This window comes from Felis catus, chromosome D2, assembly GCF_018350175.1.
Source record: "Felis catus isolate Fca126 chromosome D2, F.catus_Fca126_mat1.0, whole genome shotgun sequence".
In the NCBI taxonomy this organism is placed as follows: Eukaryota; Metazoa; Chordata; class Mammalia; order Carnivora; family Felidae; genus Felis; species Felis catus.
Window position 1 is genome coordinate 75721112 of NC_058378.1, and position 71343 is coordinate 75792454.

Here is a 71343-nt window from a genome sequence, read left to right on the forward strand (position 1 = left end):
TCCTAGACCTAGCAAACAACCGGGGCTAACTCACCAACCCAGAGCTCATACTCCAACCACCTCCTTTATCAGGTTGTCACAGGGCTCTCACACTCTGGGCCACCTGCCCTCATCACCTAGGCCCAGGTACCAGGCAGCTAGGGACAGCCCCTGGGCCCCAGAGCCTGCGGGGGTTATTCAAACTGGCCAATCCCATGCCTGCTTACCTTGCTTTGCTTTTCCCAAGGAAAGCGTAGTAAGTGCCCCGGTCCACAGTTTCCACTTTCTCCCTCTGTCTCCTGACTGGCCCCCGGTGGTTCTCCACGTCACCCTGGCCTGCCCCAGCTCTTAGGACCTGAAACAAACTCTGCAGTGTTCATCATCTCCTGATCTCCTCCCCATACCTGGATGACAACAAAGCCTACATTTTATAACGCTTGTGAATGCCACGAGAGCACGAATCCTCGTGGCTGCTCTATTCCCCCCACCCCCAGCCCCACTGAATCTTGGCATCTAACACAGTCCCTAGCACGTTGCAGACACGGTTGAAATACTCATCAACAAACGGAGGGATGGTCAGATAGACGGGGTGAGAGTGAAAGCCGGGCAGAAGCATCTTTCTGGCTACCTGGTTTCCCCGGAAGTTCCGGCTCGCTTGTGCAGGGGCTTCAGGAAGCTGAATGCTGTATGCGCCTCAGTTTGGCAGCTGGCAGAGATGCGGGCAGCCGGGCAGGAGCAAAGCCAGAGGAAGTGGCGTGAGTTCACGCTGGTAGGAGTGATCTGTGGTTAAACGTACGTGGCTCACATCCCACTGGCGCTCAGTTTTCCGGGCAACTCCTACGTGATAGGCTTTTCTTTTGGTAGATAATCTTCTGGCTAACTGGAGCTGTTTCCTTTAGTCAAGCACTTACAAAGAGACCACCGCTCTTAAGGGGTTCTGAGCCCAGTGGTAAAAGGGTAAAAAGCCAGAAAGAGGGTTCCCAGCCCACCTGCAGTGCCTAGGACCAGCTCTGAAGGGAGCACCGAGCTGGTTGCTCAGCTCTCTGGTGCTCCCCAATTACCTTACATCAGCAACGGTGGGGTGGGGTGGGCTCGCGTCCCTGCACCTTTCTGGTTAAGAAACTGCTCGTTGAGGATGGCCTGTCCCTTGGGTGTCTATCTCAGTGTCACTACCTCGTCCCAGGCAGAGAGAAGGCCTGTCTGCGATGTCCCGGGGAAGGCAGAGAACCCCATGTAAGGGGATCGAGCATTTGCTGTTTCTGACGAACGCTGAATGCTCGGACTTCGTTCTCAGCAGTGAATGACTCCCTGAAGGCATCCCTTCCCCGGGCCTGAGGTGGAAGGACAGGAAACTTTCCGACCACAGTGAATGGACAATGATATGAGGGAATCTGGGGAAGAGCAGAGAGGTCACACTAGGGGAGGGTCCCCATTGCAAACTGGTTCAATGAGAAGAGAACCAGTCTATGTCTATTATCCCAGGCAACCGCTAAACTGACTTCCCTTCTCTCTCAAAAGTTTCCTGGTTTGCTTAATAAACTACACAGCCACCCTCGACATCAGGGAATTTTGCAAATGGAAAAGTCTGAGTCGGAAAGCTCACAAGTAACAGTGTCTGGTCGCTCTGTTTGTACAAACATGAGTTTAAGGTTTGGCAAACATGCTGGAGAGGCCTGACAGCAGCAGATGGCGGGAGCAAGTAGCAGAAGGGAACTGTGTCTGACCTTGGGCTTTGTGGGCTCTGCTTGCACAAGCGGGGGTGGGGGGGTGGGAGGGGAACCTGGCTCACTGGGACAGCCCCAGCCAAGCAAGATTTCACTCACGCTTCTCTACCCAAGAAGAAACTTTCAAAGAGGACTTCTTTCCTCTCGTTGAAGTGTCAAGCCCAGAGTCAACAAGTCCAGCAAGAGGGTAGGCACAGAGAAGCAAGGGTTCCAATGTGTCCTCAGATGGGCTCTGGGAGAACAGAATATCCGTATCCCACCAACTCCATCATCGGCACGGGCCACGGGCCACGAGCCCATTCAACACCACCTTGTGGTGTCACGGGGACCCTGAACAATTTCCCATTTGTCTTTCTTCCTGGTCGAGATCTTGTTTCTGTCAAGATGAACTATTTATCTGTGTGGCATGAAATGTCACGGATTATAGGCAAAACCGGGACAAATCCCCACACAAGGAGCAAGAACCCTCTGAGGATGCTCACATACAGCTCCCCAAATCTGTATAGGCTGTCAGTGATGAATTTTCTTTTCCCAGCACTGAACTCGTTCCCGAGAAGTATTTAACCACAAAGGTACCTGACCACCAACACCCCCGGGGGCCTGAGTTTGTCAGATCAATTCCTTCTTGAGCTGATTTGCCCAAGTGAATCTGTGGACATGCATGACCCTTCCCACAGAGGCCGGGCAATGACTTAAAATGTAAGAGGTGGCTCTAAGTTCACCTGGTGGCCTCACAGGACGTTTAATCAAGATGCTCAAGGTGTCCAGTGTTTAAGGATTCTTCTGCGTGTGTGTGTGTGTGTGTGTGTGTGTGTGTGTATGTGAACTAAAACTTCAAAGCTATTTGTTTTTTTATGTAAGATTAGCCATCATGCAAAACTTACTGGTCAAGCAGTTAATAAAATACACATATCCCACGGAAGGGTTTTGCGCATTTCAGTCCTTACAGATAACAAAGCAATTATAAACCCTGCATGGTCCTGAGAGCAAGTTCCTTCGCTTCTGAAAGCCAGTCCTGCCAGCTCTTTGGGGACTCATGTGTTATAAATTCTCGAAGCCCTTTTAGCTGCAGTTTGGGCATCAGGTGGATCTTCTTCCTCTTCCTCGGTTCGCTTGTGTTTTAAAAACAAGTCAGACTTCAAGAAGCGGCTGTAGCTGTCATACTTCATGAGGTTGAAGATCTAAGGGGAAAATGAAAAAGAGTCTAAAGGAGGAGGCCAGTCGGGCCGCGAATCATCCTATCAAGTGTTTATTTCGTACCTATCGGGTGCCAAAGAAGACACATTCGTACAAGACGCACAAAGCAAGTAAGTCGTGTCCTAGACCAGGAGGATTTCTGGGGTGGTTTCGGTCATTTTCAAATAGTCTCAATGGACGCTTAAATAACCACACGAACAAATCTACCCTTATTTTCCACGGAAGTGTAAATGCACACAGCATTGACTCACACCCTTGTAGCAGAAGGTCCGTTAAGAACTTCCACTTTATTTGGATAGGTAACACAGGGATGCCTTTTTCCAGAAACCTGAGATGGCAGAGCACCAACCATTTCTGTAGAGATGGTCATATTGTAAAGGCCGCTGTCCTGTCAGATGATGCCAATATGGCAAGACCCCCAGAAGTCTGGAATCCAGGATCTCAAACAAACCTATTATTGTGCCAAGAAGCAAAATGGGGCTTGTTTAATGCAAGCAGGGGAGTGAAACCACAGCCCTAGCAAGGAGAGGCTCTGGGCACAGGCTCTAATTTTAAAAAGCAACAGCTGGCTGCAGCCTGCGGCCACCTGCACACTCACACAGGCCCAGGAGCCTGTCTCTGGGAAAGAAACAACTCTCAGGACCCCTGATAGAGCCTAAGTCCTCGGATTAGAGTGCTGCCTCCTGCACCCCAGGGCAGAAAGTTGCCCCCTCTTCTTAGCCACGGCCCCTACTCCTGGTATCCCCTCGCCCACCCTCCCACCTGATCTTTCCCCATCCTCCACCCTTGCCCTACAAAAAACGGTGGGGAAGAGAGAAGCAAACACAAAAGCATTTTCCGGCTGTCGAGGAGTACAGTCTCTTCAGAAATCTCCCCCATCATCTCTCTCTCAAACCTTTCAACCGAATTTTCGGGACATTCTGCCGATGAAAAATCCACACCACGTACCCTGGTGTCTTCACTGACTGCACTACCATGGGCTCAACAAGTGGAAAGTTCCAGAGGCGTCTAGAATGTTGCTCACTGCCAGGCGGGGTTATAAAGTGGGTGGTAAAACCCTGACATCTTTTAAATTTGACCTCCCCCAACACACACACACACACACACACACACACACACACACACACACGAACTATTTTGAAAACTAAATGTCTGATGGAGTCTCGGGACTCAGAACATCTGCCTGGAGATAGGAGAACTGGACCCTTCCACCTTTACACGTTCATCTTCCCAAGATGGCTTCGCTCACAGGAGAAGCGCCTAAATCATTTTTGCTATCCTCAGAGGCCACGACTCGGGCAAGATTTAGGACTTTGTGTTTTCCCGAAACTCTTACACTATTGGCTGCCCTTCCCTGGGTGTCCCCTCTGGTCTTGCCTCGGATCTGCAGCTGTTGAGGAAGAGCACGCCTCCCGTAGGTCCCCACCTGGTGCCTCTCCATAGCCGTCACCTATTTTAGAGCAATCTTGCAACCCTGGACTGATTTTGCCAAGGTTTGGAGAAATTACTCGTTTTAAAACAACAACGACAACAAAATAGCTCCCAGAAAACATAAAAATCATAGCCAAGGGCAAGGCAGGGGATGAGGAATGCCGCTATCTATTCATGGCCTCTCACAAAGGCGCCAAGCAGGTGTTACCATCCCTCACCACCTGCATTATTCAGCTCTTCCAGGCACGGAGCTCCCAGAGGGAACCCTGTCATGCCCACCTTGCTGGAATTCTGGAATGAGGCTCAGAGTGACTAGCGAGAACCCCTTCGTGAGTACCCCTCCTGGCACCCAGCCCTGCACCCCCTCCCACACACCAGGTCCGCGGCAGATGGGACCCACCACTGCCAGCAGGATGCGGTTCGACCCAAGTGTCTCGTCTGAAGTCTCTGCGTGTGGGAGGGGAGCATCCTGTTTGCCTGTCGTGCCTCTGAGGCTCACACTTCAAAGAAGAGAAGAAAAAAGGCCAAGGCTGGAGGCACCCAGGGATGGAGGAGGCGGGGGCAGAGGGCAGGAGGTCGCTGCAGCTGAGGGGAGTGCTCAGGGGCTGGCAGGACTCAGCCTCCAGGAGAGGCCGCGGGCTCCTGGCACTCCACCGGTGCCCACAAGCTCGAGGGGAGGGGAGGCCGCAAACGATTTAACAGGAGCATAATGGCCACTCCCTGACATGGGCAGGTGTGAAATGCCCCTGAAGGCTTTCGGGTGAGGGCTTCCTCTGCCAAGAGCCTCCGCCTGCCTCCTGGTGCCGCTCCGGGTGCCGTAAAGTCGCCAGGTGGCGGCTGCGGCCATCAGACCCTGGACGGGTTTGAAAAAGGAAAGGGACGTCGCTCCCAATGACAACATTTTCCGGGCGTGCGAGCTGCCTAATGGTTCATCACTGCCACCGGCAAACGGGTCCCCTGGGCACTGGCCTAGGAGTGCATGGCAACAGGCTGCTCCCATCACAGGGCCCCCCATGGGAGGTGCTCAGTGAAAACAGCTTGGAGGATAGAGCAAGCACCTAAAAATCCCTTCCAGGGGCACCTGGGTGGCTCAGTCAGTGGAGCGTCTCTTGGTTTCATCTCAGGTCATGATCTCAAGGTCTTTGAGATCGAGCCCCACGTCGGGCTCCGCATGGCACACAGAGCCTGCTTGGGACTCTCTCTGTCTCTCCCTCTGCCCCTCCCCTGCTCACACTCTCTCTGTCTCTCTCAAAATAAATAAATGAACGTTAAAAAAAACATCCTTCCCAAGAAAGTAGCCAAAAACAGTGTGCTCAGCTGCTGACCACAGGCCACAGCCTCATTTATCACAGGGCAAATGGCCATGACCGGGGCCCAGTAAATATTCTCCCTGTGCATGGACAGACAGCACCCAACGTGCAACCACAGAGGGCGGGCAAAATCGACCAGGGCGATACCAACTCTGCCTGGAGCACCTTCCAACCAGCCCCAGGGAGCACGCAGAGTATTCTCTCATTTACTCCTCACGAGCCCCTAGGAGGACCTGACTGTAGAGAGAAGGAAAGAGGCCTCAGAGGTTCGGGGCTTTGCCCCAGCGGTCAGGGTACCCATCTGCCGGGGCTGTGACGCAGACCGCGGGGCTGAAACAACAGAACTTTCTCTCCTCACGGTTCTGGAGGCCAGGAGTTTAGACGACTTCTCTAGATGGCCTCAACTCAATGATTTTTTTTACTTCACATGCTGGGCAGTGGCCATCACAGCTTGCAGTCATGCCCGGGACCACGAGAGCCGACAGCTCCTGTGCCGACAACCATCCTACAGCCGTGCAGCTGTCCTGTTTTCACTTTCGGCACAGTCTTCGATGCACAACATGTGATATCTAACACCGCATTGTAAAATGGGCTTTGTGTTCCATGACTTTGCCCAGCTGGCGGCTCCCGTAAGTGTTCAGAGCACGTTCAAGGGAGGCTGGGCCAAGCTACGAGGTTCGGTACGTTAGATGTACTAAATGCCACCTTCAACTTGCAGTATTTTCAACTTACTGTCAGGAGGTACCTCCATATCGAGTCAAGGAAGATCTGTACGTGGCCGTCTCTCCCCTGTGTCCCCACACAGCCTTCTCTCTGTGTGTGGCTGTGTCCTCGTCACCTCTTCTTAGAAGGACACGAGTCATATTGGATTAGGGCCCACCCAATGACCTCATTTCACACTAATTACCTCCCCATCGTTAAACACAGTCACATTCTGAGGTACTGGGGCTTAGGACTCCAACGTCGGATTCTGGAGGGGGCCGTAGCCCTTCACAGCCCAAGACAGACATGGGGGATGCAAACGCTGGCCACCTCGATCTCCAGCCCGCACTCCTAACCACTAGGCTGTCCCGCCACTCACCTGGCAGACCAATAGGACAGTCACTGAAAATGAAGTCTGTAAAGAGTTAAACATGAAAAAAATGTAATAATATGTGAATGTTATGTGACTGAACACTGAATTTTAAAAATTCAATAAAACAAAACACAGTGACCCCAAATATGTTCTTCAAGAGTGAATTTGTGGGGGAGTGGGGGGCACATGGGTGGCTCTGTCAGTTAAGCATCCAACTTTGGCTCAGGTCACGGTCTCACGGCGCGTGAGTTCAAACCCCACGTCAGGCTCTCCGTCCTCAGCACAAAGCCCACTTCAGATCCTCTGTCTCCCTCTCTCTCTGCCTATCCCCAGCTCGTGCGCTCTCTCTCTCTCTCTGTCTCTGTCAAAAAATAAATAAACATTTTTTAAAAAAGAGTATTTGTGGGGGCACCTGACTGGCTCGGTCAGAAGAGCATGTGACTCTTAATCTCAGGGTTATGAGTCCAAGCCCTATGCTGGGTGTAGAGATTACTTTAAAAAAATTAAAAATGTTTAAAAAAAGACATGTATTTGTGTATATAAATGGGAAACAAATATCCCTAAAAGTCAGTGCGGTGGGTTGAATGGTGTACCCCCAAAGTGTACATCCACCTGGAACCTCAGAATGTGACCTTATTTGGAATAAGGTTAGTTGAGGATCTTGAGATGACATCATCATTCAAGGAGTGGTATCTTCATGAGAAGGAAGGACACCACAGAGGGACACAGAGGGAAGAGACCATAGGTCTGAAGACAGAAGCATAGATCTGAGTGATGCTGCTATAAGCCAGGAACACCAAGGAGTGCTAGCCCCCGCCAGGAGGAGGCAGGAAAAGATTCCTCCGTAGAACCTTCCAGAGGGGCACAGCCTTACCGACACCTTGATTTTGGATTTCTGACCTCCTGAACTTAGAAAATAGATTTCTGTTGTTTTAAGTGACTCAGTTCGAGATAGCTTGTTAAGATGGCCCTTGGAAACTAACAGTTGGCTTACTGATTTCAGCTCACTCCTACTTGAGCACGGAAAAGGAGATGGCCCAAGGTGTTCCAGAAGGTTCTACAAAACAAGGACTCTCAGATGGGGAGAACCGGCCTCACCGGGCCTGAACTGACAGCACACCTCAAGTTGTCTACAGGGAAGAGAAAGGAAGAAGGTGGAGACAAATCGAGCAGGGGGTGTGGGGAGGGCTCCAGGTAGGCGGACGGCATCAGAGCAGAGCGGGACAGCAGACAGACGGTCCTTCTGAGAGACAGGCGGCCGATGAAGCAGAAAACTTGAGTTGGCAGCTAAACTGCATTCCGTACTTTTTTTTTTTTTTGGCCAAGGCAGCTGTGGCTCAGCAGGTTTCAGGTTTTGGCTGCCCCACATCTGTAAGTGGCATGCCTGGACTGTAAACTATTTAGCGTCGTCGTCTTGGGATCCATTCCTGCAGGCGACTGGAGGTGGAACTCTCGGTGATAAAGGCAAGGGAGCCTTCCCACCCGTGGGCATCCTTGTACAAGGTCCAACTACACAGCCACGCCCCCCCTCCCCCCCCCCCCCCCAGATCCCAGGGCGATGACTGATTAGGATTTGCCTTTCTGCAAGGGAAAATATCCACGCGGTGCTCCAACTGGAGGTTGTGCCGAATCTGCGGCTCCAGGAAAGGACACGCTCCCCGAGGCACCCTCATCTGTGCAGAAAATGGGACGCTTAACTAGGCTTGAAGGCTTCTAGGCGAAGATTACGTCCCTGTGTCGATTAAGTGGGTTTCAAGCCTAATCTTTTAATGCTTCTCAGACGATAGGAACATTAAAAGACCAAAACAAGCATCCTCCCTCCTTTTCAAACCGCTCTGCTGTGTTATTTCAACTGGGTCCTTTAATGCAGCAGAGAGTTTTAGTAATGAGTTTTCATGTTTGCTTCAGGAGCTGGGTTGAAGAAGGTGGCCAGTGCTACGGTCTCTGAGCAGCACTTCTAGAATGTGCTGTCTCCCCCCACACCCAGACCCTCAGACGTGCCTTCCTACCTACATGTACAAAGTGTGAAAAAAGCAAGCCCCCTCCCTCCAGCCCTCAAGCCATGAAACGATGCAGAATCAGCTGGGCGTTGCAGATGCTGTCGGGCAGGGCACACACAGGGATGTCCCACCCCCCAAGTTCAAGACCATCTCCCCATCTTCTGAGTGGGAACGGGGTGAAATCAAGAGAAGGTCTGAGAGCAGCCTGCAGACAGCAGCTCAGGTCAGCCCTCGTCCCAACGTGCCAGGCTGGGCCATGGAAGTTTCTTGTCACCCTGGACAGTGCTTCCTGGACAGCCTTCCAAAGACGGATGCCGTGCTGGGTGGGATCAGAACTCCAGAAAGAAGGTGGACACGGACGGAAAAGGAGGGAGGCCTGCCCTCACAGGCCCACGGGGCTGTGCTGTCTCACTGAGCAGGGGACAATTGGTCAAATGCTCAAATCCCAGGCCCAAATGACATGCTTTCCACATGAGGTGAAAGTATTTCACTTTTGCCTTTTGTCATAAGGAAGAGACTTAAAAGCTATTCTAGCACCCACCCACCTTCTTCCCCTAAATACCTTTTTAAAGTTACTAAAAAAAATTTTTTTTTAAATCTCAAAGTATTTAAATACTACCCTTCCTGCCCCTGCCCTGCTCCGCCCCTCATAAGGCAAACGGCTGTGGATGCCAACTTTTCTTCCATTTGAATGAAAACCCACGACCTGCCCTCTCTGGCTTTGCACACTGGAAAAGGCCGATTTCGGGAGTGGACAAATCTTAATCTTTGGGGGCAGAGGTCAGCTGGCACCCACAAGACGGAGGCGCCCAGAATCCCCGGCTCCAGCCACCACCGCAGACTTGGAGCCGCAGGGGGGTGGGGGAGGGAGCGGACCCCCTATGACCCCGGAGGCATGGCGGCCCCTCCCTCACTGCTGGGTCCCCACCAGCCGGTCCACCCCTTCTTCTTGATGTCTAAAAAGGAAGTGTTTCTCTCTACTTGGGTTCTGGGGAAACTCAAAGAAACGACACTGCTAAAAAGGCGCCAGACGCACACGGTTCCTTTCTCTGTCAAGGATGTGGCCGGGAGCACTGACATCTCGATGAAGCCTTTTCTACATTGTTTTCAAACATCAGAGGCTGAGGGCTTCCTTTTCCGTGGAGGAGGCTGCCTCCATTGTGCCTTCCCCAGACAGACTTAGCACCAAGCCTGGGCGAGATTTAAGGAAGAAGAATGAGCAGCCTTGCGACGCCCCCCCCCCCCAAAACCTCCGTCATGGTCCAAGAAAGCCATGGTCTCAAGTTGCCATGTGCAATGACCTTGGTCCTTCCATCGTCTCCAGTCATGCTCTTCTGTGGAATTCAAACAAGAGGCTTCAGAGCAAGACAGGTATATAAATAAGGTGGTGCTGAGAAACTTACAGCAGCAGAGTTTTGTTTTAAATCACTGACGTGGCGCAATCTCAAGTCACTGAGCAGATTTCAAAGCGTTCCATTCTTACACGTTCGGGGAAGGGTCTGGAAGGATCCGAAACATGCAAGAGTTCCCACCAGGGAGTGAGAGGGAAGGCACGCCCTGGGGGGTTTTAGCTTCTTACTTCAGACCCCCTGGGTTACGTGAATTTTCTTTTCTTCTCAGCAGGGAACATGCAGTTATTTAACAGTTAAAAATAATTTTTAAGATTAACCTGCTCAGCATCGTGAGTGACACGGTAACAGGGTATGCTCACGGCTAGTGCTGGCTCAGTGGGCCCCTGGGCCGGCCTTGCTCCCTGGAGTTCCTAGCCCTGCAGGCGAGCAGGAGACATGCGTCCAGCCCACTGAGCTGACAAGACCAGCACAGACGGACGCTGTCATTTCTTGTACAGAGATACGCTTGCTAGGCTGCTGTGACCGGTTTGATCCCTTCATGTTGTAACTGGTTTTCGGTACCTGAGTAACTGACAGGGAGGTTCTAGAATCAGCCAGGCTGGAGGTGCAAAAGAGCACAACTGAGCCAGGGAGACAGAGTGGGAATGGAGAAGGTGAGAGCCCTGGCAGGTCTTTCAATGCCAAAGGCAGTGTCGCTGTAAAGCAAGTGTGAAAGGAATATGGCGGCCCAGACCAGGAGGAGCTAAGAACAAATACCACTGCTTTGCACGAGGCAGGTTCCCATGGGGTGATGGGGAGGTGGGAAGAGTCCGGCTGAGCCAGAAGCCCTGAGCCCAAGCTGTTTCCCCCTCTCCCAGCACTGTGACCTCAGGCTAGTCACATCACCTTCCCATGGAGCAAACTCTCTCACTGGTAAACTGAGGTGCCGGGTGCCACCTTCCCCAAGACTCCTCCAGAGTCAAATGAGAGGTACCCACGAAAGCACTGTGTCAACTGTGTAAACTTAATGTTTTCCCAGAATTCCAGTATAGAAACCAGACATATACATTATTTGCTGCTTTTTAGTTGGGGACCTGAGGCACGTGAGGGGAAGGTTGCGTGAACTCTGCTATGGTTCTGGAAGTCACATTATATCAGGATTTCTCCACCTCAGCACCACTGATACCTTGGGCCAGAGAACTCTGTGTCCTGTGTGGGGCTGTCCTGTGCGCATATTTAGCAGCATCCTGGCCTCTACCCGCTAGGTGCCAATGGAGCCCCCACCCCAGTTGTGACAGCCAGAAAGGTCTCCACACACTACCCAGTATCCCTAGGGGGCAAAATCATCCCCAGTTAAGAACGACTGCATGAAATTAGAGGCGCCTGGGTGGCTCAGTCGGGTAAGTGTCCAGCTCTTGGTTTCGGCCCAGGTCATGATCTCATGGTTTGTGAGTTTGAGCCCCACGTCGGGCTCCGTGCTGACTGTGGGGAGCCTGCTTGGGATTCTCTCTCCCTCTCTCTGTTGCTCCCATGCGCACGCGCTCTCTCTCTCTAAATAAATAAACTTAAAAAAAAAAAAAAAAGAACTGCCTGAAATTAAAGTTATCTTCATGTGACATTCTAAAGGACACACGCAGTTAATACTTACGGAGTAAGTAAGCACTAAGTAAGCACTTCACAGATACGACTGCATTTCATCCTCACAACTGCCTTATCATAACCTCTGTTTCAAAACAAATGAGGAAACTGAGGCATACAGAGGGATTGCATCTTGCCCAATGTTTCACAGCTACTAAATTCTAAAGTCGAAGAAAAGGCGGACAAAATCAGGTCTAAGGAAATCAGGTGGTGGCTAGCAGGCAGCCACTTTTTAACATCAGGTTAAAAAGGTTTATGGATATTGAAGGTTTGTAGACTGCTTCGCTGTGCAGCTCCGAGAGGGAACAGAGCTTGCCAAAACCCCCTGTTACAGATGAGGACACAGAGGCCACACTAAGAAAGGGACTCACCGGGGGCCAGATGGAGGCCAGACTGGAACATGAGCTCCCCCTTCCCCATCCTGGCTAACCCAACATGACAACGTGACAATGACAGTAAATCTGAGCTCAGCACCCAGGAAGCGATGGGCAGTGGGGGAGGGGAAGATGGCAGGTGTCAGGCCATCGGGGTACAGATGATGAGCCTCGGTGAGGAGGCTGCAGGTTCACAGCTGGTAGAGATGGCCCTGCACCAAGGTACCATCGCTCTCTTGCACGGGCTGGTGAGGGACGGGTACAGCTGGAGCCGGGGATCACAGCCAAGGTGCCCAGCTTTTAAGAGGCCCAAATCTTATTAGCCTAACTGGCACATTCTATAAATAGTGACCGTTCAAGAGGCAGCTTGAATGGTTGGCTCAGTCGGTTAAGCCTTCAACTTCGGCTCAGTTCATGATCTCACGGTTTGTGGGTTCGAGCCCCATGTCAGGCTCTGTACTGACGGCTAAGAGCCTGGAGCTTGCTTCAGACTCTGTCTCCCTCTCCCTCTTCCCCTCCCTGGGCTCATGCTCTGTCTGTCTGTCTGTCTGTCTCTCTCTCTCTCTCAAAAATAAACATAAAAAAATTTTTTTTGAGGGGTGCCTGGGTGGCTCAGTCAGTTAAGCATCCAATCAGCTCAGGTCATAATCTCACAGTTTGTGGGTTCAAGTCCTGCATCGGGCTCTGTGCTAACAGCTCGGAGCCTGGAGCCTGCTTCACATTCTGTGTCTCCCTCTCCCTTTCTGCCCCTCCCCTGCTCACACTCTGTCTCTCTCTCCCTCTCTCTCCAAAAATGATTAAACGTAAAAAATTTTGTAAATAATTTTTTTAAATAAATAAATAGATAAATAAATAACTAGTTACCATTCAAAATCCTTGGGAGTAAACTGGTTACCGCAGCCTCGGGGCCTAACCCCTGCCAGTCGCTCTTGACTTACTTCCAGCCACGCTGACCTCCTCCAACACACCTAGTGGATCCCCACCCCAGGGCCTTTGTACTTGCTGTTGGCTCTCCTTGGAAGGTCCTGCCGCCTTTTCACCTGTCTTCCCCCGACCACTCAGGTCTCAGTCACCTCTTCAGGGAGCCCTCCACTAGCTCCAGGGTAGGCCCCTCCCAGTCACTCTTAGCCCATCACCTGTAGTCTTTCCTTCATAGCACCTGTTGTCCTCGGTCTTCACGGTCAGACGGGTGCCGACTTCCTTGCCGCACACACAGTTCCTAACACGGTGCCCGGCACATAGCGGGGCTCTCCCTCCATATTGCGGCATAAGGGAGTGAAGGAAAGAACAAATAACCAGCAAACCAACCACAACTGAAATAGACCTGCTAGTAGTGCATTTTTAAGAGAAAAAAAAAAAAAAAAAAGACACTGCAGGAAATAGCACTTCATTGAAAAAAACCAACTCTTTGTAAGGTCGCCTCCTCCTTCCTGCTTCCCACAACTTAAATTTGTCCAACAGCAGCCTTTGATTCTAGGCTGAGGTTCCAAGGAAACAGCCACAGAACTACCCCCATCTCTCCTGGCCTTACCAGCACGTGCTGAGTACACGACTGGGCCATGTTTGCAGAACTGAGTTAAATCAGAGAAGGAGGGGCACCTGGGTGGCTCAGTAGGTTTAATGTCCGACTCCTGGTTCCGGCTCAGGGCATGATCTCACAGTTTGTGAGTTCGAGCCCCATGTCAGGCTCCTCGCTGACAGCATGGAGTCTGCTTGGGATTTCTCTCTCCCTCTGCCCCTCCCTGGTTTGCTCTCTCTCTCAAAAAATAAATTAATAAACATTGAAAATAAATAAAATAAATCAGAGAAGGATCTCTCCACTTCCATAGGTTTTCAAAGTAATTGTTTAAAGTTTAATTATTTGAGAAAGAGAGAGAGAGAGAGAGAGCACGTTCGCAAGCAAGTGGGGGAGGGTAGAGAAAAAGACAGAGGGAGAGAATCCCAAGCAGGCTCTGCAGTGCCAGCGTGGAGCACGATGTGGGGCTCGAAACCACAAATCTCGAGATCATGACCTAAGCCAAAGCTGGACATTCAACTGCTTGAGCCACCCACGCGCCCCTCAGAGTAACAGAGTTTTATGCCCCAAACTTCTCTTAAAATCTCAAACTTAAGATATTAAAATGTCTAACCCGTTCTTCACAGAATACGCCGACCACAATTTAAGTTTTGTCTGACGCTCTGGGGTATCAAGATCACTCATGGTGTCACCATCCCGTAGCACAGGGATGCCCCCGGGGCGGTGCGTGGGGCTGAGGGCCCCCGCGCTTGGTGGCTCCAGATATCGCTGTGCTGTGGTTTTATGCTGACTTTCGCTTTTCTGTCTCCTCCCTGCCTGTCAGCTGTCGCCTCTTGCTGTCCAATCCGCCATGACCTGAGGACCAGAGCCCACTAGAACTGTGTGTAAACCGAGAGTAAATAGGACTTGAATGAAGACCCGAGAAGATGCACGGATGTCAGGTCTGCTCAGGGAGGATTTGCCCCCCTTCCAGGTTCCAGCTGCGCCCTAAAGCCCACGCTGCCCTATCAGCACCTCCAGGGCTGGAGTGCTGCTGCCGTGACAAGGGGCTGAGGTTCCCTGGAGTCTTCCTGGTGAACGGGGTGCCCGGGGGCACGAGGCAGGCTGCTCAGACGGCACTGCAATGAAGCCAACAGCGTGGAAGGAAGCCACAGCCGCTGAGGGGATGGGGGGGGTTAAGTTAGGTGAAATCTTGTGGTTCCGAATGCACTCCTCCCAGCTTCTAACTCCTTCACTCGGAAAAACAGGGCCTTCCTGGGGGCCTTCTAGGAGCAGAGAACCACAGGCCATGCTGAGCACACATGTTGAGGGTTACCAGCAAGGCCCCTGAGAGGCAGTTTTCTGAAGTGAAACAGAACCCAAAGCCCTTCCCAGGGACTCACTGTGGAATCAGCTCAGAGTCCAAATACTTTGTTTTCACCCCGTTGTACCTTTGGAAGATAGTTAATGCCTCTTTCTCCATCTCAAATAAATAAAATTTTTTAATGTTTATTTTTGAGAGAGAGAGAGAGAGAGAGTGCGTGAGTGAGCATGAGTGGGGGAGGGGCAGAGAGAGAGGGAGACACAGAATCCAAAGCAGGATCCAGGCTCTGAGCCGTCAGCACGGAGCCCGACGCGGGGCTCGAACTCACAGACTGAGAGATCATGACCTGAGCCGAAGTGGGACGCTTAACCAACTGAGCCACCCAGACGCCCCTCAAATAAATGAATTTTAACAACAGCGTACAAAAATACTTTCTTTACATTAAGAACTCTGAACTGCATTGTGGCACAACAGTTACATGCACGTGCATGTGCGTACCTATAGGAAAGAAAAGGAGGGAAAAATCTAGAGATCAGATGTTATTTGTGGGGTTTTTTTCCAGGTATGGAATTATGAATTTTTTTCATCTTTATATTTTGATTTCCCAAGCTTCTTTGGTTAAGCATGAATGCCTTTTATAGTTAAGTGAATAAAAGTAACCTTAAAACATATTTTTGTCACTTAAAAAAAAAAAATCTGCCTCTGTCCCTGTGGCTCCTCCCCACGTATGCCCGATTCGCAGAGGCCCAGCCCCATTTTGAGACGTGCTGCAGACCTAACTGTAGCAGGTCTGGGTCCTTGGAAGCCCGAGGTCCTACCGTGTGGAGGGACGTCAGCCTGGTGCATTCCTCACTGCTACCTTGGCTCCTGCAGTCCCAGGAAATGGGATTGTCTATTCACACAGCCTCCAATCTGTCTGCATCAGTTGGTCTGTTGGGGCTTTGAGGAGCTGGGAGAGCCCTCCAGGCTGTGAGCCCGCCACAGAGAGTGCGGTCTTTGAAGGCAGGTGGACCAGAATGAATCTGGCCTCCAGCACTTCCTGCTACCTGCAGGACTTTGGAATAACAAACCACTCAGTCTCCCTGAACCTCGCTTTTCGCATCATCAAAATGGGAATAATAATAATACTCACTGGAGATTAACAAGAGAATACATGCCAAGTGGGCATCAGGCACTGACAGGCACCCCTGAACAGTAGATACTGTTAGTACTGACAATACCTAGAACATGGGGTGTTCAGCACAGGTTCTCAACGCTGGCTGTACTTTAAGGTTTATTTATTTATTTTGAGAGAGAGAGAAAGAAAGTGCGGTCAGGGGCAGGGCAGAGAGAGAGAGAGGGTGAGAGAGAGAATCCCAAGCAGGCTCTGTAAGCACGGAGCCCAATTCGAGGCTTGAACTCATCAACCGTGAGATCATGACCCGAGCCAAAAGCAAGAGTCGGGTGTTCAACCAACTGAGCCACCCAGGTGCCCCTTTAGCTGTACTTTAAAGTACCCTAGGGAGCTTTAAAAGACTCTGAGGTCCAGGTAGGATAGATATCCTTAGACGGCCACAGCCACAAATTGCCTTTTCACTATATACTCTGCTTCCTTTCCCTCCATAAATCCATGCCCGTGGCATCCTTCCCATTGGTTCCAAACCACCACCTCCAGGAAGCCCTCAGCACGGCTCCCACACTCACTGGAATTCCTTCAATGCCAAAATTTGATTCAGGATTCACGCGGAATTTGCACCTGCCACTGTGTCAGTTGGAAAACATTGTCAAACCACTTGTCATATTTGTATTTTCTACCTGTATACTTGTTTCCTAATCTGATGCTGAGGAAAGATGGGGCGTCCTGGGTGTTGGGACATGCTCTGGGCTTGTGCACACTCCAGGCGATCAAAAAAGGGCCAACCAATGCATGCACGGTTCTTAGATTGCAGTCCCAGGACCTGGAGCATCAGAGACCTTGTTAGGAAGGCAAAGTCTCAGGCCACCTGGGAACCACGAAAGTTGAAGATTACCTCTGGGGGTGGGGTCCAGGGTCTGTTTTAGCAAGCCCTCCAGATGGGCTTGCTCACCTTTGAGGGCTGCTGAATTAAGCTAAAAGCTAATTTCGAACTGTGTGCCAAGGAAGGCCTTCGCCCCCTCAGTAAGGCTAGGGTCAGCAGAAGTTGGATGTTCGTCTGCGTTCCATCATCTACAAGTGTGCAGATAACATTTTATAAGAACAGAGCACCCTCTGAATAGTCACATCTGCAAATTCCCGTCTAAGAAATCTCCGGAGTGTATTTTCATCCCTTTTCCTATTACTACTGGCATATCTCATAAAAAAAGCTTGCCAGAAAACTAATTTAGCCCTCAGAGGTCCATTTTTTAAACTCAATTTTTCCTGCTTTAAATGGAATAACGTGCCAAACATTAACCTTTTCATTATAACTCATTATGAACTAGCTATGGTCTTGGGCCAACAGAAATAGGTGGCAATGTGTAGATATTTGCATAAAAACAGCCTCAGGTCCCCTACTGCTTTGAGTGTTGCTTTCTAGATTTTTCTGTCTGTTCCTACCTTCAGCAATTACATGCTGCTTCCTCAGTGTGGGCTCCTCAGATAGCTCAACCTCCCTTCTAATCTGGGTTGAGAAGACAGATAACCCTGTTGGTTCAAACTGTGTGTAGACCAAAAATAAGCAGGCCTGAGGAAGGTTCCTACGGATCAGATTCTGAGCCTGGCATTCTAGTCCCCTCTCATTCACTGACCATGGCCCTTCAGTGTGCCTCAGTTTACCCAGCTGGAGGGGGCAGCTTCTGGGGTGTCTAACATTTAGTTTTAACTGAACTCTTCCAGCCTGGGAATAAATGTCAAATCAAGATGCAGGTAGGAAAATTAGGTTACCTGGTCCTGGAGTTTCTGGAACATCAGTGGGTGTGGTTCTTCCAGTATCTTCTCATTGAGCCGGGACTGCCCCTCAACGTTGACTTGCGATGAGGCCTTACTGGACAGAAAGGTCATGTAGATCTCTTTTGCCTTTTCCTGCATCTGGAGGAGACACAGGGAGCCTGTTATCTGAGAGCCCAGCCCTTCCCACCCGAGCCCGGTTCTCTACTCTGGCCAGGCCCAGAAGTTGCCGTTGCTGCAAGAGAAGCAGCTTCGTAGCCCCTGGAGGCTCTGGCTGCTGCCTCGGAGCTAAGCTCTACCTGGGAGGGCTCATGCTTGGCCTAGCCCTTTCCCTCCCTCCTTCCATGCATCTGTACCCACACCTCCTGTCCGGAAATTGCTACACTATCCATTCGGAAATGAAGACAGAAAGAATCCTGGCCCAGAGTGAATGACAATTCTACACCATTCAGGACCGTCCTGTGAAGTCTCCAAATTAAGGACTCAATCATTCATATATTGTTCAACCATAAAAAGAAATGAAGTTCTGATACAGGATACAGCACGGAATAACCTTGGAAACATTATGCCGAGTGAAAGAAGCCAGTGACTAAAGGCCATATACTACACGGTTCCATGTGTATTAAATAGCCAGAACAGGCAAATCCATAGGGACAGAAAGATGAGTGGTTGTCCAGGGCTGGGAGAAGGGGGAGATGGGAAGTGACTGCAAATGGGTAAGAGGTTTCTCTTTAGGGTGATAAAAAAGTTCTGGAACTGGATGGTGGTGATGGCTCTACCACATTGAGAATCTACTTAATGCTGCTGAATGGTATACTTTAAGATGATTAAAACAGCAAAAACGAGGGGCGCCTGGGTGGCGCAGTCGGTTAAGCGTCTGACTTCAGCCAGGTCACGATCTCACGGTCCGTGAGTTCGAGCCCCGTGTCAGGCTCTGGGCTGATGGCTCAGAGCCTGGAGCCTGTTTCCGATTCTGTGTCTCCCTCTCTCTCTGCCCCTCCCCCGTTCATGCTCTGTCTCTCTCTGTCCCAAAAAAAATAAATAAACGTTGAAAAAAAAAATTAAAAAAAAAAAAAAAACAGCAAAAACAAGAGCCCTAAAAAGTGATTAAGTGGTAAGATTTATGCTGTGGGTATTTTACCACAATTTAAAAGCAAGTTAAACCATGCACACAGATCCCAATCGGTTATCTAGCACCTACTATGCCCCAGACACATGCTAGGGGTTTTACATCCCTGAGCATCCAGCAGAGTGTCATTTCCTGTTGGAGCCACTTCTGTGATGAGGACACAGGGGAGAGGTTATGTGGCTTATTCACACAGAGGGGAGGTTATGTGGCGTATTTGAGGAGGCTGCAGGGAGACTGGGGGCTATTTGGCTCCAAAGCCTTGCATCCCCCCAATTCCACGCCTGGTGAGATACATCACCCCCTCCAGGTATACAGTCTGTCACATTCCAGGACACGGATTCTTTGGTACTGGGGTGTGGGCATAAGCAAAGGGGAGAATGCTCGCTGCTCACACTGAGAGCAGTCCCGCTGGAAAGCATCAGTCCTAAGTAGATGCAGGCCCTTAAAAGGCTTGTGAGCACAGCTGGACGAGGGGCACCCATCGGCACTCACGTTGCAGTGAAAACCTACGTGGCTGGAGCAAACAAAAACACTCACGGTAAGTGCTCTGTCTTGAAATCAGCAGGGCGTCCCCGGAGGGTTCTATTTTCTCCCAAAGAAAGGAGGCACCTCGCTGGCAGCAAAGATGGGGGTTGGTTCTCTGAACATTACAGCTTGACTAGTACTTCATCCCCCAGAGCTGGAAACAAATGCTTCGGACATGCAGCCACGGAGCCATGATGGGGGCGGGGGAGGAGGGGCCACGGGGGCTTCGTGGGGCCTAAAAAACTGCCATTCTCTCCAGAGAGCCCATCTGGGATCCCACATAGGCTGCAGAGCTTGGCTCAGAAAGCCCAGGCTCTGGAAACCTTTGGCCTTATAGAAACCACCAGAAGGCTTCACCGCCTGGTGCTTGAAAGGAGGGGGAAGGCAGTTCTGTAACCTATTTTGGTTCCAGGCACTAGTGGACAAAAGACGCCATGGGGCCGAGGCCTGACCATCCTGTCCTCCAGAAAGAAAGTCTGGACCGTATATGCAGGAAGACTACCCATGTGGGGGCCGACGCCCAAGGCCATGGTGTCATTTCTCGATCAACTATTACTGTGAACAATTAATTGATGCCAAACTCAATGACGCAGCTTAAGTTAACCATGGCTATTCCGGGGGGCAGGCCTGGAGATGATCAGAGACCCAGATAGGGCAGCACTTTGGAGTTGCTTGCCTTTCAAAGACCCCCCACTCCACAGAGTCGTGAGCTTCACTCCCACCCCACATTCTGTCAGGGAGGAACATTCTTGGAAAACCACTTCCTGCTTGAACAATACTTTGCGAAAGTACACGAAATTTCAGCTAGTCTGGTGAACTCCATGCAGAGCTCTGGAAATAGAAATCTCTTTGGGTCTCCCCTCCCCCTTGAACATTCACACATATACACACACACATTTTCCAGATGAGTCCAGGCTATCCTGGGTCTTCTGCAAAGGAGAAGTGCAATGAGTAGCCTGAGGCTTGGAGGGGCGGGGGGCGGGAGAGGTGGTGGAATTGGGAGAGGAGGCGGGTTGGGGGGCCTGTAGGTATCCAAGCCTCTGGGTGGCTCAGCACCACCCTGAGGTCCCCAGCCACCCCTCCTGAGTCTGGCTGGGAACGATGTGGGGTCCCCGAGGCACCCAGCCCAGGGCTGACCCGGCCCATGGCTGCCCCCACCTCCGACTGAACACATACAGGGGACCGGCTGCAGTAGCAGAGCTTATCTGGGCCAGGATAGGAAGCGTGACTGAAAAGGGAAACCCTCAGACTGCAGACCACAAGCCAGTCACGGGAAGGCCTGGTGTCCATGCTGAGAATCTTAACAAAAAGAAGAACCAGGTCTCTCGAGTTATTCTGGTAGATGTTCCATAGCTTTGTTAACCCTATCCTAGCTCCTGTTGGAACAGGAACAGAACATCCACCCCTGGGGAGCTGCCCGGGCCTACGGCTCTGGTTGTGATGGCCAGCTTCCCTTCTCCAGCCTTTACGGCCTCCGCCACAGCACCTGCCCTGCAGACAGCGCCCCTGCCCAGCATCTGGCCCTGCCCCACCTGGGCCCCTCTGACGACTCCTGGCATCAACCTGAGGACTGCCTGTGGGCACGTCTATACTCACAGGAGCTCCTCCCAGCCACCCCGAGAGTCTGGGGCCCTTCTTCCTGCCTGGCAATGCGTCAGCCATAACAGTGCTCGGGCAGAAGTCAGCAGTCAAACGCCACTCCCCACAAATGCGTGGTTAGGAGAAGCAAGTTCGCTTTAACGTCAGCCCCAGAAATCTAGCCAGAAGAAGGACAAGGCAGCAGCACTGCGAAGCTCAGAAGATTGTTGCTTCGTAAGTCCTGGCTCCTCGTCCTCATCCATTAAGTGAGCTGAAACTTTTTCCATTGGGAAAATAAAACAAAACCTCCTTCTACTCCACGTGCCCCTGGAGTCGATGACTTCCCCACTCATGACTCCTGGTTGAAACATCTCCAAGGAAGAGCGTGCATTTTGTGTCTCCATTTTCTCTGTGCCGCCCCTCCCTCCTCAACCCACTCAGCCTGGCTTCCTCCCACCTGCCAGCTGGGCCTCCCAGCAGCTCACTGATGGCACCGGTGCCTAAGCCCCTCAGACCTTCTTCTGGTTCGCTCTCTGGCTGCTGGCCACCCTCTCGGGATCCTCTAACACCTTCGTGTTTCTATCTGTCTCCTTTGTAGGCTCCTGTCTCTCTGTTCCCCCATAAATTCCAGGGTTCCCGGACTTCTGCCCTAGGAAGACTGCTTTCCTAACCACATGCTCTCCCAAGATTTCAGCCCACCCTCTCCCCTCAACCAACTGACCATATAGAGCCAACTGATCTCTAGAAACGTGGGGCTGGATGTCCCGCAGACACCTCCAGCTTAACAGCAAGGAATGAAGTGGCCCATCCTGGCCAGCGGGTCCTGCAGTCTCTACTCCCAGAAGCTGGGACCCACGGTCCCCAACACCTGTCACCAAGATCCATTCGCTCTGCCTCATGCACATATCCACCTGGCCCGTTCTCCACTCCCGCTGCTCTGCCAGAGATGCAGACGACGGGAGAGGCCACCCGAGAGAAATAAAGGGTCGAGCCACTACCTTCAGTCATAGCAGCTTCAGACAAAGAATGAGGCGAGGAAAATATCAAGCAGATGATTCGAGAATATTTCCGAGAACTGGCTCAGGAAATGGAAAGCAGTTGGAGGGACAGCAGATGACTCTGCAGAAAGCAACAAGAACAAATCTTTACCTGCAGGCGTGGGGAGGGAGTGCCGGCAAGGAAGGTCTGAAAATGGCAGGAACTCGGGGCATCAGGTAACCCAGACGGGAGGGATGAGGAGGACAGCAGAAAGAAGCCACTAAACTCCCAAGTCTCTGAGCCCCCAACCCTGAGCTGTTATCCCCGTCCCTTCTCCATGGGAGCTGGACTTTTCTCCTCTACAGAAATTGACTCAGGGTGGGTGGGGGTTGGGGGGGGTTGCCTGGGTGGCTCAGTCAGTTGAGTGTCTGACTCTTGATATCAGCTCAGGTCTTGATCTCAGGGTTGTGTGTTCAAGCCCCCTCACTGGGCTCCACATCCAGCATGGAACCTACTGGAAGGAAGGAAGGAAGGAAGGAAGGAAGGAAGGAAGGAAGGAAGGAAAGGAGGGAGGAAGAAAGGAAGAAAGAAAAATATTGACTCAGGAAAGCTGCAGAACAGAGGCATGAAGAGGACAAAGATGAGACACCAAACAGTTAAATGGAATTCTACCATAGGCCTACCAGCAAAATCGTCCCAACCCAATGCACTGGAGATACATATGGTTTGTAAGCATATCAGGCTTGTGGCCACCAGGAAGAGACTACGGGGCCCCAGTCTAGAGAAAATAAAAGTAGAAAAAAATTCTACAGAAGGATGTGGAAATGAAGCTGAAATCTCCAAAAGAGAAGTAGGAACAAAGAGCCAAAGAGATTAAAAAAAAATAGGAGGGGGAAAGAAGATAAAATGAAGGGCTCAGTCCAGGCGGGGGAGAACCATCATTGGGAAAGAGGCCAAAGAAAGTGGAGGGAAAGGAGTCACAAAAGGTAACAATAAACATAATAACACAGCATTCCCCAGAACTGCACACTGCCAGATTAAAGGGCTCCACCAAGTACCCACACGGTAAAGGAACCCCACCCCACCCCACCCCACCCCACCCTCAAGCCTCTGACTGTACAGTTTTAGAATATTGGTGACGGGAGTGCCTGACTGGCTCAGTTGGTGGAGCACGTGACTCTTGATTTCAGGGTTCTGAGTTTGAGCCCCACGTTGGGTGTGGAGATTACTTAAAAATAAAATCTTAAAAAAAAAAAAAAAAAGAATATCAGTGATGAAAAGAACCTATACTATTCCCGAGGAGAGAAAAGCAAAAGAAACCAAACAGGTTACATATAAAATTCTAACTCCTGACAAAAACGGAAGACAAAGGGACAGTGTTTTTGAAGTTCTGAGGGACTTTCAACCTAGAATTCAATGCTGTGTTCTATCACATTATCAGTGAATGGGGAAAGTAGAAAAAAATTCACTCAACCGGAACTATAAATGTCCACCTGTCACGTCCCCTGTCTCAAGAAGCTACTGCTGGCCGTGCTGCACCAGCATGAGGGAGTGACTCAGGATGGAGGAGGGTCTGGGTCCCCGAAGCAGGCAAGGGGCCAGGGGATGCTGGTGGCGGCTGAGGAAGACCCGGGGATGCCTGGGTGGGAGCTGTGGTCAGAAGAGGATGGCCCTGGGTGAACTCCAGCTGCAGAGATAAACCAAGAGGCCCGAGCCCATGCAACACTGTTGAGAAGCGTTTCAGAGGGCTACTGGAGATTATGATGTTTTTCACGTTTATTTATTTTTGAGAGAGAGAGAGAGAGAGAGAGAGAGCGCGCGAGAGCATGAACAGGGGAGGGGCAGAGAGGGGAGGGACAGAACCCGAAGCAGGCTCCAGGCTCTAGGCTCTGAGCTATCAGCACAGAGCCCCACGCAGGGCTCAAACCCACGAACCATGAAATCATGACCTGAGCCCTTCGGCTCAGCAGCAGACAAGAAAGAATAGTCTTAACCGTGAAAACACAGTCAACAGCGATGTGAGTAAGTGAAAGCTTAGCTATAGCAAGAGGAAGCTGGTAGATAGCATCTAAAAGTGCTGAGTTAGCTCAGAAGGAACAGGGGCGCAGGGCAGGCCAACGCCAGACCTAAACCACACCGGGAGCAGCTGAGCTCTGGTCAGACCAGCCTGGACCCAGCCAAGTTCATGCTGAAAGGCACAGCCCGAACCACGGGGAGAATGAAATCTGGGGGGATGCTGTGGGGTAAAGGGAATCAGCCCATCTTACTCCTGAAGGAACACGGGTCACTTTTGAATTTTTATTTAGTTTTTTTTTTAAGTCTGTTTATTTATTTTGAGAGAGAGAGAGAGAGCAAGCAAGCGCAGGGGAGGGGAGAGAGAGAGAGGGAGAAAGAGAATCCCAAGCAGGCTCCATGCTGTCAGCTCGGAGCCCAGCTTGGGGCTTGATCCCATGAATCATGAGACCATGACCTGAGCTGAAACGAAGAGTCGGATGCTCAACCGCCCGAGCCAGCCAGGCGTCCCCACTTTTGGATTCTTAAATATTTTTTTTTAATTTTTTTAATGTTTATTTATTTTTGAGAGAAAGAGAGAGACAGAGCATGAACAGGGGAGGGGCAGAGAGAGAGGGAGATACAGAATCCGAAGCAGGCTCCAGGCTCCGAGCTGTCAGCACAGAGCCGGACGCAGGGCTCGAACCCATGAACGGTGAGACCATGACCTGAGCCGAAGTCGGACGCCCAACCGACGGAGCCACCCAGGCGCCCCCAATAATTTCTCTTTTAATAAAGAATATGGCATTTAGCCTTTTAGAAAAACCTTCACTGGTACTTTAAATAAGAAGCTCAAACACTCTGAACCCTGGATCAAATTTTAGTGTTAAATAATACACGATAAAAATCATAAATACATAGACCCCTCTCCCCATAACTCTGTAATTCTAAAACACTGTAAAAATGCAAGGTATCATTACACTTAATCGCCAGTGCAAGTTGCTCTTGGAGCAATGGCTTTTACAAATCTGTACAAACCACCATATCCATCTCAATCTCTGTCACACAGTGAACAAGCCCAGTATGCACATGCTGCCAGATGAATGAATGAGTGAAGGAATGAATGAAGGAAGGAAGGAATTCAGGGATACCCAAAGAATGAACACTTGGTTGGAGCTTTTCCTGAAGTTTTATAACTCATAAATGCTGCCTGTTTTTTTTTTTAATTTCTTTTTAATGTTCATTTATTTTTGAGAGAGAGAGAAAGACACAGAGTGTGAGCGGGGGAGGGGCAGAGAGAGAGGGAGACACAGAATCCGAAACAGGCTCCAGGCTCTGAGCTGTCAGCACAGAGCCCGACGCGGGGCTCAAACTCACGAACTGCAAGATCATGACCCAAGCCAAAATCGGACGCTTAACCGACTGAGCCACCCAGGCGCCCCAGTGCTGCTCGGTTTTAGAAGACAGACCCATCTCTCACGATAATTCATGGGGAAGAGGCACTTGATAGAAAAATTTCAAGCCATAAAGACATTGGGAAGGGAGAGAAGTGCTTTAAACGCTGCCTGAGTATGAACACCCCAAAAGGTACAACCACCCCAGGAACCCCACGGAGGGCAGGGGTGTGGGGCGTCACCCTCCCAACTTCCTAAAGCCCAGCATCCCTGCCACACATGCACAGTGTCAAGACCGTCCCGATCTAAGGGGCCTGCCAGGAGGCGGAGCACAGGCCAGGGAAGACAGAGGGAGCACAGCGCTATTCCACTGTTTGGAGTTCTGAGAACACATGTCCGTCCCTAAGGCTGTAACTGCAGTGTGAGGGGAGGGGAGGGGGGTGGGCTCCCATCCCTGGTGGGTCCTCAGGTGCCAGCTGACCTGAGTGGGGAGAACCAGAAGTCCACACTGCACCAGGCTGCTCTGGGTACTTGGAGACAGTGGGGAGAAAACAGACAACCATCTCAGACCCACAGAGCCTGCATGATAGAGGGACGAGAAGACAGTATCGAAAGGAAATAAAGAAATAAAGATGCCAAATAAGTTGGTAAGTGCTCTGGAGAGTTCTAGCTGGATAATCCTAGTAAAAGCATGAAAAATCAAGCCAGCACGGGTCCTATTTAAAATAATGGGGCAGGGGCACCCGGGCGGCTCAATCACTTGAACGTCCAATTCTTGATTTCGGCTCAGGTCACGATCCTAGGGGCATGAGATCAAGCCCCACATTGGGCTGAACGTGGAGCCTGCTTGGGATTCTCCCTCCCTCTCTTTCTCTCTCCTCCTGCCCCTCACTCCAACTTGTGCTCTCTCTCAAAATAAATACACATTAAAAAAAATAAATAAAACAACAGAGGCAAAGTAAGATTCGCATCCATCCTGCCACCACCTTGGCTCACTGTAGAGTTACCCCCTCCACAGACTCCCCGCTGGACCAGACATGACAAGTCTTGTGAAATTCGCTTGGGCCCACTTCCCACCCTCTACTTTTTAAAATTAGTGATTTAGAGTTGACTCCTGGTTTTACTTCCCCTGTAGCCAGACGCACTAGAGAATACCCAGGCCCTGCAGTCGGAGACCTGGGTCTGCACCAAGCTGGGCAGCCTCGGCAACTTCTGTGTAACCTCCCAAACCACAGCCCACACATCTGGAAGGATGGGGCCAGTCATGAGGCTCAGTGTGATAACCCAGACTGACGACTGAGCCACACGGGCCTCACCGATGCTTCCTCTCTCTCTCCCTCCCTCCCTCCCTCCCTCCCTCCCTTCCTTCCTTCCTTCCTCCCTTCCTTCCCAACACCATCTGCATTCACTGCCCCAGACCAATCGCCAGGCACGTTCCAGGCTTAAGGACACTAAACCTCCAAGGGGTTTTAGGCTGGGCACCAGGAGAGGGAGTGTGGCAAGGGGCTCCCAGATTCTGGAAGCTCTGTCCGTAGGGTGTGGATGTGCAACCCGACACCGGGGCTTTCCAGTGTCCACCTTGGCCCCAGGCTCTCCAGGTGTGGGCTCCCCTCCCTCCCCAGCCTCACACACAGCAGAACCACCCTGCCCCTCAAGCACCACTGTCCCGCCACCCATTCTTCCTTCGCCCTTCTCGCCAGGCCTTCCTCCTCACATGCTGGCCCCTCTTCCAGGAACACTACCCCCACCCCCAAAGTCCACTTCAGTGTTACCTTCCCCACCGACCCCCACCTGTGCTCCCACAGAACCCACACTTCCCATTTCTCTGCTCAGCACACTTGGCAAGGCTTATTTAACAAGTTGCTTCGCCAATCGATGCCTGTTCCCTAAAGTAGCTCATCTGTCTTGTCCCTGGGTGTCTCTTCACAAGGCCTGGCCCTGAGCGGGCATTCCACAAAGATCAGGTCAACTCGGCTGAACCAAAGGACAGACCAGCCCGGTGTGCAGGGAGAGCGGCTTGGGGGACCTCAGAACGCTGGTCCAAGTCCCAGCTCAGCCGCAGGGGGATCTCAGCCTCCCGATGAGGACAACGTGGCAGGGGGGCCAGGGGAGAGGGCTGGCTGATCTGTAGGCCCCCCTCACCCTCAACACACAAAGAATACGGCAGAAAAAATGAACATCATCTGTTTGCCTGCTTGACTGTCAGCCCTGGTTTTAGACTGAGGCTGGGCAAATCAATTACACGGTGCAGCATTTATGAACAGTGGTCCCTGGGCCCTGTCCTGGATATGGGGCCAAAGGGAAACTGAGTGCTTCTGCCTCCAGGGTGGCTTCCTAGCTTTCCAAGGCAGGCCAGGCCATCTGCTCCCTTTTCCCCAGAGGCCATTCACCACCCGGGAGGCTCGGACAAAGTCATCCAAGGAGAAGAAGAAGCTTGGAAGAAGCAAATGCCAAGAGTCCTTCCTGGGAAGGCTTTCTAGGCTGACCTAAGAAATTTGAGCTAAAAAGAACAAATCTTAGCATCCGTCCTTGCCCCCACAGAGAGGAAAGCGGCGGAAAGAAGGCCCCTTTGCTCCATCTTGGGAGAAGAGTGTCTGAGTCAGGAAAAGGCTTTGAATAAACCAATGATGAACACTTTCCAAGTTGTCTACAAACACATAACGGCTGCCGGCCTCGTGGAGTCCGGCTTTTGGAGACAGAGGCTCAAGACCGGCAGCCCACAGGCTGCATCTGCCCAGGGATGTGTTTCGCTTGGCAGGCAAGGTTTTCCATCTTTTGAAAATCAGTTCCAACATTTATAGAATCGAGTGGTTTCATAAGAATCCGAACGCCCAATTTCTCTGGAAAACCAGGCAGTACCAGGCTGAAGAAGGTAGAAGGGGCCTCAGGAAGAAAGGCCCGCCCCTCAGGGTTCTGGGGGCAAGGGTGGGCAAGTGAAGACGTAGGTGGGCAGAACTCGAAGCATGGGGAAGCCCAGAGAGCCACAGACCCCCAAGCGCTCACTGCCAAAGTCAGCTACACTCAGCCGCAGCCGCTGGAGGCAATGCTGGCTGCCCACAGTGGCCCCAGTCCCCACTACTCCCTATAGCCTCACACCAAAAACCTTGCGGATTCATGTTCCTCACCAGCCCCTGTAGGCATTTAGCTGGGAGCCTCTTAGACATACACAGGCACAGGCTTCACAAACACACCCGATCCACAGGCCTCCTTCCCCATAATCTCCTCCACCTCCCCTCGCACTCAACCTTCAAGGACAGGAAATCCACTGACGTCAGAATTAAAGGCGACCTCCTGCAAAGAGCACACACATACCCAGGAGGACACTCAGAAACTTTCTCTGTGGGACCCCTGCCAATGGCAGGATGTTTTGTAAAGATACGTTGAATAATTGACAACCTATCTGATTCGAGTAGCACTTTTACTGCCACACATCTGCTTATTGTTTTACTACATCCGTACAAAATGCCAACACGTCAAACTCTGGGGAAGCATCCTCGTAACTTATTCATGAAGAAAAAAATCGTGTGCGATGATGAACTTGAAACGACATAAATTGTCATTTTTGCTTTAAATATTTGTCCATCTGAACTGCTCCATTTAAAAATTAACACACTTTTTAAAACTATTAATATTTGATCCACCCAAAAGACCTAATCTGAAGCTTCAGTCTTTCCCCAAATCCAATATAGATCTGATTTCTTTAGGCAATTTCTTTTCTTTTTAAACAATTTTTTAATGTTTATTATTTTTGAGAGAGAGAGCATGTTGTACGCGCATGTGTGCACTCGAGTGGGGCAGGGGCAGAGAGAGAGGCAGAATCCGAAGCAGGCTCCAGGCTCTGAGCTGTCAGCACAGAGCCCAACACGGGGCTGGAACTCACGAACCATTAAGATCATGACCTGAGCTGAAGTTGGACACTTAACCGACTGAGCCACCCAGGCAGGCACCCCTCTTTAGGCAATTTCAAAGCCTACTGGCAAGGCAGCTGTACTATTTTTTTTTTTATTCTTTTTTAACGTTTATTCATTTTTAAGAGACAGAGGGAAACAGAGCGCAAGCAGGGGAGGGGCAAAGAGAGAGGGAGGCACAGAATCTGAAACAGACTCCAGGCTCTGAACTATCAGCACAGAGCCCGACGCACGGTTTGAACCCATGAACCGTGAGATCATGACCTGAGCCAAAGTCGAACGCTTAACTGACTGAGCCACCCAGGCACCCCAAGGCAGCTGAACTTTATAAGGAGAGAAAAAATGATCAAGAATGTGATTACAGACTGGAAGAAATACCTGCTTCTTATCCTGTGTTTTCTTAAAATCTTCACACGCTAGCCAAAATAAAACATTTTCTTCACTGAATTCCTTTTTTAAAAATTCCTGTGGATAAAAAGAAGAAACAACATCAAGCAGTATTCCACTTTAACAACAAACAAACAAACAAACAAGCAAACAAATAATGTGTTTCTCTCCAAGGACTGGTTTGGCAAAATTCAACAAATGACTACGGTGCAGTCACCCTGCGAAAAACTCCATCCTGAAAAACAAAGTGCATGTTTAATGTTAAAGCTAGAATTTCATACGCATTTGAACTTAATGACTTTGACACTGTGAGGAAGAGTAAAAATGAGGCGAGAATCTACTCACTAAGGCTAAGCTGGCAATAAATTACCAAAGAGTAAATTAAAGTGGGAGATATATTAGTTCCTTCCAGACAGTGTTTAAACAAAGTACATTCCTCTAAAATCAGCCCCATTTTTTTAAACAAAAGGAAAGAAAACCTATTAAGCATGTCTGAAAATGCCGCAATGAAAACGATTTTAAGTTGGAGGTGAGTTTTCGTTTGGCAGACGCTGGGGAGTTAGCAGTACACCCTGTTATCCCGCTGTGCGCAGGAAAGCGTCCTCCGTGAGATCCAGACAGGGCTCGCAATGGCCTGGTGTCCGGGAATGGCAGTAGACCAGCCCGTCACCCCTCCCTCGGCACCAAAACAGGGACCGACAGCATCAGGGCTTGCCCTGACCTGGCCCAAGACTTAAAGACAGGAGTTGGTGGGACTCAGGCAGACACCGGGCATTCTCAGAAGTCACACGCGGTTCTTCTGACACCTGGGGTTTCTGCGAGCCACAGCAGCTCTCTGTCGGCAGGACTGACACTTCCCATCCATCCACCCTCCTCTCTGGGTTCAACCTCACTTTTCTAGCTGTTGTCCACCCCTCTCACTCTATTAATAATGAGTCCTGGGAATCCCCAATGCACGAGGGAACAAACCTTCACATCAGAGAGACCCAGACCACCCCCTCCCAGGTGTCACAGAGCTGGAAATTCTTTGTAGATTCTGCCAGCGAGCACGGTACCTCATCCCCATCACCCCTACCCGCTCCCATCCAGCCGGATGAAAACCAGAAACAGTCTGTGAATGCCCCTCAGTTCTGGCCCATGGCCATCCAGGAAAGCCATCTCGGCCATGACAACTGAGACGTCCTTATTCTCAGTGTTAAACAGTGTTTAACATTTTCAGTGTTAAAAAAAAAAAAAAAAAACCATCCCGTGTTTCCCCCACAGACATCATCTAAACTTCTTCGTGGGTTGCATCAATCCCGGTCAACAATGAAAAAGGCAAACCCTAAATCTTTTCACGCCTTCTGGGTCTTCAAGCAGATTCTCCAGAGAGGCTGCCCATTTGGCTGTGCTCTTGGGGTTCTGGTGGCTGCTGCTGGGACTCCCATCACTGCTGTGGATGTCTGCAAAGCAAAGTTCAGGATGTGTTTGTGGCTCAGAGATACTTTCATTTTAAAATACCTGCATATAATGGTCATCAAAATCATCATCATCATCATCAAGATCATCATCATCAAATATATATTATGTGCCAGGATAATTATATTCTAGGCACTTGACCCAGGGAAATCATTCCAGTCCTGATAATGACCTTATGAAGCAGGCACTGCCATTTTCTCCATGTTACACGTTAGGGAAACTGAGGCTCAGGGCAATGACAAAAGGGCCTTGCCATTTTCTACCGCTCTCCATCCATCCTTCCTCCATCCACATGACCACTGGCCAACCCTCAGGCAGCCCTCAAGTCTCATTCAAGCCATCTCCCCAGGGACCCCGACTCAATGGCTACTCCTTCCCCATTACACTTTGTGCACAGTCTTGTAATTATCGTGCTGTGTTGTGATTATTTGTACGACTGACTCAATCGTCTGAAAGCTTCTGTATATCTTTACCTTGAATCTGCAACATGTGGCTCATTGCCTGACACGTAAATAAAAGTATGTACCAGGGCTGGGATGGAGTGGGAAAAGGGAGCACCGGCTGCAGGTGCAAAATTTCAGGGGGTTGCCTCCCCCCCCAAAAAAAACCTCAGGCATGAACATAAATGGTATTTTCATGCATGATTTTGAAAAATCAAAATTAATGGAAAGAATTCCATCATGAGCAAAATATCAAAATTTTAAATAAAGACAGGATGGGTATTAGTGATTTTTCGTTTTGCCTCAGGCTCCAATATGGCTCAGCATCACACTGTTCCTCTGTGTGTAGACTGAATGAATGAATGACTGCACCTGCACATCTGATGCATTCTCTTCCCCAAGACACCTGCAAAGTCCCTTGACTGAAGGAAAGGGGACAGAGGACCTCCAGCTAACACACTGTGGCTACTCGCCTGAGAGGAAGTGACAGCACAAACATGCCTCGTTCTCCAGAATTTGGCCCCTTCCTGGAGTCAAGGAAAAACCATGGAATGCCACTTCGGATGGGCCCAGGTTCCAAACCCAGTTCGGCCAATTCAAACTGTGTGGTAAGGGCAACATTCTGTGTGGAAGGTAAAGATAATCCTCCTATCTCTCCCATTATCCAAGGACTAAAAGAGGAAGCACACCAGCCATCTAGAAGCTCACACTGCACTCTCAACAAACGTTAGTTCCTCTCTCCTCTTCCCTAAAATAATGATCTATCAAGTGAACTATTTTTATACCTAATATTTTTTTCTCCATTGCCTTTTTGTTTTCAAAGTAGAAACATGTTTCTATAAAGAAAAGTTTGAACGTAGGAGAAAATAAGCTTTTAATTAAAAAATCGGCAAAGCAAACCATTCGAAAAGGATAAATGAAAAAAAGTCTTATGAATATTAATTGCTGCAAATAGCCAGGATGCCATACAGTTTAAAATGTTTTTGCTTTTGTTGTTGTTGTTTTTAATGTTTATTTATTTATTTTGAGAAAGAGACAGAGAGACAGAGAGCACACAAGCAGGGGAGGGACAGAGAGAGAGGGAGACACATCTGAAGCAGGCCCCAGGTTCCAGGTTGTCAGCACAGAGCCTGAGGGGGGGCTCGAACTCACGGAGCTGTGAAATCATGACCTGAACGGAAGCTGGATGCTTAACCAACTGAGCCACCCAGGTGCCCCTCAAATGGTTTTGGAGGGAAGTCATATCATGATACATTGTACTTAATAGTAACTCATCTTCCATGATCTTTCATGTTCTATTGGGGATCAACACACGTGTTAATTTCTCAAGCAGCTGAGACTGTCTCCCAGCATCTGGGAAAACTACCTGGATTTATTTTATTTATTTATTTTTAAAGTTTATTTTTATTTATTTTAAGAGAGAGAGAGCAAACAGGGGAAGGTGGGGGGGGGGGGTGGACAGACCCCAAGCAGGCTCCTCACTGTCGGTGCAGAGCCTGATGCAGGGTTTGAACTCACAAACTGTGAGATCATAACCTGAGCCAAAATCAAGAGTCAGATGCTTAACGACTAAGCCACCCAGGCGCCCAACCACCTGGATTTTAGACATTCACTGGCTGACTCTGGCTGAACAAAACAGAAGCCAGAAACCCCAGCTGGGCGCTGTGTTTCAATACGCATTGGTGATGGAGCACATAAGAGAATTATTTGGGACAAATCTATTCCTCTAATCGCGAAGCAAACTCACTCGAACACATCACAAATGGACCCGACGCTTCTCTAAAGTGAATCTTCAGTTCGTGGATATTAAATTAGTCCCCTGCTCCCTTTGCAAATGCTAGAATGGCAAGCTTCTAAACACCGAGTTTCTTCCCCACACAGTATAAATCAAGTTAGAAGGTCATTATTATAAGAAAGTTCTGCAAGAGGGTTCATTCTGCCAAGCATTTCACCAATTTACGGTCCTGTCCTTGAATACAGCTTGACAATTTACTCCATTTCCTCAGCAGACCTTCTCTTAAGTAAATAAATGCAGAGACACAAGTGGGCTATTCCGGGAACAGTCTTAGGCAGCCACAAATTCCTCTCCGTGTCGCAGAACACCTACTTTGCCCATAAGTTTTCAACCTAGGTCTGAAAGGATTCCAAGACTCCTGGCATTCTTTTCAATAATAAACCAAACCACCCTTGGGCTTTCGCTGCCACACTGTCTTGAAAACAAATACACTTGGTGGATTCTCATGTAGCCAAAAGAGTTAACCAGACTGTCTGGTTAACTGAGAGAGAGGATATCTGGCCCCACCATGAGATAATTGTACCTCCCCTACCCTTTATTTCATACTCTAATCATTTGGCATATTAGGCTTCCGTGCCAGCTTTCACTTGAACAAAAAGTCTTAGAATTCAATGCCCACGAGTCTGGTCTATCCCCTTATTTTCCTTACTGGGAAATAAAGGTTCAGGGGGTAAAATGAACTAGAACTCCTTGATGGAACCAGTATTGGGACTTACGTGTGAAGGCGACTGTCCCTATAAGGACCACCTCCACAGAACCCCAGACTGCTCCAGAACCCGGGGACTTTGCAAAATAAATGGCCCTTCCTCTCAGTTCTCTGTGGGGCTACCACCTCCATGCCACCAAGAGTAAAGGAATACATCTCCCACGACACTGTTACAGAAGGGCACGGAATTTCCAGAGCTGGCTCAGAAAGGACACCAAGATATAGCTCACTACTCTCCTTGGCCGTGGTTACTAGTGTCTGGGTTTGCTGCCCTGGACAGAGACAAAATCCGGGGCACCCGGGGAGCTCAGCCAGTTAAGTGTCAGACTTCAGCTCAGGTCATGATCTCAAGATTCGTGGGTTCGAGCCCCACATGGGCTCTGTGCTGACAGCTCGGAGCCTGGAGCCTGCTTCGGATTCTGTGCATCTCCCTCTCTCTCTCTCTCTGCCCCTCCCCAACTCATGCTGTCTCTCTCTCTGTCTCTCTGTCTCCCTCTCAAAAATAAACATACACTATGAAAACCAATTTGACAATAAATTATATTTTAAAAAAACAACAAAAAAGAAAAAAATAATAAACATGCATTAAAAAACAAACAAACAAGTTCCTTCTTGCCTTTCTGCCCACCTTCTGCCCCAACCATCCTGACCATAGGAATCTTCTACCCACACTCTCTCTGCCATGTTTTCTCACTTTCCCCAGAAATATTGGTTTGAATTTTTCCAAGACTTCCTGATTGTCCTTCAAAAGCCTGATGGAGGCTTCTGGCTACGCCTGTTTTTCTTAATCCTTCTTGATTGGTAGCAACATGCATAGATAGCTCTGGAGAGAGCAGCATTTGCACACTCCATTCATTTAATGATGTATCTCTTTTCCAAGTCATTATCCTGACCTCCAGCGAGACTGAGCAGAGGCCCACCCTATTTGGTACTACTCTAGAGATTGCCCCTTAACTCGGAGTATTTCTACTCAGGGTCTCCTGCTCAGGAGACTTTCACTACTTCCCAATGCACATATGTAAAGGCGTCTTAAGATAAGTTCACCTTCAATGTTACAATCAGTCCAATAATTATAAGAAAAACAAATAACCTCTCTCCATAGCAAGGAGGTTTACATCTGAACTTAAGAATAAAACCAAATCAAGAGTTCCCAGCTTCTCAACTCCCGGCACTTGGAGCCATAAAGGTGTAATATTCCCCCTTTGCTTTTTCATTGACAAAAGTTGCCCGTTGGGGTGGATTACACAAGAAAGCAAGCTTGGAAGGCACAGGTGGGAAAAAACAGTCAAACATATTTTTCTAGCAGCTTTAAGATCACTCAAGCTAGTAACGAATTATTGCTGATAACATTTGTTTGTTTCAATTTTGTCCAGATCCGTTTATCTTTTCTTATTGTTTTTAGTTCACCTATAAAATATTTTTGCAATGGAAAAAAATTTTTTTTAATTTTTTAAGCTTATTTATTTTTAGAAAGAGAGACAGAGAGCAAGAAGGGGAGGGACTGAGAGAGGGAGAGAGAGAGAATCCCAAGTAGGCTCCAGGCCGTCAGTGTGGGGCTTGAACTCACAAACCGTGAGATCACGACCTGAGCTGAAATCAAGGGTCAGACACTTTACCGACTGGGCCACCCAGGCACCCCTGGAAAAAAAAAATTTTTAATCTCCTGGGCTCTTTAAAGCATTTCAGATTGGGGCGCCTGGGTGGTTCAGTCAGTTGAGCATCCGGCTTCCGCTCAGGTCACGATCTCACAGTTCGTGGGTTCAAGCCCTGCATCAGGCTCTCTGCAGACAGCTCAGAGCCTGAAGCCTGCTTCGGATTCTGTATCTCCCTCTCTCTCTGCCCCTCCCCTGCTCGCTCTCTGTCTCTTAAAAAAAAAAAAAAAAAAAAAAGTTAAAGCATTTTAAATCAAATTTTTGTAGGCATAATACTTATTTCTCAATAAATTTATCTTCACACTAATCTATCATCAGCTAATAACAACAGTGAACACTTATAAATTGCTTATAGGGAGCTGGGTACTGTTCCAAGCTTTTTCTGTGAGTTAAATCATCCACTTCTCACAAGGACTCTGTGGTGTGATTAATATCATCCCCACTTCACAGATGAGGAAACACAGATGAAGCGTGGTAACTTGCAAGGGTCATCCAGCTAGGAAAGGGGCGGGGGGGGGGGGGATGTCAGGGTCCAAGCACGACCTTCACCATGAGACTCGAGTGCCATTTTTAGTTTTGACATCTGCCGGTCCTCACACTCACCAAGGCCAGAACATAGCAGCCTTGAAGAGAAAGATACCATCTGCACCGCGGGGAAAGCCTGAGAAAACTGAGAAGGAATTCTACGTAGACAAAAACCCACACGAGACCAGGCCAGCATCATCTAACACTCAAACACAGTGTCCATACACTCTCCATTTACATTTATGCGGTTCTCTGTGGTTTCTGGCTTCAGTAAAAGCCAGTATTTCAAAGATACAGATGGCGGAGGCTGGTTGCTTGCAGCGTATTTCGTAATGCATTATTTATAGATGCTATGATGTCATATCTATCAGGGGCTTTCGCCAGACATTAACTCCTTGGAAATCCATACTCAAAAGGCATCCGTAACACTCATCGAAACTGAATGCTTGCAGCCTGGATTCCTGCTATTAGTCTGCAGGAAGGTCTGGGTAATTATCCTGCCTAGACAGTTTTCCCCAGTCAAATAATGTTCTAATAAAATCTCAATACCAACTTCCTCAAAGCAGAGTCAACGTCCAACATCAAAGAGTATATCCTAAGTACCCCCCAAAACTTACAGCATCATTAAAGAAAACAAGCCAAATATTCAAGCCTAGGAAGAGGCAGAAATGTTCACTCCAAAATTCTAAAGTGGTTTGGTACAACACACACACACACGCGCACACGCACACGCACACTCACACGCCATACTCCCATAAATATTCAAGGAAAGTGCACCCCCAAGAAGCTTATTTAAAACTTCATATCAACTATGCCACATCAAACATATTACATTAAAAAAAAAAAAAAAGACTTTTTCTTTTTTCCAAACTTAGAAGCAGAGAATCAGTTTGTTACAACTGGTGATCTATGTAAGGCTCCAGAGAAACTGGGTCATGGAAACACTCTATCTAAATATTACTTAAGTGTTTTTCGGCTCCAGTGTCTAACTTCTGAGAATAACTATCCTTCAAGCATGCAATTCCCTTGGTGCGGAGGTCTGCATGAATGGCAATTAGCAGAATATAATAACAAAAATGAAAAAGCTTAAAAATAATCCTACTAATAGCAAGCATCAAAGACCAGAGAGGGTGAGAGGGCTGCAGAGGGTTGGCTGGGCTCAGAAAAGGCATCATGGCATTTTTCACGTGAAGCCAGAGACCTCAGAGAAAGCTGACTGCTCAGGCAGTGCCTCCAAAGGTCACCTGTGCACCTGTGCCTGCACTCCTCGCTCCCCCCAGCCCCTGCCCTGCCCCGCTGTCACCCGGGCAACACACAAGCTGAGGTCATCACCAAAGGAGGTGGGGGTCACTCCTTACGTTCCATGCTCCAGGGTCCACTTGAGGAGCTTCACACAGCCCAAAAACCCACTGCCTTCTCAGAGACGCTTCGTGGGAGACAGGCCAGGGGGCTGCGGGTCTCCTGAACACCCTTGGGTCTGGAGGAAAAACAAGCCTCCACATCCTCTTTTGAGTGGACTAAACAACAGATGGCCACTGGTTTCCAGTTTCTACCAGAGGGAAGGAAATAAGAACGCCAGACTGTTATTTGTAGACTCCCTAGAATCTTCACTTTCTAGGCAAAGACCCAGAAAAAATAAAATTACCCAGGAGCCCTATCCTGGGGGTGAAAATGAAGACCCTGTCATTATTTTCTCCACTTCCCAGAAGCCCCTGTGCTTCCCCTGGGGGCCTGACAGTCATGCATAAATGTGCCCTCACTCCCCCGCCGCCCCCCGCCCCCGCTGCCCCCGGCCCCTATTGAGAGGCAAGTAAATGACATCCCCCCCTCCAGGATCAGAGAGACTGTGCATTTCTTGAGTAAGAGCTGCGTCGTCCTCAGGGTCAGCAGTGCCTGGCGCTCATGGTCATGTTTACATTGATGAACGTTTTCTGATAGATTGGGGGCGAGACAGTGAGGATGACAGCTGTAAAAATAGCTGCTTGACTGAGCACTTACTATATCCTGTCTCAACTTCCCAGTGACCCGTAGAAGTCGGGCTCATCTTTGGCCCATTTTACAGAGAAGGAAACAGAGGCACAACGAGGTTCAATAAACCGGCTCCAAGGAGCAAGCGAAGAAGGAGACGAGGTAGGATTCAACCCCAAGTTGGCATCAGAGCCTGGAAAGGGAAGGGCAGTGACAGACGCAAGAAGTAAAAGGCGGGGCCCTCTTTCTCACGGAACTTAAAATTAATTGAGAAGGTGAGACCAGGAGTTCCCAGATGGCCGTCTGCCCACAAGGCCACAGGCTGGCACGGAGTTTATTTCACTGGTTCGTGAAGAAATGAGAAGAAGGATAAGGAAATATTTACCAAGTGAGCTGTCTTGATGCAGTAAGGACAGCCCTGGGTTATTCTTAGGAAAGAGATCATTATATTTATTTACATGGTACAAAATTCAAGAGGCCGAAGAGGGAGCACAGTAGAACAGGGCTTCCTCTCAGCTCTGTCCCTTGCCTATCCAGGGCCTCTCCCTAGATGCAACAACTTCTAGAAGATTCCTGAGTATCAGGACATTTCTTTTTAAAGTTTATTTATGTATGTAAGTATGCATGTATGTAAGTATGCATGCATGTATGTATGTATGTATTATGAGAGAGACAAAGAGAGTGTGAGCAGGGGAGGGGCAGAGAGAGAGAGAGGAGATGGAGAATCCCAAGCAGGCCCCATGCAATCAGTGCACACAGCCCAACGCAGGGCTCGAACCTATGAACCGTGAGATCATGACCTGAACCAAAATCAAGAGTCAGATGCTCACCGGACTGAGTCACCCAGGCGTCCCCAGGACATTTCTTTACACAAGATTATATCTTTACTCTTCAGGGTGTTAAAATGCCCTTTTGTTCATGGGATGATAAAGATGACTGATGATGGCTTTGTTTATAATGTCCTGACTGGAGAAAGGAAGAAAGGGAAAAAAGGAAGAAGGGAGACAGGAAAGAAAATTTAGCAGCTCCCCATTACATACATATATATATATATACACATATTTCAGCTCTAAATATATATTTTTTAATGTTTACTTATTTTTGAGAGAGAGAGAGAGAGAGACAGAGTGTGAGCAGGTGAGGGGTAGAGAGAGGGAGACACAGGATCCGAAGCAGGCTCCAGGCTCCAAACTGTCAGCACAGAGCCCGATGCAGGGCTCGAACTCATGAACTATAAGATCATGACCTGAGCCCGAGTCGGATGCTTAACCGACGGAGCCACCCAGGTGCCCCACCCCAAATATATTTGAACAAAATGACCAAGTGGATCCTGAGCGAGGCCATGCAGATAGCTCCGGACTTGGGTCAGGGAGCTGAGTTCTCTGGTCTGTCCCCTCCTAAATGGGCTGCTCCTGTCAAGTCCCTGCCCCTCGGTGGCCTCCACAGCTGTCCAGGAAAAGACAAAGTGGACAGGCTGCATTTCGGGGGCAGAGAGGGAGGGAGGCACGAGGCTAGAGAGAGCGGCAGGGAGCAGGGAGACCCAGCTTTGGGAGAAGACTTAGGACAGAGGACACCCTCGGGAAGCAAAGGGGCAGAAGTGGGAATGCCCAGCCGCCCAAGGGCACAGCAAGAACAGGGAAACGGGGCCGGGAGAGGAGGCGGGCCAGATGAGGGTTCCCTGAGCACCGAGCAGAGGGGGCAGCACAGCTGACCCACGGGCACTCGGCAAGGCCTGGAGGGATGCGAACTGGCTTAGAAGGGAAATGGGTCCCCAGGAGCCTGCGTGGGGCCGTTTCCTCCCAGTGGACGCCTCCTGACAGCTCTTATCAGGGAGCTGCTGCTGTCGCCTGCCCAGGCCCCCTCCGCCCCCACCGTCCCTCCCGGGGCCTGCTGCAGTGGAGAGCTATCTGAGGGAAGCAGAAGATACCAAGGAGAGTAAATTTAGTACAATTTAAACAGCAAGCTTCCGAGCCCAGCGCCTGAGGCGGAGGGCATTACTCAAGCCCAGCGGGGGAAGTGGCTCAGTTCATCCAGGAAGTCCCAGGAAATGGCCCCCCCAGGCACCTGCTTAGGTTCCCCAAATGCCTAACAGTGACAAAAGGAGACATCCGTCCCACACAAAGTCAATGAAGGCATAAATTAAAAAAAAAAAAAAAAAAGAGCATCATTACCACCTGACCCCCACCGTCTACAGGCTGCTCTTCGCGGCATTCAGAGCTGGCGCTGACCACGTGGCTGACCACACTGGTTTAAATCAACACCCCTTCCGCGGCCCAGCCCCGCCACTCTGTCCCTTCGTTGCTCTCCCTGAACCCACAGTCCTGGGCCAGTGATGTTCTGCAGGGAAAGTTTCCCTGGGGCCAAGACTGCCCAGCTGCTGGGTTGTTAAAACAAAGACGTTAAATTGCGATGCTGACTGTCACCTCTAAGTGAAAACTTAAGCCCAGCAATAAATCTGAAACTGGCCCCAAGGGTTTAATGGGATCATGTACAACAGGCCCCCCGCCCTGGGGAGGGCCATGGTCTGCCTGGCAGGGTGGGGATTCCCTCAACGGGTCACCCCTCAATCTGCTGGCAGACGGAAGGCTGTGGCTTTGGCTTTGCTTTTCAGGTGAGTAGCGTCATCAACAGCATAAGTGGTTGTGAGGGGCAAAGGGTGGTCAGAGTCCCTCAAGGGGTCCTTGCACTCCAGTGGCATCAGAATCACTGGGGGCACTTGTTGAAAATGCAGCCTCCTCTCCCTCCCACCTTGGGTTCCCAAGACTGAACCAGTGGGCCCAGGGTGTGGCCTGGGAAGCTGCATTTTATCGATGCCCTCCCCACCCCCAGGTGGCTCACGAACACACTTTGAGAAATCTCAGAAAGCAGAATAAGGAACAGCATTTTGAGCCTCAGAATTAGGGGTTAGGAACTCCAAATCCTCAGCTTGAAGAGCCTGTCTCCAATATGGTTTTGCTGAAAAGCAGGAAAAGTCTATAGTAGAAGGTTCTGGGAGGCAGGAGTGTAGCCGGGTCCATATCAGGGGTCTGCAGGAGTGGATCCAGCACTTGTGGGGCTGGAAGCTTATACAATTTGGAGAGCCACTTTAGGAAAAACAATTCAAAATGACCAAATAAAAATGTTGCACAGGGTCTCATGGATCACTTGGCTGGCTTCCCGGTACCTCCACCCCAGGCCCACAGTCCCCCCTTCTCACTTGACTCCTTTTCTCACTGCTGGATGGTGATGCCCAAATGGCAGGGCCTCATTTGCCCTTTCCCATCAGTGGAGCATACTTTCAACCTAAAAATCCTAAGGACATTGGGCTCTTAGAGGTCAGGCATCAAATACCCATCCATGATGCTTAGCTACTAATCTTTGTATTTGTGACCGAACCCTATTTCATAAGGCTGAAAAATTGCCGCCCTAAAAGAGGTACACTCCACTGGTATCCCTAAAACTTCCCCAGTCTTTCTGGAGTGAACCTACACACATATAACACCCTCTCTCCAAAACCATGTATGCCCCCAAATGAGAGCAAAGCAATGAATAACTCAGGCAGAGAAGTTCAGAGCAGCTCTGTTTATCGTAGGAAAGGGGGAAGCTAACCATTATTATTCATTTATTACGTGCCAGGCAATGCACTGGGGACTTCATATGTTTTAGTGTGTTTGATCCCACAACTCTATGAAACCCACTTTACAGGCGGGAAAACAGACACAGAGGTGTGCTAGTAAACCGGCTCTCCTGCGGGGGGAGGGCAAGCTTGATTTTTAACATTTGTCGATTTCCATGGTATAAATACCCACCAACAGCCAATTTCAAGCTATCCATGACTTAGCAGCCAGTTCTCAGATTTCCCGATAATTTAGCAATTGGCTCAGAGGTCAAGTAACTTGCCCAAGATCACTAAATGATAGAGTCAGGGCGGGAACCAGGAGTTTAACTCCAGAGTCCAGGCTCTGACTACCACTCCCCAGGCCTGTGAATACTCAACAACAGGGATCGGCTGAAATGAACCCCCACAAAGGAATCCTTTGACCCTCAGACAACACGGCAAGATTTACGTGACCACTAACACTAATACAAGCTCTTTACCATGACCCTATGAAGTCCTACTTTATAAGGACTGTCCTGACTATGAATGCAATGATTTACATAATGGACGGAAAACCAGCTCCATGTAAGTGCTCAAAGAGGGATAGCTATTTTATTCCCATTTTGCAGATCCTTATCTGCACAGACACAAAGTTTCCACAGCAGTGGAGGTGGGATTTGGTCCCAGCCTGTCTGGTCCCAGTTCATCCTCTTAACTGCAAAGTCCCTCATAAAATATGATAGTCAGTGAGAAGAGGACACGGACCAACCAGCACAGACTCTTAGCACCATGAAGAAGTCAGTTTGGGAGTGGAACACTGCAGGAAAGCCTCCCAACTCCAGAATCAGGCAAACCTGGGTTTCAGATTCTCCATCGCCTCCTAAGTGTGACTTGGGGCGAGTTACCTAACGACTCTTGGCTTCCGTTCCCTCCTCTGGAACGTGGCCAATACCAGGAGACAGTACCTGTCTCATGAGGTCGTCCTACGGGTGGAGAGACAACACAGAACTGGGTGAACAGAGAGACCCGGGCCCACATGACGAGCTCAGAGGGGCACAGCTATTATTCTGCACAAAAACGGTAAGATGGTTGGAATCAAAGGCATGGTCCCGTCTCCACCGTGGATTCTTTGTCCTATCAAATTGCTCCGAATTGTGGCTCAGGCTGGTCCATTGGGACAGCCAAGCCCAGTGCACGGTAATGTCAGCGATCCCCGGCGCCAACTACAGATGTGCATTCTCCACCCTGCTGTTCACCCTCCTCGGCGCGCCCACATTTGGGCTCCGCAGCGCAGAACTGAAGGCGCCGGGCAGCCCAGGCCCCGCTGCCAGTCCGGTGCCCCGGGGGTCCGGTCGTGCCTCCTCTGGGCGCCGCGCGGGCATCATTCGCAACGACGCCCGCAGCGGACAGAGAGGCAGAGCACTTCAGGGGAGAAGGGCCCCGGGCGACGTTCTGCTTTCGGATCTAGAGCCCACACTCCCTCCAAAGTTTGGGGTGTTTGGGATCTCCTTTCTCCTCGCAGACCATCACTAAAAAGAAAACTGCTGTTGTTCCCCCTTTTGTCCAAACTTCCTCCCCGCAGCGCCTCTCGGGGGGGGGGGGGGGGGGGTACTTTGCGCTCCCGCAGCGGCGGCGGCCGCAGGGACGCTGGAAGGAGCGAGGAGAAGTGGCGCGGTCCGCGGCGACTCTCGTCGGGTGGCATCGCCAAGCCGCGCCCGAACACAGGAGGGAGGGAAGGATGCCCGGGACCCCGGGCGGGCAGCGGCGGCCGGGGCGGCTCCTCGGGGGCCCCGAACCCCAGCCCGCCGGCCCGGGAGCCGCTTACCTGACGGCGGCCGCTTCCTGCTGAGCCGGCTCACGGCGCGGTTAAACATCGCCGCGGTCGCCCGGGGAGGAAGGAGGAGCGGCGGGTCGGCGCGGCGGCTGAGCCTGAGGACGGAGGGGAGGTGGAGGCCGAGGAGGAGGAGGAGCCGGCTCGGCACCGCCCCGGCGCGCCCGCCCCCGCCCCGCCGCCCTCCTCCCAGCCAGGCGCCGCGTGGCGCGCTCGGTGCGCCCTGCCCGCCCGCCCCGGTGGGGGCCCCGCGGTCCCGCCTCGGGGTCCCGGGCGGGCCAGGGCGGCCCCGGGGCGATCAAACGCCGGGACCCGACCCCGTGCGCGGGGTGGGGCTCACTGCCCCGAAGGGAGCCCGCGCCGCCCGTGGCTTAGGAGCTCTGTCCTGGCGCCCGTGCGCCCCGGGGCCCCCTGCCGCCCAGCAGAGCTCGCCGAGGAGGTCGCCCCGGGCCCCGCCCCGCCCGCCTCGCGACTCCGCGTCCAAACCGGTCTCCCGCCCTCTTCCTGCAGCCGCGGGAAACGGGCACGGCGCCGCGGGCGCACAGCGCTCCGCGGCTCCGCGCGCCTTGGCCGGGCGGTAGTCGGGGGTCCCCTCTCGCTACACGGACCCGGAAGCCTCGGCTTCACGGTTCTGCAAAACCCGGGCGCGGCCCACGGCCTTCGCCTTCTCGCCCCCGGGATCCAGGGTCCCCGAGGGCCCGGGCCTGCCCGCCCCCCGACTCCGCGGGTGCCGGGCCCTCCCACGGCCGCGAAGCCGGTGGCGCGTCGCCAGGGTCCCGGCCGCCGGGCCGCGCGCGCAGCGAGCCCAGCCGAGCTGCGCTGAGCGGGCGCCGGAACTTGGGCGCCTTCTGCCCGTGGCCTGGAGGTTCCAAGAGCGGGCCTCGGCGGAATTCTGCAGGAACCCTCCGGGTTCCAGCGCCGCGTGATGCCTCTGCCCTCACAGCGCGGCCGGCCGGGGACACATCTCTAACTTTGGGGACACGTGCTACAGCTTCCGGCAGGGCCTTTCGCTCGGCGCTCGGGATCACTCCGGTCCACGCTGCGCTCCGGTTCCGATTTCTCCTCTCCCACCACCAATCACCTGCTCAGCACCAACCCCCCCCCCCCGCCCCCCGCTCTATCTATTGTCTCCTTCCCCTGCAAAACAGCCCCAAAGGGAGTGTCGTTAGCCTCATTTTCTTGAGCGTTCCGTTTGCGAAGCACTGTCTTTCTGGCGAGTCTTATTTTCCTCCTTGTGTATCTGGCTTTGTCTCCAAATTGGTCTTTATTTTTAGCTGTGCTAATTGCTATTTTTCTAAACCGCTCCCCAGTCGCCGGGCCCTGCCACCCGTCCGTTTGCAGTGTTTTCACTAGCTGGCACTTTTCTTTTGTATCTTCTATTCTGAGCTGCCCGGTGCGCTCATTTTTCCTCCCGCCTTCTACCACCCGTTCGGTCCCAGTTCTACCCCATCCCGGGCCTCCTGTGGTTGTTTTCTCATGTCTATCCTCACTCTTGAAGCCTCTCAAAGCCACTTTCCTCGGAGTGTTTCTGAGCACCCCCTGTCCCCGGCTGCCAGGAGAGATCGTGAAGACGACCTGGGTTTTGAGCTGCGCTGGAGGATGGAGGAGATTATGGTGACCAGGAACCAGCTCAGAACCAGCAGAAGAGCTTATTACAAAAACCCGCCTCCTCCTGTTGTTGGCCTCCTCTGGGGCTGCCCTCCCCGCAGGCTTCCAGACCCTGGTAACATACTTCAAGCCCAGGAACGCCTGGGGGGGCTCAGTGGGTTCCGTGGGATCATGATCTCATGGTCTGTGAGTTCCAGCCCCAAGTGGGGCTCTGTGCTCACCGCTGGGATCCTGAAGCCTGCTTCGGAGTCTATGTCTCCCTCTCTCTCTGCCCCTCCCCCGTTCAGGCTCTCTCTCTCTCTCTCTCTCTGTCTCAAAAATAAGTAAACATTAAAAAAAAAAAAAAAAAAAACATACTTCAAGCCCAGGCAGCCACTTCCCTCTTTGTAAGAGCAGGACTTTTGAACTCTGGCAGAATCCTGGATCTGAACGAGGCCGCTGTATTCTCACAGCAGTGACAAGGGCATTTGTGCAGCACATGTCCCCCAGAAAACTGCTCTGGAGGCCAAATTACAGGTAACATAACAGGTCATTGTAACACAGGAAATACGGAGACGGGCACAATGGGTGAGCATAGCTAAATATGCCAGGTGCCAGGCCCAGCCCCACAGTGTCCTGAAATGCCCTGGTGTGGCGTAGGACATGCTCATGAATGCCTCCTGAGCTACGAGGGCAGCCAGGCCTTCCTGAGATAAGGGGAAAATAGCACAGCTTCAAATCTCTTTCCCTGTCCTGTTGGCGAATCAAATGATGAGTACAAAAATAAAGACCACGGGACCATGGGGGTGCCTGGGTGGCCGAGTCGGTTAAGGCACGGACTCTTGGTTTCAGCTCAGGTCATGATCTCATAGTTTGTGAGATCGAGCCCTATGTGGCACTGTGCGTCAGCACGGAGCCCTATTGGGATGCTCTCTTTCTCCCTCTCTCTCTGTCCCTCCCCCCTCTCATGCTCACTTGTTCTCTGTCTCAAAATAAATAAATAAACTTAAAAAAAAAAAAAAAAGACCATGGTCAAGGTTTAATGTACACAGTTTAAAACTTCTGTTTGGGGACATGAAAAGACTGTCTTAGTGAAGTTGCTTTAAATATCTGTTTTAAGTGTCTAAAGATCCAAAAGCCAGTTTTCAAGGTGCACATACTGTATAGAATACAAGTATAGAGCCTCATTATTCCTAAAGCTTACCAAAATAAAACACACACACACATACACACACACGATGAAGTTCTGCCCGCGGTCTGCATGTGGGCTGAAGGGGCCCACCATCCAGACAGCATCACTCACTGTCTGTAGCTCATCTCAAAGCTTCTCAAATCTGGCCAAGAAGAGGACAAGAGGTTTGGCCCCTCCCTACCCCCACTGGTCCCACCTTTGGTTGAATCCTCATTTGGCTAGGCACGGAGAAGAGCCTAGGATGTCAGAGCGATCATTGACTTCAGAGTTCAATGTGATTTCTTGTTCTACTCAGAAACTTAAAAAAAGTAGTAAGCTGTGAGTGTATTGTAGCATCTCGTCTATTTTACTAGACAGATTATATTTTAGAGTCTCTCATAAAGAGTATATACTAGGCCGTATGAGGCAGGCGAGGTACATAGTATGATAAATAGATAAGTACCCCACTTGGAGTCAAGAGACCTGGGTACCAGTCCTGGGCATGTTGCCAACCAGCTGTGTGTCTTCAAACACGGCCTCATGGGATTGGACAAGGGAAGGATGCCACCTACATTCTAAGGGTGTGGCGTTCGCTAGCAATAAACAAGAAAGCACCTGGCAAAGTGCCCAGCGCATGTAGGCACAAGAATTTACTGGAATCTGAATTACTCTTGCTCCCCCTTACAGTGCTGCTTTAGTAAACTTTAGCCTATACACAGTGAAAAGTGGCATTTCTAAAGAAATTATGGGGAATCCGCAGGGTTAGTAACAGTGTCATGCAAGTGACAGGCGCAGAGAATGGAGGAAAGTAAATTGTTACAACCTCTCTGGAAGGCAAGAGAGGCAGATGTGTTAAGATGCATATTTGGCAACATGTACAAAAGCTTTCAAAATGTTTATGCCCACGGGACCAGTGAATAATTCTACAACTGATAATTTATGCCAAAGAAAGACTAAGAGGTGCAAAGATTATGTGTACAGTTGAACATCCTCTTTTTTTTTTTTATCAATGCTATTTGTAGTGCCCTAAATGCTCATTAACAGAGTGACTAAGTTACAGTACATTCGTACATTCCTATGATGGGATATTTAACAGTTGTAAGTACTGGTTTTTTGGCTTTTGGGTTTTTTTTTTTTTTTTCATTGAAAAAAATCAGGATACAAATATAGAGAAAATTTTCAGCAGGGAAGAGGAGGAAATACAGTCCAGTTATGGATTGAAAGCTTGCAGAAAACTATGCCAAAATGTTACTAGCATTTAAAAAAAATTTGTTTTAATGGTTATATTTATTTTTGAGACAGAGAGAGACAGAGCATGAGCGGGGGAGGGGCAGAGAGAGAGAGGGAGACACAGAATCAGAAGCAGGCTCCAGGCCCTGAGCCGTCAGCACAGACCCAACGCGGGGCTCAAACTCATCAACCGCGAGATCATGACCTGACCCGAACTCGGACGCCCAAACGACTGAGCCACCCAGGCACCCCGAAAATGTTACTAGCATTTATCTCTAGATAGGCTAAGTGGTGGTTTTAATTTTCACGTTACATTTTCTAGTTTTGCAAAATTTCTGCAGTGTATATGCTTTCAAATCAGGGAGAAAAATCAGCAGTTGGAAACTGGTCCAAATCTCTACGGGGTTGAATCTACCAGTGTTTAAACCCACATTTTTACAGCGTCAGTGTTGCTGTCTTTAAACTCTGCATTCCCCACGGAGGAGCAAGCAGACGCCAACGGCCTTTCCCATGTTTGATCTCCCTTGCATTTCAAGTCACACGTTCATGGCATATCACAGCCAGAGGGATCCTTGGAGGTCAGGGTATTTACCCTGCAGATCAGGAAACTGAGGCCCAGAGAGCCTCAGCGAGGATGTGGTGCTACGTCTCCTGAGAGATTGGAGCCTGTTCCCCCCCACGCCCCTCTTGGGCCACTCTCCTGGTTTTCCTTCTGCCACATTTGCTGCTCCCACGTCCTCCCCTCCTTCTTACAAGTGGGCACCGTACCCTTAGTCTTTGGAGCTCTTCTCTTGCACACTTACTCCCTTGATCATCTCGTCGAGTCTCATGGCTTTTAATACCATTTTTGTTTTAAACAGACTTTTTTTAAGAGTAGTTTTAGGTTGACAGCAAAACTGAACAGGACATACAGAAGAGTTGACCCTCCATGTGCACAGCCCCCCTTTATCAACCTCCCCCTACCAGAGTGATACATCTGTCACCACTGATGAACCTACGCAACACATCATCATCACCCAAGTCCATAGGAAATTCCATTTTCTAAAAAGTTTATTTAATCTCTATGTCCAACATGGGGCTCAAACTCATGACCCGAGGTCAAGAGTTGCATGCTCTTCTGACTGAGCCAGCCAGGCGCCCCAAATCCCATTTTTGTACCACAGAACTCCCACACTGGCCTGGACTTGCCTGCGTGGTATCTTCCCTTGGATGCCTAGTGAGACCTCTCGAACTGAGCGTGTCCAGAATGGATCTTCCTCTTCCAGCCCACACCTGCTCCACCCTGCAGCCTTCTCATCTCAATTCAGGGCAACTTCATCCTTCCAGTTACTCAGACCCAGTATGTGGGAGTCATGTCTGATTCCACCTCCCAAAGACACCGGGAAGTCTATGCTTTCACCCTTTCCATCTCCATGGGAGCGCCTTGTCCGGGGCAGGACCGCTGCGGGATCGGAGCAGCGGCTGCCACAGGGCCCCCTGCCTCCGCCTCCCTGTCGTCTGTTATAAACCCAGCAACCAGAGGGATCACTGAAACAAAGGAAGTCTCACCACGTTGGCCCTCTGCTCAAACTGCACTGGGGCCCCTCCTGTTGCCCCAAGAGAAAGCCCAAGACCTTATTAAGACCGACAAGGCCCCATGTGACCAAGACCTCCATTCCTTCCTGACCTCCTTTCCAGGTCTCCCTGGCTGCCTCCCGACTCCTCTGCTCCCACCTAACCTCCTCCGTATCCCTCAAAGGCCTCCGCATACTCCCACCGCATGACCTTTGCATTGGCTGTTTCCTTCTGTCTGGAATACACCGCCCTGGGTATGTGCGTGGCACACACCCCCTCAGTTTCCTCATGTCCAGATGTTGCCTCATCAGTGTTTAAAATGGCAACTCCACCCCCTGCACTTCCACACCCCCTTTCCTCCATCCCTGCCTTGGGTTTCTGCAAGGTATCACCTTCTAGCATACCACGGGTTTGTTTTTTTTTTTTTTTTGGAGGCAGAGTTTTATTTTTTATTTTTATTTTATTCTATTGTATTGGGGGGAGGGGCAAGGGGAGAGGGAGGGAGAGAGAGAGAGAATCTGAAGCAGGGTCCACACTCAGCACAGAGCCCAACACAGGGCTCCATCCCATGACCCTGGGATCTCGGACTGAGCTGAAATCACGAGTCGGACGCTCAACCGACTGAGCCACCCAGGTGCCCTTGGTGTACTACATTTTACTTATTATGTTTGCTGTCTGTTTCTCCGTACAGCACACAATAAGCCTTTCACACGATAAGCACTCAACGAAACATGTTAATGAACCACGAGAATCCTGATCTCCTCCCTCCCAAAATTCCACTAAGGTGACAGAAAAGCCATTGTAAACAGGAAGCTATATTTTTATAGTAAGGTATAAACTCACCTGGACAAGGTGCATGGGAAAGGAGGCTATAAGGGAAGAGAGATTTCGGTCAATCTGATAGCAGATAGAAATGCAGAAACTGTTAACTCAGAAATTCCACTTCTTAAGCATCTGCCCAAGAGAAATAGAAACAAATGTCTACACGAAAACTTGTGTATGAATGTTCATAGCAACACTATTGATAACAGCCCCAAAGTGGAAGCAACCCAAATGTGCATCGACTGACAAATGCACAAGCAAAGGTACTTCGGCTTAGGTCACAATCTCGCAGTCCGTGAGTTCGAGCCCTGCAGCGGGCTCTGTGCTGACAGCTCAGAGCCTGGAGCCTGCTTTGGACTCTGTGTCTCCCTCTCTCTCTGCTCCTCCCCAGCTCACACTCTGTCTCTCTCTCCCTCAAAAATAAATATTTAAAAAAAATAAAAATAAAAAGGGAATGATGTCCTGATGCATGCTACAACATGGATGAAACTTGAGAATGTTACATTGGGTGAAAGAACCATCAAAGAATAGCACACATTTCATAAATCCTAAGTGGATACGATCCCATTTATATAAAGTCCAAAATAGGCAAATCAGTGGAGACAGAAAGCAGATTAGTGATTACCTAAACCCAAGGCAAGGAGAGAGTAGGCAGGGACTGTTGATAAGTACAAGCTTGCTTTTGGGGATGATGAGTGTGAGCTGGGGAGAAGCAGAGAGAGAGGGAGACACAGAATCCGAAGCAGGCTCCAGGCTCTGAGCTGTCAGCACAGAGCCTGATGTGGGGCTTGAACCCACGAACCGGGAGATCATGACCTGAGCCGAAGGCGGATGCTTCACCGACTGAGCCACCCAGGCGCCTCTTAAGTATATGTTTAAATAGGTGAAGTCTGTGGTATACAAATTATATTTCAATAAAATGTTTAATCTCTTTTTAATTTATGAAGACAAAAAGAAGGGTCACATACAACAGTTCAGAACTCAAACCACCACTGGCCTTCTTGGAAAGCTACTGGAAGATGTGCTGCAACAAAAATGGGTAAATGCAAAAACAGAGTAAAACAGGCTTCTGGGATCAAGGGACCCAACATGAGAGAGTGGCAAAATCCCTGTTGGTGTATCGGGTATGCAGCAGAGCAAGGCAACCAATCTAGATGGAAGCATCACAGTGAAGACTCCAGGAGCCTCATTTGATGAGTTTGAATGTTTAGAAATAGTATTGAGATGCATATGGTAAACCTGCTGCTGGATTTGGTTAAAATTAGTGACAAGTATATTGAAAACTAAGCAAAGAAACATCAGGCAATTATTAACTCCAGAGAAAAAAACCAAAAAGCACAAAAGAGAAAAATCAATAAACACTATTCTCTGAAGACTTTTATATATTTGGGGGAGGGAAATGAAGAGAATAAAAAGTAAGATGGCTAAATCCTCATCTACCCTAAGGGGAAGTCAGTAGAAAATTCTAAGGTTTTTGTATTAAAAAACAGCATCACTGTATATTGTTCATAACATATGGAGGTAAAGTATCACAAGAAACCATTCAAAAAAGGGTAGCCTCTGAGGACTAAGCCTGGGAAGGGATGATGAAGGGGAGTGCTATTTTTCATTGGCTGTTAGTACCATTTGACTTTTTAAACTCATACATATACATCATTTTAATGAAAATAAAATCAGCTTTAAAAAGTTCTAGCAATCGACACCTGCCTCATACATAAGGAAAGAGGTAAAGCTTGGTGATATCAGGGTGCCTGGGTGGCTCAGTCAGTTAAGCATCTGACTCTTGATTTCAGATCAGGTCATGATCTCATGGTTCATGAGTTTGAGCCCCACATCAGGCTCCACACTGACAGTGCAGAGCCTGCTTGGGATTCTCTCTCTCTCAAGACTTGGTGATATCACTAATAATGGTAACAGCTAGATTTCACTGAGCACTTACTATGTGCTCAGCACCATTCTAAGTGCTGTTTGAAATACTGCTTTCATTTAATGACCCCATGGAGGGGTCTTAATTCTAGACTGCCTCTAAGGGTGGTTAGATCACCAACTGCAAGTACAAGTGTGGCTCTTTGTGGATAAAAAGCACACATATTTTCATTCGATCTTCACTAACATGGTGATATGGGAGCTTATAGATGTAGAAACCATCTCTGAGAGGTCTGGAGAACTGCTCAATGTCACGGGTACAAGTGAAAAAGCAGGGCTAGACTTCATGTCTCTTGGCTCCCGGTACTCTCCATGACTGCCTCCCATCCCCCAAAAAATGATTTTAAAAGATGCCTGTTCCAGGTGTCCACTTTGTAACACTGTGCCCTCCTGTTATTTTTAAATATTAAGGGAAAAAGAGCTTGGCATTTCCAAAATTCTTAACCTGGACCTTCAAATCTAGATTCAAAAAACGTCCTCTGAGGGGCACCTGGGTGGCTCAGTCAGTTAAGCCTCCGACTTCTGCTCCGGTCATGATCTTGAGATTTGTGGGGTCGAGCCCCACGTCGGGCTCTGTGCTGACAGCTCGGAGCCTGGAGCCTGCTTCGGATTCTGGCTCTCCCTCTCTCTGCCCCTCCACCCACCCTCTCTCTCTCAAAAATAAACATTAAAAAACAAAAACAAAAATAAAACGTCCTCTGAAAAGCAAAACAACCCCCCACCCCGCCAGAAGCGCATGGGTACACACACTCACACATACATATAAGGCATGGCCATACATAATACTATTCTGGGGTTTCCTGAACAATCGCACTGCGACACACATCTACGGAGGCAACCGGGTCGCTGCCGCTGTTGAGACCTTTCCAAAAACTTCCCCTTTGCAGTGTCACATTCTCCTGGATATAGTGAACAATAGCTTGTGGACCTAACTGGTTTGGGGAAACCGCCAAATGCTATTTGATGAAAATCAGAAGGACGCGGCGAGTGATACGGCGGCTAGGTGTTAGCGTGGGGACAGAAGACACAGCTGTAGAATCGCTGGGCCAACTGACCGGTATGGCTTATAAACCAAGCCCAAGAGTGACTTCAAAAGAATCAGCATTTGGGAAGAGAATTACAGTTGATTCCTTTTAAAGACAAAACCACATATTTCACATCTTGGATATATAAAATCAGGCATGGTTAAAGGAGAATGACTTTATAAAAGCAAAAAGTTGTATTAGTAAAGTTTATGGCCATTATGTAATACACCCACAAATGTTCCTTATTAAACTTAATTTAAAAAATGGACACTTTATGAACTAATCAACCCCATAAGATAGAGTTCAGTAAAAATCATATTAAAAATCATTTTCAACCCAAGCCTAATTGATATGAAAAATGCAAAAGTTTTAATGATTTTTATTGTCTTCTGGTTATTCATTATGCTTATAAATTAATCTCTAAAACTCTTGAAAATGCTTTTTAAAATCATAAAACCCACCCGAGATACTGTTAGAAAGCAATCTAAAAGATGTTAAAATGTTTCCATTTGATTTCCAAGTACCTTTTGATCAGCCATCGAATTTCACCTAAAAGCTATTTTATGCCTGCTTTACATGTGATTGTAGAAAATATGTCAGAAAAGGTAGTAAACACATAAGAAAACAATCTGCCAAAAACGCAGGGACTGCAGATCTATGTCGTTGTTTCATAAATTTTAGCCACATGGAAACTTCCCTGAATCACCTCTTCCTAGATATACAGTGGCCAAGTTCTCTGGAAATGTTGACCATGTTCTCAGGTGCACAAGTTTGGTATTTTTATCAGTGTTAAAGCACATTACATGTGAATTTTTGCACCCTAAAGAAAAAAAAAAGCTGAAATAATATACAAAGCCATAATTCAGATTTAAAAAAAAATTTTTTTTAATTTATTTATTTTGAGAGAGAGTTTGTGTGAGTGGGGGAGGGGCAGTGAGAGGGAGAGAGAGATTCCCAAGCAGGCTCTGTGCTGATAGCACAGAACCCAATGCAGGACTCAATCTCAAGAACCATTAGATCATGACCTGATTTGAAACCAAGAGTCAGATGCTCAACCAACTGAGCCACCCAGGTGCCCCTATAACTCAGATTTTGGGAATATACTTAGGGTGGAAAAATACATGTGTCTATATGTATATAGGTGTGTATACACAAACGAACACATATAGATATTGTATATATATGTACGTATATGCATATATACATATACATACTTAAATGAGGTTGTAAGCAAGCTGAAAAACAAGTTGGCACAGCAGCGAAATGCATTTTTTAAAGTTTATTTATTTTTTTAGTAATTTTTTTTTTTAGTAATTTTCCCACCCAAAGTGGGAATCAAACTCACAACCCTGAGATCAAGAGTTGCATGCTCTTCTGACTGGGCCAGCCAGGCGCCCCACAGCTAAATGCATTTTAGAGACAACCTATACAGCTTACATCTTTCAAGAGTAGGCATCAATTCCACACTGAGATCTGGCAAGCGTCAGATCCAAAGTTTAAGCCCCAAGATCTTTCCATAAAGAGGAGTTACCTGTATAGGGAGGCAATACCACAAATTTCTGGTTATCACTATCATTAGATGATCTCTATTGATAAAGACAGAAGATTCCATTAATGGTACTTAGTTTTATATGCTTCCAGTCTCAAATACCAAAACACTTTCTTTAATAACTAAATCCCACACATTTACAAAACAGGCTATAAAGTGCCATTTTGGATCCAGTCCATATTTTGAAGAGATTTATAGATACAGGTAAAATTTGTTGCCAGGCACTACTTACAACCTTCAACAATCTTTTCCAGCTGAGGCCAAGTCTGTTCTCAGCCACCACTATCCTCAACCTTTTTTAGTCATGGTCACCAGAAAGTTTTTTCACCCTTAACATAAACAGCGGTAAATCCTCCAAGTGCAAACATACCACTCTTGACTTTATAGGCTAAATGGAGACTGAGCAGTTGAGGAATAAAGGCCGTTATCTGCTACATTTTTGCAGGCATTTAGAACTTTGTAGTATTGGATCCACCTTATTTCTTCATGTCTAATGTTTTTATGCATTTAGATTAAAAATACCAGTAGATTAAAAGTCAAGAGGATATCCACTCATAAGTTGGGAGACTAGCTGAGGTCTTAACTCTCCTAATGTCAAATACCTAAGTTCTGTCATCTAAAATGGACACTTCACAAGCAAAGATATGGAAGAGTAGCGTTTTTCAAGAGGAAAGGGATCTAAGAACACTCACCTAACAAAAGGAAAGCTGAGTAAGTTTGCACGGGGATCCAGATTTGGAGAGCAGTGGACGAACCTGAAAAGTAAACACTATCTAGACAGAAGCAGCAATGGCTCTTCTACTTTATTAACTACTTTTAAATGTGATCTATAAAATCTAAAAATCGTATACTTTACTCTGGTGTAAATACACAACACAAAATTCACCATCGTGGCCATTTTTAAATGTACAGTTCAACATAGTTATTATTTACATTCACATTGTCGTGAAACAGATCTCCAGAACACTTTCATCCTGCAAATCGTTAACTATGCCTGTGAAACAATCTCCTTCCCCCCTTTGCTTCAGCGCCTGGTAACCACCATTCAATTTTGTTTCTATGAATTTGACTACCTGAGAAACTTCATATAAGTGGAATCATTCAGTTTTTTTCATTTGTTTTTTTGGTGATTGGCTTATTTCATTTAGCTAATGTCTTCAAGGTTCACCCAGGTTGTAGCAGGTGCCAGCATTTCCTTGCACTTAAGCCTGAATAATATTCCACTGTCTGTATATCCATTTTGTCTCTCCATTCATCCACTGATGGGCATTTAAGTGGCTTTTACCTCTTGGCTGTTGTGAACAGTCCTGCTGTGAACATAGGTGTACAAATATCTCTTTGAAAATCTGCTTCCAATTCTTTTGGATATATACCCAGAAGTGGAATTGCTGGATCTTATGGGAATTCTATTTTTAATTTTTTGATGAAGTTCCATGCTATTTTTCACCGCGGCTGTACCATTTTACATCCCCACCAACAGTGCACGAGGGTTCTAATTTCTCTACAGCCGCACCAACACCTGTTAGGTTTTTTCCCCCTTTAAATATATATAGACAGTTTTTACATCCATGGTAAAGTTTTTGATTTAAGTTACTGAATGTTGAAAAAAAATGGAAATAACTGTCCAAAACTTTTCAAGTATTTCAAAATGTATGTAGTTGACTAACTCATTGCTTCCACATCTTTTAAACATTTTAACTTCAAGGTCTTTTTTCTTAATTTTAGATTTCTACTTATTCTTTCCTTAGAACACCCTGCCTCATTCTCGTCCATCGGGAAGATGAAGAAGGACCATTCAATAGTCAACTCAGTAACGGCTGACAGTGACAGAGAAGGGGAGGAGAGGGCACCGGTGTGACAGAGGTGGAGGGGATGGATGAATCTGTACCCAGACTGGCCTCTCCTGGCGATTTCCTTTCCAACCACTGCCACAGCACCTTCAGGGACACCAGTAGGAGCTCTTAGGAAGCAGCGGACTTGCCTGTTCCCCAGGATCGCTAAGAACTGTGGCTCCTGTCCCCGGTGGTCACCACCCAGGCTGCCGGAGGAAGCTCTCAGGGGCCTACACTAGACTTCGGGACATATCCAAGAGACATGGTGGGAGGTGCAGGAACTAGGTCTTGGAAAACAGAATGGCCAGTACTGCTCCCTTTATCAATACATTTGCCTGATTCTAACAGATACAGTTAGACCACTGCTCCAAATTTGTACACGGGAATCTACTTCCCTTCTGTCTCAGGTCCTGCTTTATTACTTGCCATTAAGCCCTTTAAATAACAGTTTGCAAATTTGCCTCACATAAACCCATTTATTCACCCAACAACTGTTAATTAAGCACCTGACACCAGGCCACGAGTGCTAAACAAGAGACAAAATCCCTATCCCTTTGGAATTTATAATCTAGAATATCATTAAGCAAATAATCACATAAATACGTGCCTAGCGTCTCAAGGATCATAAAGAAAAATACAGGGATAATGAAACCACAACTGAGGGACAGTTAAATTACACGTAGGTGCGTAGGGCTGAGGCGCCGTCAGAGACTTCTGAGAACAATGACTGGCCGATGGAAACAGCCAGGTAGGCAGTGGCAGAAGAGCCTTCTAGGTCAAGAAGGCATATGCAAGGGCCCTGAGGTGGGAGGGCTCAGTGAATAAAGGAAATGAAAGGTAGCAGGGGTGACTGGAGCTTGCTAACAGAGAGAGGGGGGTGGAGAGAGGCTGGACGGGCAGGTAGGCGCCTGGTTGTGCAGAGCTGTAAAGAGACTGCAAAGCTCTTGGGAGTTTATGCTAAGTGCAATGGGAAGTTATTGAGGCATTTTCAGGCTACATGTTAGTAGGTGTTTTTTAAAAAATAATGCAACGGTTACAGAATAATCTCTAAGATTTTTTTGCAGTGAATAAAGAAAGGTGCGGTACAGGGTACGCAACATGCTATCGTTTCTAGGGAAAAGGAAGAATAAACGATATGTAAGTGCGTGTCTCTGGAAAAATACAGGGCACCAGTAACACTACAGGCGCCTCTTGAGATGGGAACTAGATGGCTAGGAGAGAGTGGGAGGAACGGTTTTTACTGTGTATCTTTTTGCATCTTTGAATTATGTATCACGCCTAAAAATTACCTACGGAGCAGTAAATTAAATTAAAAATTAAAAAAGTCACTCTGGCTATTGTGCCGAAAAGACTACAAGGGTTAAAACTTAGGAAAGATACCAGAACAGTTAAAAGGAAAAAGACTGATGCTATCTACCGTTGGCAACGTGAGGAGTAAGTGCAATTTTCACATGCTGCAACTGATGCAACCATTTCGGGAAACCGTGGGGCAGCACCTCCTGAAACTCGCCAGACACATATGGCAGAACGCCGAATTCCATCCCCAGGAATCTACTCAACAGAAACAAGTATGTGCGTCTCCCCAAGACAGGTATAAAAATTCATTACAGCACTAAACATTAATCCCAAATGGAAAGCCAAGTGTTTTAATGAAGAGTAGAAGGGATAAATTGTGGCACAAACACTACAGCACTGAAAAACGCGGCTGCATGCAGCAGCTCACAGCATTAAGATCGAAATCCGATACAAAAGGATACATACTGCTTAATTCCGTGCTTATATAGTTTGACAATAAGCAAAGTCATCTATGGTCACACAGACCAGGCTACCAGTTATGTGCGGGGGAGAGTGGAGCTAGCCAGAAGGGCAAGCAGGCTTCTTGGCTCTGGCAACGTCGTTGCCCAATTTCGGTGACGCTCGACTGTTCGCTTGGTGAGAGTTCGGAGCTCTCCGGTGGAATGTTCTGATACATACGTATGTCTAGGAGGTAGAAAGCTCCTGCAGACGAGCAGAGGGAAGACGGCAGCTGGGCTGGGGGAAGAACAGGGAGTGGGTGAAGAGAAGACCTATAAATGACAGGCTTTTGTTGTTTCCGCTTTTGCATTTTGTCACCCATCTAGTTAAGTCTAACAAAATCATCGGCAAATTCAATGTCAACACAAAGCATTTGCTTGAAAGAGGCAATAAGTTGGAGTACGGTTATAAATACCTGTGGGTAAACGCAAGCAATTTCCAGGTATGAGGACTTAAAACCTTTGACAGCACAGCTACATTCAGGGCACATTTAAGACCCAGCCAAAAACCGAGAACACAGAATATAAGGTCTTCAATAAACATTTACTCTTCAGGATAGAAGGGCAAACCAAATTTTAAATAAAATGCTAGTTTAATCGTGCACTCACTCGGTGGACACCATGCCATCAAGGGCCAAAGCTATTCAGATGGCTTGTGTTCCTGCACGAGTCTTTCGTAACTTGTTTTCTCATCCTGTTTTTAAACGACTAAGAAATTGCCTCGTGCTCTAACCAGTTTGATCAGTCGGTCCGCGGCAGCACACCGGACTTTCGAAGTCTATGTGCTATATATATACTTGCCACTTTCAGAATCCCAACTGTGTCACTTCCTATGGTTATTTCCAGGTTGTCTGTTCTACCCAGATGCTGCCTGTCCAGGAACCCAATTCTGCCCTGCTGGTTGCCTCTCTTCCTAAAAGTAATCCTCCCTGAATTATCTGGCACCACGGCCCAGTTACCATTCTTGGAAGAGTGCTACACTGGGGCAGCTATGGTTCCTGCCTGGTGCACCCAAGTACATTACCATCGGGAATACATCCTAATCACCTGGAAAGATGCTTGGCAAGCTATACTGGGTAGTGATTACAGAGATCACGGACTCCCAAAACACTAGTTTTTCAGGAAAATACGTGACCATGGCCATTAGGGTTTTCTTTCCTAGACAAGAGTTAGAAGGGGAAAAAAGGAACCCATGCCAATTAACTTTCAGATTACATTCATCCACCACCGTGGAGCCGCAGAATCTGCATTTTGACAAGCTCCCAGTTGATTCCGATCAAGTTCTACTCCAGCGGAACACCAGCTGGTGTCTGGTTTTAAGAGGGAGACTAAAACACGTTTACCTCCACTTACTCAATCGCACTCACGGCATTCCACAGTGACTTAACGTCTACCACGTGCCACGCACTGTTTCGTAAGCCCCAGGGCTCAGGTAGTTATCAACAGAAAATCCCTGCCCCCGTGGAGCTTACATTCTAATGGAGGACAACAGACAGAACCAAAGATACAAAAATGGCAATCTGGAAATGGAAGTTACCCATTTTTAAAAATAAAAGATTCCCAGTTGTAATACTAAGTGTGGGTTTTTAATGGTATCTTAGTCCCATTTTACTAAAAATGCTCAAAGGCAGTATTTCAACACCACAGCGTGTGCCCAACATTCTAATAGACACGTAGATACATCAATACACACACATGTATTTAGGGACCTGAAAAATGATCAGGACCCATAAAATAAGACAAAGGTGTTGGTAATATTTTATTTTTGAAAACCTGGTAAGTCTCTTAAGTCTTCCTGTTAAAATGTGCATATGGTCTTAAACGATTTAAGTATCAACACTGAAGCCCTGATCACAATGGTTTGCTCCTGCCCAGGGCTGTCCGTTCCCACGTCAATACTCTTCCCAATCAAGGACCTCTGCCCCCTTTATTATCCTAGTCACCACTCCTGTCCCAGTCCAAATCCTCAGTAAACAGATAACCAAGTATGAGCCATGCCATATGCTAAAAATATGTGTGACCATATGCTAAAAATATAACCTAGCCAAAGGAAACTAATTGTTTTTACAAGTTTCGTCTGTTTCAAAAAGAAGCAAACTAAGATTAGACGGGCATTCTCAATTTTGTTTAGCTATGTGAAGATTTATGAATTAGCTTTATTTCTATGAGCAAAAGTAATCATATAAAGCCACATATGAAACAATTCAACTCACAACCCTTTAATCAGTAATATGAACTGTGAAAATCTAAAATGTACACACTGTTAGTATCAACTTTCAGAACAAGGTCAGCTGCATATGGCTACATTATTTCATGCATTGTGTCCAGATGGTTTTGGACTTTTCTTCACTGGTATACCAAAACCCAAGGAAGAAAGATTGGAGAAACACATAGAGGAGGGAAAACCAAAACCAAAACCAAACAAAAAACTCACAGCTGGGCAAGTTATGATACCAGCTGGCTGTTTATATCAAAACCTGAGTTACCTCAAAATGCAATTTCCTGGGGCGCTTGGGTGGCTCAGTCAGTTAAGCGTCTGGCTCAGGTCATGATCCTGAGGTTCGTGAGTTCAAGCCCCATGTCAGGCTCTGTGCCGACAGCTTAGAACTTGGAACCTGCTTCAGATTCTGCCTCCCTCTCTGTCCCTCCCCCGTTCACTCTCTCTCTCTCTCTCTCTCTCAAAAATAAACAAACATTTAAAAAACAATAAAAGCAATTTCCCAGTATCACCTGATAACTAGGTTCTCTGCAAATACTGGCCAGTTCACCAGCACAAAGCAAAGTCCCAACAGGAGATGTGCAGGTGAGCGGAGCCCAGGCGCAGGATCAAGCGGACGGCCGTACCACATGCCATTACTTTCCGACAAGCAGCTACCCTGCCTTCCTCAAACAGCCAGCCCAGAGCACTCCAGTCACATTTGTCTGGCAGACTTTCCAGCTGACTGCAAAATATTAGATGGATATCACTTTCCCAGAGGAACAACTCAGAGAAACAATGGTTAGTGAATTACAAGAATACAATTTGGAAAAGTTAAAATTCAGCATCTGCAGTAGAGCTGGGAACACTGAGGAAATCATTTCATACATACCTTTTGTCAGCCATTACCCTCATTGACATTGTTTAAAAACCAAACTGTGAATGCCATGTGGATTAAGCTCTCTTCCCTCGAATAAAATCCTTACCAGATCAAAAAGCCAATTCCCGTTAGTGCCTCCACTCTTTTGCCCAAGATTACCAAAAAAACCCAACTACACATACTGCCCCCTTCATTTCCTAGATCTAAATTGAACTTCCTTCGCATTTAGGCAATTCTAAAACCAGTCATTCTCGCCCCAAATGAGATGTTTACACAAAGTACCTTGTGAATTATTTTCTAGCCTATCTGCATTAATTGTCAAAATAGACCCGATTTAGGTAGACTAGAGCCCGGGTTTCATACTAACCTGTACTAATTAACCACAATCTGGAATAACACATTTCTTTGAAGTCGTAATTATTCACATAATTTTCTTGTTTCAAAATAGAATAGATGGCAATCTAATTCATAGTAACCTATTTGGACACGGTAAGTAGGACGCTTCATTACTACACATAGAATTCGTTATTTAACAAAACCTGCTCGTTTGGGCCACTTAAGAGAAGGCTTATATAAGCTAAAGTCTAAATCATTTTTGCATCTTTCCAATGCATACTAAAAAGATGTAAAACGTATTCAGTGGAAGCCCAAATGCTGATTTTTAACTAAGAGGTAAGATTTAATTTGGACATACTTGCTGGAAAAGTGTCTTATAGACATTTTTTTCCCCCATTTTTTTCTGTTTGTTGAGTGCAACCTTTACTCGTGGTAAAACAATGGTTTCCATTGTCTGGGGATTCTAAATTAATGGAACTTTATTAATATTCAGTAGAGCACACATTTTTAGAAAAATGCAAATTTCTATTACTCCATATCCAGAAATTAAATTTTAATTCAACAAAGCTAATGGGACTTTTGACACTTATACGGAACACAGAAATAGATCCTGAATATATGTGTATTCCACACACCTTACTAATAACTTAAAACAAAATTGCTTACTTCATGGCAGCCTGGAAGGAATAATTAAGTAATAAACGACAATAAGAAAAGCCACTTATCATAGAGTCTAGCCTTTATTGAAAGACTTACTTCAACTGTGGTTTACAGCTTTGGCTTATGTTTGGCCAGTCATTTTAGCCTCTCACTGCCAGCAACATAAAAATCAAGTGGGAATGGCATGGGGGAAGTGCTAGGAGAGAGCTTATTAGAGCAAAGAAGATGGCAGTCAGAAACACATCACCAAAATAAATCTCAGAATCATTAAGAAATAAACATTTTCTTGCACGCCAAAGAATCTCTGCATTTTAATGAACATGGAAAAGGCAACGATTCTTAGGCTTAAACTGATCAAGATAGCACTGACTTCACTTTGTTATAAAATAGACTTGAGTCTGTGTTAGCTTGACAGTTGTGTTTTAAAATGGTGCGTTTCATTTGGATAAGTAGCTTTGTATTTTAAAAACCATTTAATATGAAATAACTTCCGTTAAGTGAACTGATCATGAAATCTTTCTCTCTTTTGGATTGAGACGAAGGACACTTCAGTAATATGTTTACTATGGCGATGTAACTAGTCTGGGTAATTTTATTAAATCAGAATATACAACCAGGAAACACTGCAGCTACATGGAGCTGCTATTGCAAAAAGGTATTTAATTTACTGGCAGACCAAAAAAGGCGAACTGAGAATATTGGTATATAAAAAAAAGTCTTTAGTTGTTCAAGTTTCACATATACTCAAGAAACTTTAAACTAGGAAGCATAATTGATATAATGTGAGTGTTCTCCTTATAAAATATAAAGTAACTTTTCCATAACATCCCCCAAGGACACTAGCCATAAACAAATAATAAGGGTAGATTTTATACAGAAGAGTGTCACAGGACTCCTGTGGTTAACACTAAAGTGCCGTAACAAATCTGGCCCAACGATGAGCTTCAGACCCTGCAAATATTCACGTTCAATACATTTGACTGTTCTCCTAAACGGGGGAAGAAGAAAAATAATACCAAAAGTATTGTGGTCACCAATTTATAAAACCATTGTTACTTTAAAGCTAATTGTAAGACTTCAAAAGTTTAAAAAATAGTCATTTGTGGGTATTAATTGCATCTTACCACGTAACTGGTAAGGGTTTTCTCATCTTGGTGCCCAGGCCTCAAAGCAGCATTTCAAACACACTGCCTAAACATTTGCACCCTCTAGCTGTCAGAAGTCAAATACATACGATTTTACCTTGGGATAGAACTTTGAGGCTGATTTTATCCACATAGTCTGAAAAACACCCCAGAAGCAAACTTCAGTCTTCCATATCTACCTAACTGGTTCGTTTACAAACTCTGCACACATACAACTCAGCCTCTGCTCAGGCTTGTCATCCCATGCACACGACCCACAAGGAAAACAAGTTAAATAAAAATAAAAGTCACAACTCTGTGTACTACTTAAGCTGAATATCCAATTATAAATTGGTACATCAAACTGTCTAAATAAGATGTTTTAGCAATCTTGTTAAAAAAATTCTTGGGCAAAATATATCTAGTTTTAAAAAACACCCCAAGATTTTTTAAAAACACTTGTACTATACAACTTATAGGAACCTTGAAATAGGTTTACAAGGTTTTAATCAAGGTATTTACATACCAAGTGATGTAAAGAAAAAGAAAAAAAAAAAAAAAGAAATCTAATTTCCAATGACATTTTAAAATGTACTAATGCATCAAAGATCAAAGATTTGTATGAAATTAAAATTAAGGCCTTTTCTGTATAGTAATTTGTATAATTTTAATTTTACATAGTAGCCAACCTTGGAAGTGTCAGTCTTAAAACATTCTTATCAATCCATTGCATTCAATGCAGTGGAGAGTGTGAAGTGTTACTTCAAATAATTACATTGCTGCTACTTCTATGTTGAAGCATGCTTTTAAACACTGTAGTTATTCAAATATTTACAATGTATATCATTTTAACTTCATGTAAAAGCACAAGTATGACTGTCTGATTTTAATACAAACACCATACTTGGAATTTCCCCCCAAAATGAAATGTAATTTACTACAATTTTAATAATCAACACTTTTTAAAGTTTTAAAAATATGTCTTAAATGTGGACCACCAACATTTGCTCAAGTAACTCAGATAATGCTGTTCCTTATTTAGCTTGAAAATTTCTTTATCAGTCTGGCTTCGGTTTCTTTAGGCATAAAGTATTTCCTCCAAAGCGACTCCAAAATCATGCAATTTCTTCCAATATCACACTTTTTTCCTGCTGACTTCAAATGTGGTCCACCTCAAGGGAGGGGAGGGGAGTATCAAGGTTCAGGATGAACTTATGTGTGATTCCCAGTTTTTCACGATCCTCCCTTTTTTTGCTCTTTTAAAAACACAGTGAGTTAAAATACTGAACAGCAAGATAAAAATGGAATAGTATCTAAGAATCAAAACGTATTACCCATTTCTCCTATTATATCAAAATTTGTAGTCAGAATTGTCTTTATTGACTTTATTTTAGTTTTTGTACACAAAGAAAAATCATGTTCATATCCATCATGAACAAAAACTTAAAAAGGCAGAACTAGAAGACATGTGTCCTTCACCAAAGCAAAGCTGTGCTAAAGGTTCCAAACATTTCAATTTTTAAAATAAATATTTTCATTTTCCGATGTCTACTTTCATGTCTTCAGAGTGTCACAGGAAACTGAAGCTATCATGAATTACAATTTTGTTTAGAGTCCCAGCTCACTGTGTTTGGTAACTTGCCATACCATATCCAGCTTGGTTAGGAGGAGGTATTACAGGGGGAGGAGCTTGTCCTTGGGGAGGCTGAGCACCAAATCCACCCATCCAAGCAGCAGAAGGTGATTGACTTGGGGGAAACAAAAACAAAAACATCTTGAGCAAACAAAAGAAAAACTTATCTATACATTTACACAAAAGTCAAGCAGAGCCTAATCACAGAATAGACAACAGGAAATCAACACACCTACAACAAAGAGCAAAGAAAAAGTGACACGCATCCACGTATATAGAATACATATCCCAGGATTAGTCTTAAACTTTTGTTAAGATAATCACAACTTAACACAGTAACTTCTCTGAAGAATATCTCAAAACTGGATTTATAAACTGACAGATCATCTACCTATCCTGTACTGCAAACATGGGACATCAATTTAAGAAATTAAAAAAACACAGGGAACCAGTCAAAAAAAGATCTGGGTTGGCCTGGGAAAAGGTGCAAAGGACCAACCTACTCTATGAACAAACAGGGGACAAAAAGGAAGCTACTTTGTATCACATAAACCTCTTAAGACTTCTCACACAAGCCAACAGACATAAATCATTAAATTTCTGAACACATCTAGGCAAAGACCTTTTCCACGCAAAAATTAACAAGGAGATCAAATAGATTAGAAACGTCAGTGAAGTTCTACCAACTGCTGACAGAGATGGTAGGACACACCAAATGTTACCCCAACCTTCCCTCTCACCTACACAATAAAAAGCAAATGTTTAGCACCATAATCACTACTCGTAAGGTTCCTATTAAGGCTTATAATGTCAAACAGTCTGATGAATTTACTTTGAATAGATTCTCCCTAGAAAAAGACACTTTTTATCTCTTTTGTCAAAACCGGATCTGTTTCTACACTGGAAAAACCCAACAACTCACTCTACTCCGAATCCTTGCTGGTTCCATGGTTGCCCATATACTCCGTAAGGCGGGACTTGCCACCCATTTGCCATATACTGTCCGTACTGCTGTGGGTTTCCATAAACCTGGCTCCACTGGCCCCACTGGCTATAGTCGACCTAGGAAAAAGCAGAGCACTGTTTCAGGGGCTAAGTAAGAAACACAGGATTTGAAGAAAGTGGGAGACAAGGAAGAGAAAAACTAAGTAAGCACCCTTATGTGAATAGGACTCTGTTATTTATCATTGTCTAAGTTTATTGGGGTGGTGACACCTGTGGAAAGAAAGTATTAAGATTCAGTTAATACCGCAAAATAATCACTTTTGAAAAAGCATTAATAAAATCAACTGAAAGCAGCTATAGGCTTTTATTTTCTGTTTGTTTATTTTACAGAGTTTCTAAAGCTTTTATGTAGATATGTAAGACGGAAACCTTAAAGAGTGCTGTGAAAAATCGAATTACCTGTTGGAAGTTTTTAGTCATATCAGGAGATTCTTTACCCCAATAGCATTTAACAACATGTCCTTCAATAGTAGTGCCATTCACCGAAACAATGGCGTGGGCCGCACTTTCATGGGTTGAAAATCTAAAAGAGGAGGATATGAGGTTTTTGTCTTTTTTTTAAAGAACTTATTTAACACAGTAAATAACAGAAAGTCATTAGTTCCTATCTGTCAACCCTTGGTGTAGACAGAACGTGAAATAAGTTCTACATTGCAAAGAAGTACTAACGTAACAAACACTGACGCCCGAGGGGATCAGAGCATGTAACTGAAAGGAACGGGTCAAACAGAAGAGCACCCTGTAGGTAGGATTTTACCTGACAAACGAATAGCCTTTCTCTGGAAAAACTCTTATTTCCATGATTTGTCCAAATGGCGAAAAAGTCTGTCTCATAAGCTGATCTGAGAAACAAAAACACACAAATAAAACACTTAAGGCTCAGGACCCCGGTACGACGATGCAGCCCCGCAGAGAAGGGGAGGCGACAATCACACACTGTACCTGTTAACCCAGAGGCAATTCCCCCACAGTACACAGTACAATTTTTTGGACTTGACTGGTTTACTACATCTTCAAATCTCAACTGCTTAGTGTTATCTATATGCAGAAAGGAAACAAAAATGTTGATTGTACATGGAGTATAAAACGGATTACGACATACTGTTAAGATACGCCTCACTGGGCGAGAAAATACAATTTTTTTTCGTGACACTATGATTTGATCTATAACATCAGCTGGTTCACTGCTCCAAATATACTAATTACCAAAGCCCAGTCACTATCAGAAAATTAAATTCAAGATGAAATGAGGCTTACAGTACTAATTTAAATTTTAAGAAATGAAGACCACGCTAATTCATGATTTTGTGACATATCCGTAATCTTAACACACATAGTAGACAAATCTTACTTTCTTGTGTACTTTTAGGTGCAGGTGGTTTACGTGTGGCCCAGTTGGTTCTGATCTGACGACCACCCAACCACTGACCTCCCATATGCACAATTGCATTTTCTGCATCCTACAGAGAAAGAACAGAAAGAAACAGTTAATTACAGACACAGAAAACTGTGGTATATAAGACTCAGTAAGATGAAATAAAATGCTGGCACTGCTGGATCCAATAAATCTTTTCAGTAAATGAATTCGCTAAGCATCCTAAGTATACAAACCTGAACTAATATCACAAAACAATGATCTGAACTTGGGTGAATACATAAAAACTATCTTTAGTCACAGCTTTCAAATTACAGCATTTTTCAGCATTAAAGGAGCATAATTGAAGCATCATAATTCAAATACATGAGGAAAAATCATAATCGCACGGACTACCAAAACAGGAGAAAGCAGGAATCCCACAACACAGAGCTGTTCACAAATATCTTAATTTAGTGGTTGATCTGAAATGTAACTTTTACCGAAGAATACACAGAAACTCTAATACTATGGTCTAAATTACCTACCCCCCAAAAATCTACATTCTAGTAACAACAGATTATGGCTGTGACACAAGCCTGAAAACTCATTTTCAAACAGAAGATTTCTGCATTATGATTCAGAATGCTGCCAATAAAGCTGAGTTTAATTATCACAACTAATGTGAATATGAATCTAAGCAAAGAAAGAATGCAACTCCTATTCTCTGTCTTGCTGCTTCAGCCACTTGGATAAAACGTAGGTAATTTAAGTTGCTGAAACGTCTAAAACGTTAATACCAAAGCCTGCTTTATTATTTGATCTTACACTTAGTGCAAATGCTTAGATATTTTGGTAACTCTTTCTTAAAGAATTTAGTTTTCTTTTCCATAATCTGCTATAGTCATTAATATCCTAGCTACAAAAGGATGAATAATTTAAAAGTTAAAATGAAGATTTTCATGGTTCAGACTATATATAATTGAACTTCCCTCCAAATTCTGAGATGAGCTCATATGTCCTAGTCTTGAGCCTGACTTCCAACACATCTTACCTTTACCAATACATAAATGCAACTGCAGTAATACTCTTCCTTAAAATCAGTCTATCTTTTTCCAGTATTTATTTCCAAGAAAAAATTATTCTCTACTACTAAAACATACAAAATTACACCAAAAAAACCTATGGCAGTCAACATCTAAAAATATTCAAGATTCAGAATAATTAACGACTAAATATTTTATTAAATTTACATTAAGTTGAAAAACATACCAGTTTGTTATAAAAAGATACAAAACCATAGCCTTTGGATTTTCCAGTTGCCATGTCTTTAACTACTCGGGCATCCCTGTGAAAAGAAGCACAGCTAAATGAGGGAAGTAAGAGTCATCCTCAAAATAAAAACTAAAAGGAACCACACACACTGTATTGTGAGCATTTTTTTAAATAAAATTCCAGTTAGCCCTAATTAACTACTGCCATTCCTGAACTCTCCCTAACGCTTCTTTACCTGTTAGAAAAAAGCAGTAAGACAAAAACATGTAATAAACATGCAACCTAATCAAATAGCCTGCACTTTCTAAACTAAATGCTCAAATTTGAAGATTAATAGGAACAATAGTTTCCTTTTCTAATATTCTATCGGCTAGTGTCCTCTAAGGTTTACTGGCTCTATAAATTACTGTAACAATGCTAACTACTTTACCATGCAATCTCTAAATAGTTAAATGTCTTCTGCCTAGTGATACAAAATATATGAAATATTAAAAAATTGAAAAAGAGGTAAAAATAGGAATTAAAAAGGCATACATGGCCTGTTAACAGATTTCTTTATTTTTCTTGGTCAATTCTCTATCATCATTTTGGAGTTTGGGCAGCTGTAAATTTTGAAAAATTGACATTTTCAGAAATTTAAGAAAGGAGAATAAAAAACTAACAACAATGCTAAGCACACCAGTACGAAAACAACAAATTTACACAGAAATTTTAGTGAGTAAGTTAAAATGATTGGAAATATAGAACTCCACTGAATATAGAATGTTAAAATGTAAATACTAAAATATGTATATATAAATAATGTATAATAAGAATAAATAGAAATGAGAAAAAAATCTACAACTGAGTTCCAGTGTGCACAGTTCCTTGCAGTTAGCCTTCAAGATCCTGTCCATTCTTATGAGCAATTCTGCAAAATAACCAGAATGCTATTACTTTTAATTGTGACTTGGACTTTAGAAAAACTGCAGGTCTCAGGTATAAATAAAGATTGAAAAACAGCAACCTGTATTATTTTTTATACTGATTTTTAAAACAGTACTACTTACCACATTTAAAGATTAAAAAGCAAAGCAAATATCAAAATAGAAAATTAAGAATTAAATCTTTCTTTCAAATAAATCTATAGAACAACAAATTGTATACAGAAAAGTATTGTTGTTCTGAGTTGAAACACATTCCTGTAAAGTAGTACTACAAAGTTTAATTTAAATCTACAGGAAGTACATAAACATTACACGAATTTTAATCAGAAAGATAAATTGTGATAAACATTTTATAAAACTTATAAAACCACTTTTAATTTTCCAATATATTTGATCATGTAACACATAGTGAAATTTGAGCGTTAACTTTGCTAAAAAATCAAACCACATTTGGGCCCTAACTAGCAGAATCAAATACCACTAACAAAGAAACATCTACTAATTAATCCCACATTTATGGCTCAGACAATGAAACATTTTAATATTGTAACAGTACTACTTTTGAGTTAAAATATTAAAACACATTTATCATTATAATTAAACATGTACATTTCCAATTCAACCACAATATACCCAAGGATTTACCTACTTTTCCCAATTTATAATTCCTTCTATAAAAATTTAATACACAGCATACATCACATTCACTTTTGGTTAACCACCAAACTTTAAAAACATTTGACAGAAAGTTGGACTTTATAATAGGCTTTACCACCCAAACATCTGCTTCAAAGATAACAAACAGAATCACTTAAAATTTTTTAACATATTATACACAGGATTAGATGAAAACAAGACCCCAAAACACTGAAATGACATTAACATTTTCAACAACATCTACTAATCAAAAAAACAAAACAAATCAACCAACAAACAAAAAAAATCACACTAACTAGGGAAAGAAAATCTTAGTTCCGGTACAAGTTAATCATATACAATTGTGCCTATCACTATTGAATATAGTATTGATTGTGATACTTACGATATTTTACCAAAGGGGGCAAATGCTGATTTGATATCTTCTGTTGTAATTTCTGGACTCAAATCCCCAACAAACACGTGGAAGTGATCTGAAATCAAAGCATTTGGTAATCAACTACTTAAAGTCAGCTCCTAAGCCTTTTTCAGGTAACACTAAGGGAAGAGAAACCCTATTTAAGCTGGTAGCGCTGCCGGGATAATTTGAGAACTCTTCCACAGTGAAATGCAGCAGAAGTACTTACTGGAAGTATCTTTTTTCTGGCTACTTGGTGTTGTTGCCCAGTTTACTTTGACCTCCTAAAAATAAAGATTATATTTAATACAATTATTAGGCACGTCATTATGAATTATAACACTTACCACTTATTAAATCATTGATAATTTTTGTAAAAACACTAGGCTGAATAAAGCAAAACCATCACTCAGCACAGCTGAATATTTGTTTAAAAACTCGCTAAAAAAGAATACAAGCTAATTCGCCATGCAAATATACACACTTGTGAGGTGCCATCATTCTGTTATCTTACCTTTCCCAAAATTTTTCTCCCATTCATAGCAGCTAATGCAGCAGCTGCATCTCTGTGTTCATAAAATTCCACAAAGCAATATGGGTCATTGCTTGTATGCTGCAAAACAGAAAATCCAACAGAAGAGTTGACCCTTCTGCTATCGGGTTGCTGAGAAGAAAATCCAGGAAAAAACATTACTGACAGCTAGGAATGTACACGGTGAGATTGCATCAGCTTATGAAAGCCTAACACTTATAAAAATAAGATTTATAGCTACACCTGACTTTGCACCTCAGAATACTGTTGTAC

General features: G+C 46.7%; 2 protein-coding genes across 11 annotated transcripts in view; both read right to left on the bottom strand.

The window, feature by feature from the left end:
- Positions 1-2536: 2536 nt before the first annotated feature.
- Positions 2537-43758, bottom strand: RGS10 (regulator of G protein signaling 10). Of its 3 annotated transcripts, none has more exons than XM_023240996.2 (5): positions 43600-43758; positions 30977-31095; positions 29645-29731; positions 17760-17903; positions 2537-2884 (listed from the first exon to the last, which is right to left on the bottom strand). In XM_023240996.2, exons 1-5 carry the CDS (start codon positions 43646-43648, stop codon positions 2738-2740), a joined length of 546 nt encoding a protein of 181 aa, XP_023096764.1. In that variant the 5' UTR covers positions 43649-43758; the 3' UTR covers positions 2537-2737. The 3 variants fall into 3 exon arrangements, with proteins under 3 accessions (XP_023096764.1, XP_011285888.1, XP_044896689.1); XM_011287586.4 differs by lacking the exon at positions 43600-43758 and adding an exon at positions 37588-37752; XM_045040754.1 differs by lacking the exons at positions 2537-2884; positions 43600-43758 and adding exons at positions 7226-8389; positions 37588-37936.
- A 20903-nt stretch (positions 43759-64661) lies between these two features.
- The window catches only part of TIAL1 (TIA1 cytotoxic granule associated RNA binding protein like 1), an 18693-nt gene continuing 12011 nt past the window's right edge, over positions 64662-71343 (bottom strand). For 2 of the 8 annotated variants that reach the window (XM_023240999.2, XM_011287588.4), the window contains 10 exons: positions 71053-71202; positions 70768-70822; positions 70527-70614; positions 68556-68631; positions 67281-67389; positions 66872-66967; positions 66687-66771; positions 66329-66452; positions 65847-65986; positions 64662-65039 (listed from right to left, as the gene is read on the bottom strand). In XM_023240999.2, coding sequence (XP_023096767.1) covers positions 64913-65039; positions 65847-65986; positions 66329-66452; positions 66687-66771; positions 66872-66967; positions 67281-67389; positions 68556-68631; positions 70527-70614; positions 70768-70822; positions 71053-71202 — 1050 coding nt within the window. In that variant the 3' untranslated portion in view covers positions 64662-64912. Of the gene's footprint in view, positions 65040-65846; positions 66140-66328; positions 66453-66686; positions 66772-66871; positions 66968-67280; positions 67390-68555; positions 68632-69092; positions 69161-69399; positions 69469-70526; positions 70615-70767; positions 70823-71052; positions 71203-71343 lie in introns of those variants that run through there. The other 6 variants (XM_011287587.3, XM_019813904.3, XM_019813909.3 and 3 more) reach the window with 5 other exon arrangements.

Bases quoted from the DNA above. Each gene is read 5' to 3' on its own strand.
- RGS10 (XM_045040754.1), bottom strand. The intron at 29,732-30,976 runs GTTTGCCTTTTT...TTTTATCCACAG, and splicing joins AAGGCGTGAAAAGATTTAGG to GAATTTTTAAAAAAGGAATT. The intron at 17,904-29,644 runs GTATTTCTTCCA...TGTCTCCTCCAG, and splicing joins AAACACAGGATAAGAAGCAG to ATGCAGGAAAAGGCAAAAGA.